The 68,404-nt window shown below is 48.8% G+C and overlaps 1 pseudogene; it reads left to right on the forward strand.

The window, feature by feature from the left end:
* The first annotated feature begins 22,957 nt into the window (after positions 1–22,957).
* Positions 22,958–31,941, forward strand: LOC120680905 (annotated as a pseudogene).
* Positions 31,942–68,404: the final 36,463 nt, after the last annotated feature.

Consider the following 68,404-nt stretch of genomic DNA (forward strand, 5'->3'; position numbering starts at 1 on the left):
CTGCTACAGGGTACCGAGAGTGGCCCCCGGGCCCACCTTGGGGAAGGTACGAACCCACAGGTGGGGCCAGTTCTGCGATTTGGCTCTGTATGGCTTGAAGCTCCTTTCTGCAGGGGTCTCGACCGGCTTTGACCACCCGTCGGGTTGGGTTGCTGCCTCATCACGTCGCAACGGATTACTGACTATGGGCCCCATGATCAGTGGTTCACCTAGTCACACGCGCGACGTTCGGCTTTTGTTGCGGCCGGAGCAAACGGATCATTACCACCGGCGCAGCTCCCGAAAAGCTCGGCCACGCCTGCGATTAATGCGCGCACGTCTCAGCTTACCTTGCTTCACGAGCGCGGGCGACGGTTCAGATCCCGCCTTTTCACACCTCTGTTGGTTACCGCTCTCCCTGACAGGTGGGCCTGGGCCCCCATTGCCATGGAATGGGCGGTTAACACTAGGTGCGGACGTCGCTTGGGTTCCAGCGATGGTTCCGGGGCGCGCCGGTTGAGTCAGGCTTTATAACGGGGCATACCGCATTCCACGGTTGCTTTCCCGCATTCGTCTTCTTCCTCCAGCCTTTGCGCCCCTTTGCCTCCGAGCTTCCCTCGCCCTTCTCTCCCCCTCCTACACAGGCTCCTTCCTCACCCACCAAGAGATGGCTTCCCTTGTTCATCCCCGTCGCTTCCAGACTGAGGGAGAGCTGAACACAGTGCGCCGCCTGCTTGGGTGGAGCGCTCAGGAGACCGGCTGGGGGGTGCGAGCAGGCTCGGTTCCCCTTGGCAACCTCCGCACCGGGGAGTTCGTGCTATTCACCTCGCACGTCTCCGCCGGTGTGGGACTGCCGATTTCTTCATTCTTGCTGCTGCTGCTGGAAGACTTCGGCCTCCAGCTTCAGCATCTGACGCCCCACTCCCTCCTCCTGGCGTCCATCTTTGTGCATCTATGCGAGATGTTCGTGGGAGTGCGTCCCTGCGTCATCCTCTTCCGCTACTTCTTCATCCTGGTGAGGTCCGGAAGGAGCAGGGACGAAGTGGGAGGGTACTACTTCCAGATAAGGAGTGACCTGCCGACTCCTTACATTCCGGGCCTTGCTGGCGGAAGGTGGGAGGAGTGGCGCAGGGATTGGGTGATCGCCACCACCGAAGCCAACGAGCGCATTGTCCTGCCGACCCCCCGGGGCCTCTGCCTCCGATAAAGCATCCTGGAGGGCCAAGCCATCGCTTGCAGCCGGAGTTCGACTCCGTGCTGGATAAGATCAGGTCGCTGGCAGGGAGCGGCCTCACCTCATGGCACGTGCTCCGGCGACTTCGTGAAGCGCCGGATCGCCCCCCCTAAAGCAGCGGCCGCGACCGGCGTGGAGCTTCACCGGCCCTCAAACGATTGCAGCAGGACCCACCGCGGGGAGGAAGCGATCTGACCCAGGAAGGTCTTGGAGGTCCTGGTGCGGAACGTGACGGGAGACGCCTTCATCCCAGAGAACCTGATCCTCCCGCAGAGCATAGTCCCCCTCTGCGAGGGACCCGGCGAGGTGGCGGTGCTGGCCACCCTGCCAACCCTGGACGACGGGGGACTGGCCCCACGGCAGACCGGGGGTGACCCGAACCGTGGGCTCCGGATCCCTGGCATTGTCCGGGGATCAGGCTACGCTGAGCGCTGCGGGGTCCGGCGCCACTACGAAAACAGGCCGCGGCTAGCAACGCGGCCGCGGCCGGCTCCAGCCGGGCTAGAGCAGCTCCGGTGCGTCGTCGGGGGACGTAGGCCGGCGGAGGCTACTCCGGGGCGACGGGACCCTGGTCTCGGAGCCCGCCGCGAAGCGCCAGAGGTCTTCTGAGGGCGCAGGCCAGGGTAGCTCCCGGGCTGCCGGCCCCCACGGGTCCTCTGGCGTAACTGGACCACCACCATCGCCGCCGAGGAATTCATCCCGCCGGCAGCAAGAGCAGCCGCAGCAGGAGCAGCCGCAAGAGCAGCGGCAGGAGGCACGCGGATGGCAGCAGCAGCAACAGGTGCGACCCCGGGTTGCGCCCATGCCGCAGCCGCAGGAACAGTAGCAACGGGTGCAGGCCCGGGTTGCGCCCGCATCGCAGCTGCAGGGGCAACAACAGCAACAGCAACAGCAACAGCAGCAGCCGCAAGAGAAGAGGCCTGGGCTCCGGGGACGCTGGGTACCCGGTACTGCTGGGTTAGTGTCATCCTGCTCTCCTCCCTTGCGCTGGTGTTCTGTTTGTTGGTTTTTTTTGTTGATGGCTTTTCTGCTTTGCTACCAGGGCTTCCCGCCCCAGCGGTTCTTCTACCACCGTTGGCACATCAGCAGGTGCCCGGGCGGCGGCGACCTCGGCATCGATAGCAACGGTGGCAGCAGGTGCGGGACCCTCAGGTACGGCGTCCTGCTGCTTACTCCGTGGCACATGACGCGATGCTGACTGTCATGCCATTTCCAGACTCCGCAGTGCTCAGTGCAGCAGCGGCGGCGGCGTGGCGCCGGTGCTGGGTGCAGCCGCATCCGACACGGTGGTGGAGGTGCCAGTGCAGGGCGCAGCTCCTGACGTATCGGTGGCGGGGCACCCGCGGCCCGCGTCCGCCACGGCGGCAGCGGACGCCGGAGTTAGGCTCGGCCGCGCCCGACTCGGCGGCAGCGGGGGCGCCGGAGCTGGGCCCCCTGCCGCTCCCGACTCGGCGGCAGCGGGGGCGCCGGAGTTGGGCCCGGCCGCGCCCGACTCGGCAGCAGCGGGGGGCGCCGGAGCTGGGGCCCGGCCGCGCCCGACTCGGCAGCAGCGGGGGCGCCGGAGCTGGGCCCGGCCGCGCCCGACTCGGCAGCAGCGGAGGCACCAGGGACAAGTGCCGCAACGGAAGCCCCTACCTCCAGCTCCGGTCCTGTTGCGGAGGAAGAGTTGGAGGTGGTCTTTGGCAGGCGGCTCCTGCAGCTCCAATCCCCGGAGGAGGATGCGACTCCGCTTCCTCAAGTGCTGTTGCGAGTTCGGCGTTCGATCGAGGAGGCAACCTCCTCCGCCGAGGTGGCCTTCCGGCGGGAGTGGTCTGCGCTGGAGAGCGAGCGTCAGCGCCTCTCCGACTGGCACACCCGCCTGGAGGCGCTCACAAAGGCTGAAGCCTCCCACGCCGCGGAAACTCGGTCAAAGCTCAAGGCGGACCAAGAGGCCTACCGAGTCAACCTTAAGAAGGTGTTTGACTGAGAGCTCGCAGTGTCAAACCGAGAGAAATCCTTGGCGCAGCGGGAGCAGGACTTCACCCTGGAGGTTGTTGGCTTCGCTGCTCAACGGTCCGACCTCGAGGCCCACCTCGCAGCGCAGCAGTCAGAGCTGGAGACTCGCAGCGAGGACCTCGAGGTCTGGAGGCAGGAGCTCGACGTCTTCTCTACGACTCTGCAGGGATGGCGTGAACAACTGCAGGAAAGAGCCTGCCAGCTGGCTGCCGACGAGGCGGATTTGGAGGAGGACCGGAAATCTCTCGCCAAGCGGGAGGCTCACGCCACCGGCATAGAGAAAGAGCTTGGGCGCCAGCGAGAGTCGCTCAAGAAGCGGAAGGTATATGCGGAGCAGAAGGAGGCCAAGCTGGAGGAGCGGTCCCGCGAACTCGAGAAGAGATCCCGCGAGCTCGAGGAGAGGTCCCGCGAGGTGGAGGTGGCCATGGCGGCCTTGGACACCCGGGTGCAGGAGGCTGTCCGGGAGGCGGTCCGGAAGCATCAGGAAGACTAGCGCGTCGAGGCCCAGCGGATCGCTGACTGGGCAAGCGAAGCAAGCCTGGCGCTGGTGCCACTTGGTCTGAGCCCGATCCAGGTGGCGGTGCCGCCAGCTTCGGTAGCTGACGCCCTCCTGGTGCTGAGTTCTGCTTCGGATAGGCTCCAGCGCCTGGGGCCAGTCCTTGCCGGACAGCTTGAGTCCGAGGGCCGCGAGCTGATCCGGCTGGTAGCGGAGCACATCCTGACCTGCCTCCGGAGCCACGACCCGACCATCTCGCTGGCGCCCGTGATCGATGGCCCTGTAGCGGAGACGGAGGCCGCCGCTCGGGACAGCGTGCAGGAGGTCGTTGACTTCGTCGCTGCCTACTTCAAGCGAGAACCTGCAGACTCTTGAGCTGGGCATCGTATCTTTTTCCTTTTGCATTATGTAACAAACTTGTACTAGCTGAAATTTTTGAAGCAGAAAAAACTTCAACTTAGCTGTTTGTCAGTTGTTGATTTGCAATATGCAGCACCCCGGCGCCCTGGCCCCCTGGCAGACAGGTTCAGTTGCTTGGACCTGTCTGCCATCTGAGCCGTAGAAGATACTCCGGACCTCCTTGGCATAGGGCTGCATAGCCTGTAAGACGAGCAAGCGCCTTGTTCCCTGTGTAGTATACAGGAGTACAGATAGAATAATCAAATTTGCTTATATAGTAGCATCGATACTGCAACTTAGCTATTTGACGCATGCAGAATTCATCCACGATGTCTGGGACAAAGCGGATGCCCCGGGCCCCCTGGGAGAGAGACTCAGTCGCTATGAGTCTGTCTACCATCAAGATTGGCTCTTATCCTGCATGAAAGCTTTGAAGCAGATACTCGGACCCCCTGGTAGGTAGGCTCAATGGTTTGAGACTGTCTACCACTGGCCAAGTTTTAACCTGTGTACCACTTCAAAGTTATAGCTTAGTAGCAGACCCGCGGGGCTCATTCCTGACCAATCCCAGGCTGGTACCAGGTCCAGGACTCTAGATGCGCAGGCCCAGGTAGCTCTGTGCTTGTTATAGAGTGGGGGAGTGCATAGGCTTAGGGTCGGAACCAGGCTAAGGCGCTACGCAGGGCTCCGGACCACTCCAGGAAACAGCACGATCTTTCCGGACCTGGCTTCATCGTCCCAGACCCTTCGCAGCAGTGGGTGAGGTCACTTTGCTGTGCTCGATCCTTTGAGATATAGTGCTGGACACGCCGTGTTGGACTTAGGAAGCCAGCTCTTGAGCTGGGACGAGGTCCGGGCCCCCAATTACCCGGCTCTAGGTACTAGAGCACTCGTTACAGGGTGGTGGAGAGTGCAGGCTTTTGGGTACGGAACCAGCTAAGCGGCTACACTGGGCTCCGAACCACCCCAGGAAACAAGTACCCGCTCCCCAGAGTAGGTTCCTAGGGGTCCGGACCCCTCTCCAGCAGCAAGAGGGTCCGGACCTGTACGGTAGTCCAGCAGCTCAATGCAGATCTTAGTTGCAGCAACAAGGGCAGAGGTCCCGCGGGGGTTAGAAAAAAGCGAAAATTCCGAGAATCGAAATGCGTAATTTAACTTTGACACAAAGACAGAACTAGGAGAAAATCTTTCCTTTGCAATCTTGATGTACATGGCTTGCGCGATGGATGCCAGAGGCCGGGTTTATGAGGTCGGACCTCTACCGCTCTGAGCCGCGCGTTAGCCGCTAGTGCGATGGATGCCAGAGGTCGGGTTTACGAGGGTGGCCCTCAACCGCTCCGGCCGCACGCTAACTCTATCTTATTACAAAGGAAAAGTTATTTCCCTGCTCTGCCTAGGTGTAAAACTTACGCAGATGCTCTATGTTCCACGGGTTGGGCAGCGGCACTCCGTCTTCTGTGGCGAGGCGAACGCATCCGGGCCGGCATACCTCTGTAACCTTGAAAGGCCCCTCCCAGCTGGGGGAGAGTTTGTGGAGCCCCGCTCGGTTCAGGATCCGTCTGAGGACGAGGTCGCCAGCCCGGAGCTCCCTACTGTGCACGAACCGTTGATGATAGCGCCGGAGTGCCTGGTTGTAGCGTGCATTTCGGATTGCTGCTCGCCACCTTCGCTCGTCAACGAAGTCCACGTCGTCGCACTACAGCTGCTCCTGCATGGATTCGTCAAAGGCCTGGACTCGTGGTGAGCCCAGGTGAATTTCTGGGGGAAGGCATGCTTCAGCCCCGTAGACCAGGAAGAACGGAGTCTCCCCGGTAGCTCGGCTGGGTGTGGTCCGGTTGCCCCATAGTACACACGGAAGCTCGTCAACCCATTTGGCACCATGCTTTTTCAAGCAGTTGTAGGTGCGGGTCTTGAGTCCCCTGAGGATCTCTGCATTCGCTCTCTCAACCTGTCCATTGCTGCGGGGATGTGCCACGGACGCAAAGCATAGCTGGATGCCGATGTCCTCACAGTACTCTTGGAAGAGTCTGCTTTTGAATTGGGTCCCGTTGTCCGCGATGATGCGGTTTGGGACGCCAAATCTGCACACAATGGACCTGAGGAATGTGACTGCTGATTTCTTAGTAATATTCACCACAGGAGTAACTTCCGGCCACTTGGTGAACTTGTCGATGGCGACATAGAGGAACCGGTATCCGCCGACAGCCCGGGGGAAAGGCCCCAGGATATCCACACCCCACACAGCGAATGGCCATGAGGGTGGAATCATCTGCAGAGCTTGAGCTGGGGTGTATATTTGCTTTGCATGGAACTGGCATGCTTTGCAAGACCTTACCAGCTCAGCCGCATCCTGGAGTGCTGTTGGCCAGTAGAAGCCATGCCGAAAGGCCTTGCCAACAAGCGTGCGAGAGGAGGAATGGCTTCCGCACTCGCCTCCATGGATCTCTGCGAGCAGTTCGCGGCCCTCTCCCTGGGAAATGCATCGCATGAGGATTCCGTTGGCGCCACGGCGGTAGAGATCCCCTTCTACCACCGTGTAGCGTTTAGCCAATCGGACTATGCGCTCAGCGGACACATCGTCATCAGGGAGGATGTTATCCTTCAGGTAGTCCCGGATCTCGGAGATCCATGCATCGGGAGCTCCCAAAGCAGGTGGGGGTGGCTCTGTGAGGACATCAGGTTCCTCAACAGAACACACAGCCCCGGTTGGGCACCATAGGTGGAATGCTGCCGGGACCGCTAGCTTCGAGGTGCCAGCTTGATCCCCCTCACCCGGTTTGGGAGGCTGGGCGGTAGGTTTCAGCAGCCGTCTTTCAAAGACACCCCCAGGCACAGATGCCCAGGTAGATGCTCTCGCAGAGAGATCATCTGCTGCTGAGTTGTGCTCGCGGGGAACGTGTTGGAGTTCCAAGGCGTCGAAGTCCTTCTCGAGCTTCCTCACGTGTATGAGGTATGCCGCGAGCTGGGGATTGTTGCAGCTGCAATCCCCTCGGACCTGCTTGATGATTAGCTGGGAGTCCCCCTTCACCAGAAGCTGCCGGACCCCCAATGAGAGGGCTTGCGTCAGGCCGAAGATCAAAGCCTCGTATTCCGCCATGTTGTTGGTGGCCTTGAACTCAAGGTGCACCATGTACTTCAGCTGATCTCCGTTTGGGTCGATGAGGACCACACCAGCCCCGGCCCACTTCTCACGGGCGGACCCATCAAAGAAGAGTGTCCAGTGAGGCTCGGTAAAGACTGGTGTCCTGATTTCCGGCTCCGGGGGTCCAACATTTATGACCGGACCCCAGGGTTGCTTGGGGAAGGAGTCCACTCCGCTATGAAATCAGCCAGGATCTGGCTCTTGACCGCATGGCGTGGCTGGAAATCCAGTTGGAACTCTGCCAGCTCTGCTGCCCACTTGGCGATATTGCCTGTGGCGTTGGAGTTGTGTAGGATCGCTCTTAATGGGTAAGAGGTCACTACAACAACTCGGTGTGCTTGAAAGCAGTGGCGCAGTTTCCTGGACGCAATAAGTATTGCATAGATAAGCTTATGCGTCTCAAGATACCTGGCCTTTGCCTCGTGGAGGACTTCACTGACGTAGTAGACTGGCCTTTGGACGGTCCGGACCCTAGTTCCTGGGTCCGGCTCGCCCTTGTCCACCACATCTGTCCCTGGGGCCCCCAGTGGTTCTGGGTTCCCACTGGAATGAGGCTCCTCCGGACCTGCCTGTGCAGGATCCGGACCTTCAAGCTGGGGTGAGGCTGACGGGCCCCCGTGTCCGGGGTCCGGCTCACCATCCTTGGCCAAGAGGACCTTGGTGCTCCCCTGGCAAGTTTGCTCCATCCTTTCGGCGACCAGCACCATGCTGACCGCCTCCGCAGATGCAGCAAGATACAGAAACAACGGCTCACCGGGTTCTGGGGCCACCAATACTGGCAGCGAGGTGAGGTGCTGCTTCAGCTCCTGGAAGGCCTGTTCAGCCTCTTCGGTCCATGAAAATGGACCGGACCTCCTCAACAGCTTGAAGAAGGGAAGGGCCCTCTCAGCCAGCCTCGATATGAAGCGGCTAAGAGCAGCGAGAGATCCAGTAAGCTTCTGGACGTCCTTGATGCGGCCAGGAGGCCTCATTGCTTCGATCGCCTTGATCTTGGCTGGGTTTGCCTCGATGCCTCGATGCGAGACCAGGAAACCCAACAGCTTCCCTGCTGAGACGCCGAAGATGCACTTCTCTGGGTTCAGCTTCGTGCGCGTGGCGCAAAGACAGTCGAAGACGAGGGACAGGTCCTCCACTAGTGTTGACCCTACCTTAGTCTTGACCACAATGTCGTCGACATAAACCTCAATGATATCTCTAACTAGATTACAGAAGGTTTTGTTCATAGCTCGTACAAACGTGGGTAAGGCATTCCTTAGACCATACGGCATGACAATGTAGCAATAAAGCCCATCTACTGTTACAAAGGCAGTATGCTTCCTATCCTCTCTAGACATCTGAATCTGGTGGAAACCAGAGTATGCATCTAGGAAAGACAAAAGATCACACCCGGAGGTGGAGTCCACGATCTGATCGATACGCGGAAGAGGATAGGGGTCTCTTGGACATGCCTTGTTGAGGCTGGTGTAGTCGATGCACATCCGGAGCTTCCCGTTGGCCTTTGGGACGACGACCGGATTGGCCAACCACTCGGGATGATGGACCTCCTCGATGAAGCCGGCATGTAGGAGCTTGTGGACTTCCTCGCGGATGAAGTTCTGCCGCTCCACGGACTGCTTCCGAGGCTTCTGGCGCACCGGCGTGGCGTCGGGGTAGATCCTCAGATTGTGCTCGATCACTTCCCTGGGGATCCCGGGCATCTGTGACGGTTCCCAGGCGAACACGTCGACATTTGCCCGGAGGAAAGCGATGAGCGCGTCTTCCTATTTCTCCTCCAGGTTCCCCGCAATGCGGGTGGTCCTGGTGGAGTCTGCTCCAATCTGTACCGACTTCACGGGAACGTGGTCCGGATCAGATGGTTGGACCTTGGGAGCCTTTGCATGCGCCCTGGGTTGCGAGGTGGACAGAACCTCCTCGGAGCGTGCAGCCTCTGCCGCCAGGGTATGCAGTCTCTCAACTGCAGCGACGGCAGCGGTGCGGTCGCCCTGCACGGTGAGGACTCCGGCAGGGGAAGGCATCTTCAAGACCAAATACCCATAGTGGGCAATGGCCATGAAGCGGTAGAGTGCCGGTCGGCCAATGATGGCGTTGAACGGGAGGTTCACCTCCGCAACATCGAACATGACGCTTTCTGTGCGGAAGTTCTCCTCGGTCCCGAACGTGACCGGCAATGTGATGCTCCCCAGGGTGAACACCGGGTGTGGGCCCACTCCGGAGAATGGGCGAGAGGGAGTCAGCTTGGACTCTGGGATCTGCAGCTGCTTAAATGCTGCATAACTGATGACGTTGAGGCCAGCCCCACCGTCAATCTGCACGTGGTAGAGCCTCACGTTGGATATGACAGGAGCGGTGACTAAAGGTAGCACACCAGCTCCGGCCATATTCTCCGGGCAGTCGGATGGCCCGAAAGAGATGGTGGTGTTCATCCACCTCTGATGCGGCGCCGCCCTCGGGACCCCCGGCTTCACCGAAAGGACCTCCCGGCGAAGGGTCTTCACGTCCCGCCGGGAGACAAGCTCCCAGCTCCCGCCATACATTACGTACAGCTTCTTGCGGCGGTTGCCGTTGTCGGAATCGGAGTCGTCGCCGTGATAGACGCCCTTCAGCTCTCGAGCGGGGGATTGGTACCCCAGCTCCTTCTCCCTGGCCGTGGCCCCACTGTCAGAGGCCTTCTCCTTGCCGGCCCGCTGGCGAGGAGGGGGTGAGCCATCCTTAGAGGACTGCTCACGCCGCCCACTGACCCGTTTCGCGAGCTTTTGGATCTCGCGGCAGTCGGCGGCGCTGTGGCGAGCGGTGGGATGCACTGGGCATGAACCTCCGTTTCCACCATGCGGGCGAGGGCGTTTGCCGTGTGTATTCTGGCCCCCAGCCGCTGCAGCCGCAGCCGGCGCCGCTGCTGGCGCTGCTGCTGCAACGACTGGTCCGCTAGAATGCGGCTCCCCGCGACCCCGGTTCTTCTTCTTCTTCTTGCCACCGCCTTGAGCGGTAGCACTGGAGCCACCAGCCTTGGTGTCTCCGTCTTGGGGGGCTGAGTGCCATGCATGGCCCTCAGCGGCCTTGGCACACTTGTCTGCCAGGGAGAAAAGCGTAGTGACGCTTTCCACCTCGTGCGTCGCCAGCTTCTCGAGCATCTTCTCATCACGCACCCCTGGCGGAAAGCAGTAATAATAGATGCATCTGAGATACGAGGAATGGTACCCCGTACCTTGGTGAAGCGCGAGATGAAGGCCCGAAGCGTTTCCCCGGGTTTTTGCCTCACGGCGTGAAGGTGTGCCTCCACACCATGTTGCTGGTAGGCGCTGGCGAAGTTCGCTGTGAACCTCGCACAGAGCTCTTCCCAGGACTGGATTGTCCCAGGTGTGAGGTTCATGAGCCAGGTCCGGGCTGGCCCAGACAAGGCTACATGAAAGTAGCTTGCCCTGACGGCGCCGTTGCCACCAGCCGCTGTGATGGCGGTAACGTACACCTGCAGGAATTCCGACGGGTTAGTAGTACCGTCGTACTTTTCCGGCAGGTGGGGGCGGAACTTGGGTGGCCACGCCACGGCGCGGAGGTGCTCCGCAAGCGCAGCACAGCCCACCCCGGCCACCGGTGCACCTGACTGAATCCGGGCGTTCACCGGAGGCCTGGGTGCCGCCGCGTCCAGATCGACATTGAGGTTGCGTCCCTCAATGTTGAGACGGCGCTCTCGCGCCCTCTCGACAGCGATGCGGGCATCCTCCCCCGCGCGCCGGCGATTGAGCTCCGCCCGCAAGTCTTCTGTTCGTGCACCCCTCACGGTAGGGGAGCGCACAGATGCCGACGCACCGCCCTGACGCTGGTGGTAAGGTACCACCGCGTCGCCAGGCGGAGGTCGTTGCCCAGTCTTTGTAGAACTGGGGGAGCCCTGTGCCAGATGGAGGAGACGATCGACGTCGTCCCGCCACTGCCTCAGGGCGTCTGGCGAGGCTGCCTCAGCCGGGGGGTTGCGAAGCAACTCCCTAGCCGCTGCCAGCGCTCCGCCGCTCGCAGCCTGTGAGGGGGCCCTTGATGGGCGCCCTGACTCTTGCCGGCGGGCGGCGCGCGCCGCCGCCAACGGTGGCTGCTCCACAGGCACAGTTGCCCCTGGAGCAGGAATGCGAGAGGCATGTGGCGTGGAGGACGCCACCCCCTCCGTCATCTCCACGTCGTCCACGCGAACCATGGGGACGAAGAAGATGATGAAATGCGACCAGCTAGTCCCCTACCTGGCGCGCCAAATGTCGTGGTGCTGCAAACCACGGCCGGGTGGCGGAAGGCACCCGCCCTAGCCCAGAGGGTGTGTACTCAGGGGGTAGCTAGTCTTAGATCGATCTCACTCAAGAACACAAGGAACACAGCAGGATTTAGAGTGGTTCGGGCCGCCGGAGCGTAATACCCTACGTCCACTGTGTGTTGTATTGCCTTCCCACGAGAGTGAAAAGGTGCGAGAGCTTGAGTCTGTCTTGATTGTCCCGTGCACAGCGGGCACCTCCCTTTTATATCTCAAGGGGGTGCGTACACGGCTGTTGGATCCCCGACAGGTGGGTCCAACGATGCAATATAAACTATCGTACTGTTCATACATTATGGCGTCGCAGGCAAAGGAGATCTCTCTCTTGGATTCCCTTGCCTGCTCCCGGAGCCCTTCGTCCATCATGCCCTAGCGTCGTCTTGTCAGGTCGGGCCTGTCGTAGCTAGTAGCACCGCCCGTCACATTGCTTAAGCGGGTGGTGTAGCTTGCGGCGTAGGCGGCATGATGGAAAAGTGCCGTGCTGTCGTATCCATTTAATGCTGCAGGCGGGCTCTGCGTGGGTGCGGCACAGGCGGCTGCACTGTGCTTCTTGGTAATACGCGGTGCTCAGCGAGGCCTGACAAAGGCTGTCTCACGTACCGCGGCGACAGAGCACGCCTTGTCCACCACATTAAATGCGGTGGGTGGGCGAGTCCCCCTGCGGAAGACTCGCGCACGATCCCGCGTCCTCGGGACACGTGGCGGTTCCGGACCCCTACATGGTGAGGGTAGTCTGGACGGGCGCAGGAGGTCCCGAACCCCTATGGGGGTCCGGGCCTCGGCGATCAGCACGGAACTTCCCTTCTTTAGGGATACGTGGCGTCTCCGGACCCTTCCCCAGGCGGGGAGCGGGTCCGGGGCCGTTGGCCTAGTGAGGGAAGAGCCTGACCTGTGGGGCCTGGCTACTCCGCCTTTCCCGCGCAGCTATGGACAACTACGCGGGTCCTGCCTTGCTGCAGTAAGAGTGGGTATCCCTGCTACAGGGTACCGACACTTTCCTTTAGAGGAATGTTGCGCAATGGTTCTAAATCAACAGGGACTGCCTTACGGCCAACTCTACCCTTCTTTAGACTAGAAACCACAACCGGGACAGAGTTTGCAAGTTGAATTTTACCTCGCTTCCATAAACGTTGAACTGTTCGGATGTGGAGGCCAAACTGATCGGCAACACTTGCAGTATCTTGCTTGCCTAGTTTTCCATTCTTGCTTCTAGCCAACAAAGCTTGATAAACTTGTTTCCTGAGTTCCTCTGTCATCTCTTTCCTTCGGTGGTTTGCTTGAATGGGAGCCTCAACAGCAGATTCTAAAAAAACATAGAAGAAAGGAATGTGTGAACCGGATGCTACTGTAAAAAAAAGAGGAAAGCAACCAGCAAGGTTTATCTTACTGTCAAAGAAGCACTCAATCTTACCAGCGAGATTCTGTAGAAAACTGAAATCAACCGCACCATATTCATCCAATGGAAGGTTCAAATCAAAGCCTATAAAAAAAGCAAGGTCCATATGAGAAAGGAAACTAACGAAATAATATGCTGTTGATATGGAAATAAACTCACCATTGTCGTTGTCATCCACCATAATAGGCTGGTTGAGGTCGAGCCCATGTGCTTCCTCCAGTACAACAGCGTTGAGGTCGAGCCCATCGGCTTCCTCCACTGCAGGCTCGTTCAGGTCGCCGTCCATGTGTGCGATACACGGCTTGAATTGGAGAAGGAAGCTCAAGCGACTGAACGAAGAGTCCTAGCGGCCGGGCCTTTAAATAAGAACGGAAAAAAAAGCGCTAGCGGAATGTTGCGAGCGCGCACCAGCAGATTTTCGAAAAAATTTTGCGGCCATCCTCCGCACCATGAAACGGAAACGCGAAAAAAAGCGCGCGGACGCCAGCCACCAAGCGCGCCCACCGTCGAAACCAACCAGCGCGCCATGCAGTGCACCAGACACACAGTACCATGCAAAATCAGCTAAAACCAAAAAATGTTGGACCAGCAAGGAGTCGAACCGGCGCTCGTTTGGTTTGCTAACCCGCTGCGCTAGCCAACTTAAGTGGGAGAGACAGTTCTGCCGGGAACATCCGCAATCGTATTTAATAAGGGCAAACAGGGAAAACTTTTCCCTAATTAATGACTCCTTGGTATGCTAAATGTTGTTCTAAACGACTTCTAATACCAGTATGGAGGGAGTACAAATAAACTTAAGGCGGAGAGAGTATTTTGATTTGTATGTAAAAATATAAATATTTTGGGACGAAGGGAGTACCAAACTATTCTCAGTGGTCCACGTGCTAGCTGCTGCTACTCTGTCTCTTTGGGCTCCACCCTCCACGTGCTAGCCCAGGGATAGTGCAAACAACTGAAGGCTCCACCCTCCACGTGCTAGCTGCGGCTCTGTCTCTATAAGGCCCTGTTACAGTTGGAGTCTGAAAATAAAAATTTTTGATGTCACATCGGATATTTCGTGGAATGTCATATGGTTTTTTTTTGTCTAATAAAAAAATTACAAATCCCGTGAGGAAACTGCGAAACGAATCCAGTGATACCAATTAATCCATCATTAGCAACTTTTACTGTAGCACAACATCGTAAAATTTTGGACTAGTTAGCCTCATTAGATTCGTCTCATAAAATCCTCCCAATCTGTGCAATTAATTATTTTTTTGTCTATATTTGATACTTCATGCATGTGTCTAAACATAACCCAAAAATTTCAGCCTAAAAATGCCGGTACCGGAGTGTAGTGTACCAATCCACTGCTGCTCTGTCCCTACTCTCCGTTACATATTCAGAAACATTTATTTATGAATATTAATGACTACAAGAAGATGGTATTTTACCATGATCCAGGTAAGGATTTTGACAATAAGAAGAAAACGTTAAGTGGTAATGCAGAAAAAAGTTTCCAATAATTTCCATTGGTTTATGCATCAAGGTACTATTGAATAAGGTCATTCTGAGTAGGAGTTTCATCAGAATTTTATTTGCAATTAGTAAGGTGCCATATAAACCTTTTTGATGACGTGACAAGTTTTTTTAAAAAGAGTGAGAGGAATGAAACTCTCTTAGCTCGGTTACCAACTCAAGATGAGTTATAGAAATTATTGTCTATGAATCAAAACAGTTAAACTTTGCATAAGAGTGATTGTTTCATCCATGTTTCATTACTTTCCATGTCCTTCAAAACAACACTATGAAACTCTTGGTCACTAAGAAATGCCTAACTCAAAAGTCTAAACAATTGAATATACATACCTGTAAAGTTGTTGCAGCTATAAGAGCTCCAACTACAACTGCGCTCCCGACCACGGAAAAATTAGCACAAGCTAGCAAAGTGTCGATCCATACACATTAATGATTTCTAAAGAGAATCAACGAACAATGCCACACAAGAAAGTTTAAAAACTTTGGGTGTAACACCCCATGTCCTACCGGTCCGACCGGTGTCGCCGGCCGGTCAGACCGGTTGCGCCGGTGGCTGCGTGTCGAGCATCGTCGCCGGCGTGCGACGCCACGCGTCGGCCATCCCCGGCGTCGAACGTCCTCGTCCCTATTCCGAGTCGGCCGCCTGATATCCCCCCCCTCTCACGCTCGGCTCCCCGCCCTCCTTCTTCTTCCTCGAGCAGAGCTCGAACGAGCTCGAGCAGCTCGCTCCCGCCGGCCAAATCCCCGACCTCCGCCCCACCATCTTCAAATCGCCGCCAACCGAAGCTCCCTCATCTCCCTAGCTTCCTCCTCAGCCCCTCCGACACGAGCCCCGACCGCCGCACGGCCGGGAAACGAGGATTCTCCGGCCGCCGGCCATCCATGGCCATTGAGCTCCACCTCGACGACGAACTCCTAGCTCCGGCCACCGTTTTCTTCATCCAGCAGCTCAAATCGAACCTAGGTGAGCCTCGTTCTCGCGTGTTCCGCAAGTTTCCGCGCTCGATCACGGCGTTGCCGCCACTGCCGGGTTGCTGCACGCCACGGGCCGTGCCTGTGCTGCACGCCACGGGCCATGCCTGTGCTGCCTTGGGCCGTGCCGCCGCGCGCACAAGCATCGCCTGGGTCTGCTGGGTGCCACGCCGCCGAGCCCCGCTGCTGGTCGGCCTTGCCGCCAGCGGAGCGCCGCCGCTCGCCGCGTTGTCGGCTGTGGCTCGGTGCCATGGCTCGATCAGGGGCCGGTCTAACCGGTTATAACAACCGGTCTAACCGGTGGGGACCCATTTATTCATTTGACGAAAACTTGTAGGTTGCATAACAATTCAAGAAAAAAAATCCTAAAAATACAAAATTTGTTTTGTTTGAATGCTTAGATCTAAATCTCCAGGGGAAAATATTAATTCTTGTGAGATGACCTTTTTCCCCGTCAAAAATTTAAGTTATGTTTAGACTCATTTAATTTGTTTAGGCAAATTTGTTGGTCCAAAAATTATGAGATTTAGGCAGTAGTTTAGTTTAGGCATGTGTAGTCCGTTGTAAGAATTTTATGTCCAGAAAACGTAATTTGATATGTTAGTGATTTCTTTATATGTTAGTACATCTTGGAGTTAAGTGTTAGTTTATATTGGAGAAGAATCTTGTAAATTAAATTAGAACACTATATCAGTAGTTACACCATACCGGATTTTTGCTCATCCCTAGAATGTATTCATAATCTACGTTAGTGAAATTATTTTGCTCAAGGCGAAGCTAGCTAGTTATAGTGAAAATATAATGCTAGGGTTCATGATAAGTCATATAGTGTGCTGGGTTGTACCATTTTATGGAGTCAATCGAGAAAATGTTACATACAAGATGAGTCGTTGCTATTTTGCTCGGTTAGCCAATCTGACCGGTGCAAGGACCGGTCTAACCGGTTTGGTATACCGGTCTGACCGGTAGCGTTAGGACTGAAAGACGTAATTGTATGTAAATCGTAGTGTTTATACTCGGTCAATAGTTACTTTGTGGTTATAAAATTTTATTTGCATTACTTATTTTATGTGCATTAATTGGCAGTTTATATGCATTCATGTAGAACACGTGGTGACAACATCAACTACAGATGGATCGTGAAGCCAGGATCGGCGAAGCAGAATTGAGAAGGAATTCGTGAAGACCCGGCCCAATGGTCGGAAGGGCCCAAGGCCTTACTAAAATTTACACTAATTTAGTGTTACCCTCAGCCAAGCCCCGGTGCATGTCCTACTATTTCAATTTATGAATCACTATGTATGTTTATTACTTGTGCACTACGTTTCAGGAGTTGTTTGAAACATTAGTTACAGGATCCCTAAGTTTTCCTGGGCCTTATACTAGTATGTGTAGGTCGGTAGCACTGCTATGCTTAATAGGTCTCGGTAGAAGTCGAGTGATATCCTGTTACTCGCGAGATACATGATATTTTAGAGTCGAGTAATTTTCTGTTACTCGCGAGATATAGGATGTCTCTATAAATTGAATATATAGAATATTGAAAGATGCAGGAAAGAAAAGGAATTGGAGACCGGGCGGGGAATGGTTAGCCCCGTCTGTGTCGGTTAAGGACCGTTTGTTGTCTGGCCCTGTGATCGAGTTTGAATTGTACTAACCGCATGCCGGGAGTAGGAGGTAATCGAAACCGGTAAGACTAGTACTGCCTCGCTTCGAAAGTACAGAACCGCATCACCACTCCGTAGGGTGAGTCGAGTAGTCGCGGAGAAACGGGATGCATATGTTTACTTTTGGTGGTCTCACATTGAGCTCGGCTGACTATATGAAGGTGGGGTGGTTCTGTAGTTCGAGGCGGGGAGGGGAAGGGTCGGTGCGTGTGGTCCGACGGGGCTTTTACGTGCCGTGTTGGTTAGGTCCACCTTGCAAGGTTAAATCGGATTGATTCGCCGTCAGTCACTCTCGGATATGAGCACCTTGATCGCAGCACCGCATCGTAGTGATACAATATGGAGTATGGATGTCGGTACCCCAGGGCTGGGGTACCCCTTCTTGCTGTGTCTAGGCAAGAGCCTCGTAGTTATCCTTGACTACAGTCTGACAGCCAAGCAGCCGGACCCCTGTGGTCCGGAGCCCTACTCATATCCTGTGTCTAGCCAGAAGGTAGTCTGGACCCCTAGGGACCTACTCTAGAGAAGTGGTACTCATATCCTGGGGTAGAGAAGCTCCGCGTAGCTTAGCCTGGTAATGTACCCTAAGCCTACGTACTTCACTGCCCTGTTACAAGTACTCTAGTATCCGAGACTGCTGTCCTTAGAGGTCCCGGGCTCCTTTCTAGTTTAAGGCCTGGTTTCTTACACCTTACTGCGAGGACCGGTGACATATTTCATGGGTTCGTCAGCAACAACTCAAGTCCACTCCGGTGGCCCGCTCCGGCGGAGACCGCTCGCCACGGTCGACTCAAGTCCACTCCGGTGGCCCACTCCGGCGGAGACCGCTCGCCACGGTCGACTCAAGTCCACTCCGGTGGCCCGCTCCGGCGGAGACCGCTCGCCAAGGTCGACTCAAGTCCACTCCGGTGGCCCGCTCCGGCGGAGACCGCTCGCCACGGTCGACTCAAGTCCACTCCGGTGGCCCGCTCCGGCGGAGACCGCTCGCCACGTTCGCCAAGTGCCGGGTCCGGGGAGGTGGTGCTCGCTCCCTGGGCGATCTAAGGTCCGTGTAGCCGCTTAGCTTGGTTCCGTACCCTAAGCCTACACCTTCGTCGCCCTGTGGAGAGCACTCTAGTCCCAGGACCTGACAAGTGTGGAAACACATCACGATAGTGGCCCCACCCGCGGGTTCGTACCTCTCCCGAGGTGGGCCCAGGGGCCACTGTCGGTACCCCAGGGCTGGGGTACTCCTTCTTGCTGTGTCTAGGCAAGAGCCTCGTAGTTATCCTTGACTACGCTCTGACAGCCAAGTAGCCGGATCCCTGTGGTCCGGAGCCCTACTCACCTGGCAACGTCACCGGACCCGTCCCAGCCTGGGAAAGGTCCGGTGACGCCACGTGTCCCGGAAAAGGAGGCGCTCAGCCAAAACAACCGGGGGCTCCGGACCTCCCACGGAGATCCAGACCCCCGCGGGATCCCGGACCCCTCGCAGGGTCCCGGACCCCCCATATATATTATCCCGACAGCCCGCCTGGGAGTGGTTCGGAGCCGCCACGTGTCTGCAAGCATAGACACGTATACGAGGCCGCTTGGCTTCCACGATAAGGCTCACCTGCCTACTGTATTCATTGCGGTAGGTGGACGTGTGCATTGCTATAGCAGGAACCGAGGCGATTCTTTGACCAGGATGCACTATTGATCGCGTGTTACCGAGACGCATAGTAGAACTGCTGGCGCCGCCCACGCCGTGCACGTCAGTCTGCTATGCCAATTGGATACGACGGCTCGACTTCGCCCATTATGATGCCTACACGATAGCCTCAACAGGCTACGCCGCAAGCTACGTTGCCCCAACGGGCGCCTTGCTGATGGGACAAGAGAAGACCCCTCTCGGTCAGAGGGTCAGCAGGGCAAAGAAGCGTATCGAAGAAGAGATTCTTAACCACTGTAGCCATTGAAGCACCCTGCGCAGTGTACTACACAATCACATTAGGCCCACCTGTTGGGGCCTCAACGTCCATGTATCCGTTCCCCTTGTCTATAAAAGGGGGGCGCCCGCTAGAAGCAAACTCAGGCCAAGTTGAGGCAGAGGATAGACTCTTATACTACCAAGAGCAATACTACTCCCAGTGAATGTAGGGTATTACGCTCCGGCGGCCCGAACCACTCTAGATCGTTGTGTTCTTGAGTTCTTGCCTTCAGAGTTAGACTAGCCCAATCGCCTAGTACTTCCCCGAGTACTCCCTCTCTGGGAATAGGCGGGTGCGTTCCGCCACCCGGCTGTGGGTACTCCTAAAAACCCGCGACAATGGATTATACATTTGTGATGATGGTTACATTGAATTATAATATATTTGCTCTATCAGGTGTGATCTAGTTGGTTTAGGCAAATATTATATTATAGTTAATCTATATAGAACCTGGAGCTAAAATATTGAAAATAAGGATCCACCTTTTAGATGTTTTTTCTGCAAAATAAACCACCAGCCAAATGCCTTGCATGTCTAGATATGTGGGCTAAGTATACCCAATAGTCGGGTATGTCTTGCTTAGTATTAGTTGCTTAGAGTTTGTTGTTTACCCTGTTTCAGGTTTAGGAGCTAATTAGGTGTCATATCGGTGGGCTCGATGTGGCGCCTTATCTTCACGTCTCGGTAGTTCTCGAATTATTTAGTTTGTTTTATTTATTCTCTAATAAAAATGCTCTGTAAGTTAGATTCTCTTTCGTGCTGTCATTTCTTTTGTAAATTTTAAATTTAAAGCTGTTTTGTAAAAGTCTTAGTTTTAATTACTATTTTTGTAAGATTTTATCATGCTGGTACTTTCTGCACTCGCCTTCGTGTGAGACTTCTGGTGTGTTTCGATCGGCCTGTGGGTTGGAAACAGCCTGTCAAGTTACACTTAATTAAGCTAATACGCCTGATGCGTTTAGATGATGGCGATTACGCTTAATTAAGCGTTTTAACTCAGCAGGTCTGTCACATTGGGCATGTCACCTTTTTAAGGGACTAAATGTTTGAAGCAACAGATTTAAGATGACAGCTGAGTGGAGCAGATTAGCTTCCTAAACGGGCCAAGCACCACGAGAACATATAGATGGCCCTCCTAATTATTTTTTAGGCCTCCAGAATCTTTGATTCGTTATCCTGCACAACCATTTTCAGATAGTAAAATTCTATTAATCATTTTTATGGAAAATAATTATAGCCTCTACTCACTGATCAGCCCAATCTATAGATCCATGCAGAATGCGTGAAGGCGGTGCACTTCATACATCACATACAAAAGGTCGCAGCATCAGTAAGGGAGGACCAGAGTTGGGTTGATCAAGTCCACAAACAAGATCCCTATCAAAAAAAAAAAGTCCACAAACAAGATCCATGGGTCATGCATAAGCTACGCCTCCTGGCCAGGGTACTGATGACTCTACCAGTACATCCATCAAAGTTATCATGGCCTGTTTGGTTTATCCTATCATAACATATCACACAATTTTCGAGAAAAAACTCTCACATGCATGGAGTACTAAACGAAGTTTATTTGTAAAACCTTTTTACGGATGGATGTAATTTTTCACGATGAATCTAATGATAGTAATTAATCGATGATTGGCTACAGTTATGCTACAGTAACCATCTTCTAATCGTGCGGTCAAATGCCTCATTATGTTCGTCTCGTGAAGTAGCGCAGGGCTGTGGAGTTAGTTTTGTAAATTACCTTTATTTAGTACCTCTAATTATTGGTCAAAATTTTTGTGCTACTTGTGTTAAACTAAACCAAACAGGGCCCATGTCCCTGGCCCGTCTCATGTCAGGGTTCCGTGCTTCGATGCCCCATACGGCCATATGATCGGAATCTAATAACTGATGACCTAAAACCTTCTATGGTTAAGTATAAAGGTGACACTGTTATATATTACTCAAATTATATGCAAGTTTGTGTTTGAAATGAAGTTGAAATGCAACCTCGGAGATGAAGCCATTGCCATTTGCAAGAGCACAACTAAAAACAACACTTGTTGCGAACAGAGTTAGACGTGGTTGTTTTCATCAAGGTAATTAGACAATGCATCACTCTAACCGCAGTTTCACCTCCGTCTCTGCACGTGAGTCCACCTCCGCCAGCATTTTGTTGCCCACATGATAGCGATGCTTCATCCCCTCACCTCCGCATCTACCAAACTATTCTCGTGTTCGTTGGTAAATACCACGCTGCCGAGCTCAAGGCAACTTGAGGGTAGCAAGCTATATCTTGATTCGGAGTAAACTTTGCAAGGATAGTTTTGCTACAGCATGCCTATTACCTACTAGAAGGTAATAGCTCAAACAAGTCATAGCTATTGATTTTTGGAGATTTATTAAATAATTAAATTACTAAAATAACAAGGAAAAGAAAAAAAATCACATTCGATGTCTACATATCCGGTAGATAGTATGCACTGATGCACCAACAATTGGTGCAGCCTTTCCATTTGACCGCAATACTGTGTGCAGCGTACTCCCTCCATCCCACAAATAATGGAACCTCCAAGATTGGGCACGGCAACCAAGATACGTGGAAAATTACCATAATACCCTCATGGATGTCAGCTTACCCCCTCCGTCCCGGTTTAAGTGCATTTGAAGAATTTAAAAAATGTCCCAAATAAATGCACGATACGAGGTTCTAGATGTTACAGCTGGTGGAGCAGGATACACGGGCCCATTCATTTTAGAAAACAACTCAGCACCCCTCCTACCAATTAAAAAAATCACTGCTTCCTCTCCGGCAGGTTCTGACTTCTTCCGCAGTCCACCTATCAATTAAAAATATTTCTAGTCACATTTATATAGAGGTAGAAACATCATTTCCTATCCATACTAAGGTTGCACTTCAAATTTTTAAGGGTTTTTTGTCTACAGGACACTTCGAAAAAGCTATCTTGTGCGCTGCACACTCTACTCGTTGAAATTGTCTGCAGACCACCATGAGTTGTAAATTTTGTGCGCTGCACATTGGTCCTATTAAACTACTCATTTGCAATCTAGAAGGGGAGAGAACGTGTCTTGAAAAGACTAAAATGCCCCTGGAAGAGTGAGGGTCCGGCGCGAGGGCGGGCCAGCGGCGGAGGAGACCGGTGGCGAGGCGCGGGCTAGCGGCGGCGAGGGTCTGCCGCGAGCCGCGGGCCAGCGGCGGCACAGACCGGCGGCGAGCCGCGGGCCAGCGGCGCGGGTGGCGACGCCGTCCCGAAACTCCGAGCGGTGGAGCGGGGGGCAACGTGGTCTCGAACGCGCAACCGGCGAAGCGCCGCCGTCGCGCGCCGAGGGTGGCGCAGACGCGCTGTTGGCGGGCCGCCGTCTTCGCGCAGCGGGGGCTGGGCCGGACGCGCGGCCGGCAAAGCGCCGGAGGATGGAGCGGACGCGCTGCCGGCGGGGCGCCGCCGTCGCGCGCGAAGGATGGGGTCGTCGCACGCGGTTCCGCTCCAGCGCCGCGCGCTCCTCGCGCCACCACTTCACGTTGCCGTAGGCGTCCACGTAGCTGCGCCGCGAGCTGCCAAGCCCGCCGCTGTTGCTGCTGAACGAGCTCCGCGCGCTCGCGTTGCTGTTGCACCGCTGCATCCGGCCGTTGTACCCACGGCCCCGCAGCTCCGGCAAGGGCTCCGAGAACGTGCGGTCCGCCGCGCCGGAGCGGCGCCCGGCGGCCCGGCGGTGGATCAGGCCCCAGAGGCTCCACGCCTTGCGCCACCACTGTGGTTTCTTCGCAGGGCCGTGGAACGCGGCGTCAAGGTTGGCGGAGAAGTCCTCGACGAGGGAGCTCGTGCTGAAGCGGTGGTGGTCGAGTAGGTCTTCGGCGTAGCGGAAGTGGTAGAACTCCGAGCTGCCCATTAGAGGAGACTCCCTCCCATTGGCAATGGCGGCCAACGCGGCCACTGGCACGGGCACCAAGCCAGCGCGCGTGCTCATGCGCAGTGCCCGAGTCGCCGCTGTAGCACCAGCTACAAGCCACCCGCCGCCGCAGTGGCCGCCGCCGGAGCATCCGCTGCAGCAGCGCCGCCCGCTGCCGGAGTGCTGGCGCCGCCCGCCCATGATCCCCTTCGAAGTTCCTCGCAAAATTTAAAGCAAATTGATGAGGAATTCACCTGGGAAGCAACCAAATCAAACGGATGGAGCAAACACTAATCTGTTGGTGGGAGCTCCCGGCGGTTGGAGGCAATCCGGCGGCGGGTGGCTTGCAGCGAGCCTCCGGCGGCGGGCACACCAGAATGAGCAAAGGCAGAGCACCCGTGAATGGATAGGGTAAGGTGATAAGGTTCCAGGGGCATTTTGGTCTTTCTACTCGACGTTCTCTCACCTCTCATGTTGTAAAAGAGTTGTTTAATATAGTTAATGTGACACGCATAAAATCAAATATTCAGAATGTGCTACACACTAATTTGGAGAGTGCGGTGTGCAGCACATAAAATCACATTTTCGGGGTGTGCCGTAGACAAATTTCTCAATTTTTAAATTGCATTTAAACTGAGATGGAGGGAGTACAGCGCTGGACTGAGGCTGAATGAGTACGGACGCCTTTTGTTATTTTATTATGGCAGATGATGGATCACGTGGCCACAGGCAGCTTCTAGATGGGCCGAGTGAGCCTGTGTTCATTTTCTTTTATATTTTTTGGACGGACACGTTGGCACTGCCACGCGCTGCACTGCTCTGATGCAACGTTGCCCTGCGCAAGGCACGAGGCACGACTGGCACACAGCACAGGTGGCGAGCATCGTGCAGCGCAAGGCATGAGGCGCATGTGGGCCGTGGAGGCACGAAGCACGAGACGCAGGTGGGCACGAGACGCGGGGCACACCAAGCACGAGGCGCAGGCGCGCGAAGCGCGAGGCGCGGGGCAGGCGGGTCCATCCCGTCCGGCCGGCTGGGTACGTAGGGTTGCACTATCCGCAGGGTACGTAGGGTTCGTAATTAACGCTGCCCAAAAATTTATCAGTATGATTTCTACTCCGTACTATTATAACGTAGTATTGCATAATATACTTGTGCAATAGTACGTGACAAAACGCAAAAAATACGTGACGTGATACATTACGTGTCGTTTAAAACAAGGTACGGGTGTTTAAATCTAGGGTAAAATTTTAGAGTGTCACATCGAATATTACGACCCTAATTTAAAATCTTAAAAAATAGACTAGCAACCAAATTAGTTACAGAAATAGAGACTAATTTTTTTAAGCATAATTAATCTATAATTAGCAAATATTTGTTGTAGCACCATATTGTTAAAATATACTCCCTCCGTCCTAGTTTAATTTCACATTTGTAGTTTAAAATTTGTCCCGAATTAATCAATCACATAAGCTTGAACGTGGCAGAAACGTACTCCCTCCATCACATAATAACTTTACTTCTACAATTCAAATGTGAAAGTTACTGTAGATGCAAAGTTCAACTACTATCACTGGTAGGAAAATCTTCTCTTGGACTCTCTTGTCTGCTACAGTTGAGAGAGGCGAATCGAGAGGTGCGCGTCCCCGCCGGCGGTGCCGGCAGTCTCCTCCGCCTCCGACGGCCCTCGGGGCGTCGCGAGGTGGCGGAGGCTGTTGGCCTCCGGCCGGCTGGCGATGGGGATGGTAGGTTAGGTCCTAGGTTTTCTAGGTTTGGCTTCCAGACGGCGATGGCGAGGTGACGGCGCCGGCGTCACGGCGGAAGGTGTGTTAGGCCTTGTACAGTTTTGCTCCTATCATATACGGAATAAATGTTTGGATACATGAAATATTAAATATAGACTAAAAAACTAATTATGCAACTAATTTACGAGACGAATTTTCTAAGCCTAATTAACTTATTTTTTGACAATGTAGTGCTACAGTAAACTTTTGCTAATCATAGATAAATTAGGCTTAAAAAATTTGTCTAGCGAAATATTTTCTATTTATGTATTTAGTTTTGTTTATAGTCTATTTTTAATATTCTATATTAATATCACAACATCAGATGTGACACCCTAAAATTTTTTCTCCAAGATTTAAACACCCATAAAAAGAGTCGTTATAGAACTCACGCGGATAGAATTAGATGGTGTTTAGATCCAGAGTTGCGATAGAATTAATATTCACATCTCGTGCAATGTTTATATCTTCAAATAATTATTATAAAATATATTTAACGATCTATCTAATAATATTAATTATATATCAGAAAAGTTAATATTTTTAATATATATTTTATCAAGATTAAAAATATTTTACTTCTAAAAAAATGAGAATAATATTTTTAATTGGACAAAGGGAGCAAATGAGATTAATGCTAATTGCTGTTTGCCCTGTTCGCTCCTTTTGTTGTTACTACAAGTTTAATGCTAGCTACCACTAGGCTGGTCTCACCGATCCTAAATTATAAGACCTTTAACTTTTTTAATCTAAGTTTAACCACTTATCTTATTTAAACATTTGTACAAAATATCACTTCTTTTATCGTTGCTTACTTTATTGATAAAAGTTCTTGAAGAATGACTTAAATTTAATTATGTTTGAATAAAATTTTTGAATAAGACGAGTGGTCAAACATGAGGTAATTTGGAATGGAGAAAGTAGTTGTCTGTGATTAGCGGAGCCTTGAACTAGGCCCGTTTGGATCTCTTCATTTTTTTGCCAGTTTTTAAGAATCTGGCTTTTTCAAAACAAACACCTCCGGTTTTTACTGTCATTTTTTTGCCAGATTTTTAAAAACTAGAAAGCTGTTGATACTCAGTTTTTACCTGTTTCTTGTGATCCATAGAGCAATAAATAAAGTCAGATTCTTAAAAACTCATGGATCGAAACGTCCCACCAGATTTTGCTCAGAATCCAAAATTTACAAACCAGAGGCAAAACCTAGGTTTGTTTTAAGAATCTGAAATTAGTCGCCTTAGCAGTCGCTAGGCCCGTGGTACTGAGGAGGCGGGCAGCTGGTGTCGATGAGCGGAGCCTTAAAGTTGTTTGCACTATACTCCCTCGTCCCAGTTTAATTGCACTTTTCTAGTTTAAAATTTATCCCGAATCAATCGATCACATTGGTCTGAACGTGGCAGAGGCGTACAACAGTGCAAAGATTTTTATTATTTTATTTTATCTTTCCGTGAAAGAGTCCAACAATGGTATATATTAAAAAAAGAAAGAAAACCCGACAGAGCTCTCGATTGTTCTCGTCGACTCGTTTATCCATTTCCCACCGAGGCTCCCTTGGCACCCCCGCACCACAAGATCGATCTTTGTTTTTTTTCTCGCTGTAAAATTGTGTTTGTTTTTCTCTCCTCTGAAATTGTGGCAGATGATGTCAGGCTCTTTATAGAGGCAGAAACATCATTTTACACGTCTTAGTTTGCGTACGCGATCAGAGAAATACAAATATGTTAGAACGGAGGGAGTAGATTTTAGTAGCGCCTGGACGTCCGGCGTGCGACACGCGCGCGGACGCCCCGCGCCTCCGCCCGCTGCCTGCTCTTTTATCCGTACCAATTAATTTGGCACACTATGGTCCCATTGATATATTACTTCCTTCCAAAATATAAGTATTTCTAGATTTGGTCAAAATCAAACTGATTCAACTTTTATCATCAATATTTTTATAAATAAATTATTTTAAATATAAACAATTATATATTATGATAATTACTTTCATAACAAATCTAGTAATATTATTTTTATCTTACAAATCTTTATAAATTATTTACTATTTATAATTAAAAGTGAATAAAATTAATTTTGATTAAATCTAAAAATACTTATATTCTGAGACGGAGCGAGTACTACGTATATTATTTCGCATGCTCATATCGGTTGCGTGCAGCTCCTGATGCCTCGCACGCACGCAGCTGTTGCGCTTGGCCATGCGCTGCTGCCGCTGTTGGAGTTGTTTGGTTTAGTAGCACAAATAGTATACGATATTCGAGAAAAGAATTTTACATGCATAGAGTATTAAATAAAGTTTATTTGTAAAATTTTTTCACGGATAGGTGTAACTTTTCGAAACGAATCTAATGACGGTAATTAATCGATGATTGGCTACAATAATGCTATAGTAACCAACCTCTAATCATGCGATCAAAGACCTCATTAGGTTCGTCTCGCGAAGTAGAGCAGTGTTGTGGAGTTAGTTTTGCAAACTACCTTCATTTAATACCCCTAATTATTGATTAAAATTTTTGTGCTACTTGTGCTACCTAGAACCAAACAGCCGTTGACGCCATGCGCTGCTGCACGTCGGCCAGACCCACCTGCTGCATCTCGCATCAAAGTTAGTCTCTCGGTAAACGAAAACGGCAATTAGGCCGCGTTTAGTTCGCAAAAACGGCGCGGAGGTCGCCCATGCTCCGCGGACCTCATCTGTGTGCAGCGTACTCCCTCCTCCCTCCGTCCCACAAATAATTGAACTTCTAAGATTGGGGGCAACCAAGACGCGTGGAAAATTACCATAATACCCTCATGGATGTCAGCTTACAGTGCTGGACTGAGGCTGAATGGTCTTGTTTGGTTGTATAGCGTGCTAGGAATAGTAACAATTTTGACCACTAATTACGGTGTCAAACAAAGTCAGTTTACAAAACCAATTTCAGAACCCCCGCGCTAGTTATCCTAAAGAATATAATGAGGCATTTGACCACGCGATTAGAGGATGGTTGCTGTAGCATCACTGTAGCTAATCATCGATTAATTATCGTCATTAGATTCGTCGCGAAAAGTTACACCCATCCCTAAAAGAATTTTACAAATAGTTTTCATTCAGTCCTTAATGCGGGAAAGATTCTTTTGTACCGCTAGGATTCTAGCGCGCTGCCAAACAAGGCCAATGAGTACGGACGACGACTACCTTTTGTTATTTTATTACGGCAGATGATGGATCACCTGGCCACAGGCAGCTTCTAGATGGGCCGAGTGCGCCTCGTAGTGCAGTCATCACATGTGGAGATGTTTGTGACCTTTCGAATTTTTTACCACAGCCTCGGCATACGATAACATGGCATCTCGACAAGTTTCGTGATTTTCAAACTTCGTTTCCTTTTTATTTAATTTCTTGGTCGTGTCTGGTGAACAAGATATTCGAAATTTCGGGTCTGTCCCAGGATACGGCCTCACCGTACATGAAATAATATGAATATCATTTTTCGAATCACGAAATTCCATGATTTCATGCATCTGCAGTTCAAATTTGAGTTGTATAAAAAATTCAACTAAATGAAATTAATTAAGAAAATATAGCAAAAGGTGTGAGAAATGTGCCAAATTTGAACATGTGGTTCAAGGTAATGTAAGAGGACTACCGGAAAAATTTTGGAGAAAAAAGAAAAAGAAAATCAAAATTCTTTGCGGAGAGCCAGATTCTGACACTCAGCAAAGCTTCGCTTTACCGAGTGTCAGTTTCTGGCTCTCGGCAAAGAAGACGGCTGGTGACGGCCGTTACCCTAGGTCCGAAGTTTGCCGAGAGTGAATCTTTGCCGAGTGTCCAGCACTCGATAAAGAATTTATTTGCTGAGTGCTATCCTTTGCCGAGTCTTCGACACTCGGCAAGAGGAATTTTGCCGAGTGTGTAGCTTTGCTGAGTGTTAGGCACTCGGCAAAGAAGCTTTTGCCGAGAGCTATTCTTTGCCGAGAGCCGGCACTCAGCAAATGAGCTCTTTGTCGAGTGCCCAACTTTTGACCCTCGACAAAGAGTCCGGCACTCGGCATTGAGGCCGTCTCTGGTAGTGATAGGTGGTTTCAGAGAGTTAATTCACCTAGAATACCATATAATCTAGGACAAATTTTAAATATTTCGATACCTTATATTTATGTAAAAGAATCAGGAAGCAGTATATTTAATAATCTAGCACCCACCACCCTACCCACCCACCCACACACACACACAACTCATCCAACAGGCATCTATATAAGATGGCACGCAGTTCAGTTAACATATGCAATCCAGCTAGTCAAGGAATCGTCAGTGCCTGAGCTGAAACCGGCCGGCGGCCTCCACCCAATACTAGCAAGATCAGTGGTAATAAGCCCGTATGTTTTATCTGTTTATTTATGTTTTCTGATATAATAACAACAGTACTTTAACCGTGCCTAGTTAGTCAGGAATTGCCATTTAATATAGGTTTATGACTTGTTTTGTACGTCAATAAATATACTTGTCAATATTGTAATTATCTGGCACACGCATTCATACCATCCAGGCCACAGAATATGGACATTAATTAATATTTACCTTGTTCCTGCGAATTTATATGTATGGTTTCTTTTGATTTTTTGTAAAAAAAATTAGTTTTCTTTTGATTTGATTTGTTTCGTTTTGGTACACATACGCATGTAAATAGGACGTACGACCTTCAAGGGGGAGAAGCTGCCGCCGCCGCTGGAGTGGACCTTTAATGTCGGAGAACACTCCGAAGACTTTGAGGAGTACATTCGTTTGCAGCGAGATCAACTGACGGACCCTGATAACCAAGATCCGCCATTAGCGAACCATCCGAACCTCCACCTGCTCCGGCGGACCACAAGACGGGAGCCCAGGCGGTGGCTTCACCTTAGGATGGTGACCGACAACGACGAGATCATTGTGTGGATCCGCACCGACAACCTCTACGTCGTCGGCTTCGAGCAGGTGCGAGGGGGAAGGAGGTACGAGACGAACCCCGACGATGATTCTAAGGAGGAGAACAAAAGGGATAAAGAGAAGAAAGCCAAAAAGAAGAAAGAAAAAGGGGGCCAGGCGCAACAGCAACGCCAGCCACTGATACCGGGTGCGACATTCCTCGGATTTGGTGGCGGGTACGGCGACCTCGGTGAGCTGCAGTCGTTGGTAAGTTAATTTCTTTCATGCTTGTCTTGTTTGAGAGGCTGGCTGAGATGGCAGCACTTACATGAGATGCAACACCTCCCCAGGAGGATCCGACGCCGGGTAGCAGTAGCAGGCCATCACAGGAGTTTGGGTGGCAGCAGCTGGCGGATGCCATCCGCGGTTTGGCCACGTACACGCGGGAGGCGCCCGGGAATGTTCGACGCTGGCTTCGAACCATCGTCGTCACCGTGAGCGAGTCCCTCAGGCTACACAACGTCTGCCAGCATATCGGCCAGCTTCTGCGGGATTACACGAGCGGGTGGCTGACCCAACGCTTGATCGACTGCATCCATGACTGGGACGATCTCTCGGCGTGTGTGATTGCTAGCGCCACCGATCCGGAAGGCGACGCTCGTGGGCGGTACAGCCAACTGAGTCACATCTGTGAAAACACCGACGAGGCTTGTACGCTTGTGGCCATCCTCAAAACTGGTACTGATCCCGACGAAGACGACAAGGACAAGCCAGGCCCGAGCCACCGCCGTCCCAAGCGTGAGGCCGCCGCCGTCGACGGAGACGTCCCCGGCCTGCGGGGGCTAACCTTCGTCGAGATCTTCTCGGCGGTCGTGCAACTCCGGGGCAGAATGTCGGTCCAAAACCAGGAGAGTCGGCCCAACCGGGCACACACCCGGGAAAATCCTACTACACCCCAAAAGTTAGTCCAAAAGGTGAGTGACTCCCCCCACTTTTTAAGTTGGTTCAACTCTCCCCCCACAACTAATGTGAGACTAATCCCAACAATCTCCCTCGTCACACATTGATGCCACCCTCAGCACCGACGGGGTCCCACACTCCCACACTCACACAGCCCACCAGTGACCAGTCCGACACACGGGCCTCACACCCGCAGGTCCACCACTGACCGGCTCGACACACGAGCACACACGGGCCTCACACCTACGGGTCCACTGAGCTTCGGGTCTACACCACCCGAGTGTGCACGGGCACAGGAGATTGCGGACCCAGTTCTGATACCAATTGTCGGCCCAAAACCAGGAGAGTCGGCCCAACCGGGCACACACCCGGGGAAATCCTACTACACCCCAAAAGTTAGCCCAAGAGGTGAGTGACTCCCCCCACTTTTTAAGTTGGTTCAACTCTCCCCCCACAACCAATGTGAGACTAATCCCAACACAGCAGCAGCAGCACGTTGATGAACAGGAACCTACAGCTGTACGGGCACATCGCCATCGACGACGGCCTCGGCTCGGGTTCTTCTCAGCTGCTCTTTATGCGTGGCCGCTCCAACGCCCTGCCGAGTGCTGACGGCCGCGTCCAGCTCACCGGCCCGGCGAGGGCGGTGTGGGGATACGGTGAGATCGTCATGCGCGTCGACCTCATGGACGCCATCCCGGGCTTCGTCGCCGACATGACGCCCGACGACGAGATCGGCTCGGGGAAGCTGGTATGGAACACGTACGACACGCCGGCGATGGTCTACGACGAGGTGGAGTACGTGTTCGTGGGGGTGTCGGGCAATGTCAACGTCCGCTGCGCCGTCATCACCAACGCCGTTGTGGCCACCGTGGTGCTCAGGAGGCGCACCGGCACCAGCAGCGGACACAAAATCGACGTCTACGGCACCGTCTCCGCCGCCACGGCCATGTTCGGCCCACAGGATAAGGTCACCCTCTTCGACAGGCAGTGGAAGGACGCCGTCTCCGTGGGGACCAACGACGACGTCCCGCTGCTGAGGAACGTCGTCGTCGTGCCGCTCCGTTCGGCTCTCACGATATGCGCCGATCTGTGGACCAGGGCCCAAGTCGCGGACATGTCGGCTGACGACCGGATCTCATCCGGGCCTGTGGCTGTGTTTCTGTCCATTCGGCGGCGGCGACCTCGAGGTGTCCGTCACCTGGTCGCTCAACTAACTAGATCGATCCCTGCTTGCTTATAAATGTCTGAATAATAAACCGGGTGTGCGTCACCTGATCGTTTTTTTTCCTTTTTCATCTTGTTGTTGCTTGCTTGTGTGCTACATGCATCCTTCCATAATCCATTCATATGCATTAATAATTGGTCCATCCATCCATCCTTAAGTACTCTTATAGTCTTTCAAAACCACTCTTGCTTTGTAAAGAGGGCACCATATCTCAGTTCTATAGGGGCATTCTGAAGGTCAAAGAGGATTTTAGATGTGGAGCTGTGTTCAAAGTTGATCAATAGTGGAGAAATGGTTCGGTTTTAGGAGGATGATGTCTGGATAGATAACACATGTTTAAGGATCAGATTTCCGAAACTTTTTTAATGCTGTAGAAATAAAACTGGAATGGAGAACTTTGTCACGTATCAGACCACAATACTCGTCAAATGGGTGAGTGGGCTTTCAGCCCAAGTCAATCAAGATGCCTTAAACTACAAAAGAAAGAGTCGGCTTTGCGGCCCAAGTCAACCAAAATGTCTTAAGAAAGCTACAGCAATGGTAGAGGCACCACCCCACATCTTCACATCCGGATTTTGAACCAACGGTTACAAGCCAGTGAAAGTGATCGGGTGCTCTAGCCTATGAGGGGGAGGGGGTGAATTAGACACTCTAAAAACTTAGACTTTTGGCTCCAACTAGTTTGCACAAAACTTAAATTAAAACATGCTATCTAGATGTGCAACTAGGTTGTTCTAGTGTGAAAACCCCTATCCCAAAAGAGTTTAGCAACTTATAGCATTTCCTATCAAGAAACTATTCTATGAAAGTAATGACACACAAATTGCTAGTATGAAATGCGGAAGCTTAAAGAGCGGGATAGGAAATAGCAAACTCTTGACGCGGGTGTTTATCCCGTGGTTCGGTTAGCCACAAAGGCACACCTACATCCACGTTGTTGTAGCACTCACTAAGAGTATTTCTACTCGGTCACCAAGTCTCTTCCGTGAACACAATTACGGTCACCTTGGCCCCGGGTTCCACTAAGGAGCTTCTCCACAAAGGATGGGGGTCTCCACGTCCCCCGCACAAAGATGTCGTCGCCGCTCCACACCAAGTCGGAGGGTCGATGACTGTTGCCGGCGAGCTTCACGCTCGAAGGTGCCTGGCGTACCAAGCTCTTATTTTGGTTCGCTAATGAACCACAGCACAAAGGCTCTAAGCCTTGCAAACTCACTCACTAAGAGCTAATCCTTTACACAACACTATCAAAGTGTGCTAAGGGCTAAGGATATGATCTTGATGCTTTTGTATGGCTTGGAGATGTTCTTGGGTATGTGTGGGATGTCCAGCAACTCCAGCTCACTTCAAATGGCCGGGGTGAGGCGTATATATAGGCCACCAAGTCTTGTAGCCGTTGCTCCAATGGTTAGCTGAAAATCTGCGTATCACCGGAAGAACCGATGCCTCTGGCAGGGGTAGCATCGGTTCTTCCGGTCACTCATAAACCGAAGTAGTCGTTGAGGTCCTGACAGCTGATGCAGTGACCACCGGTTGAACCGATGCTTTGTTCCGATGCATCACCGGTACATCCAGTGCTTAAGAATCTTCTCCTGGACGCTGACGTCATTGCACCGACGCAATACTCCAATGCACCGTCGGTTGAACCAGGTGCTGAAGAAACTTCTCCTGGGCACTTGACATTGTCTCTGGAACATAGGACGCCCAATGCACCGATGCCCCTTTTTGACCCGTCGGTTCATCCGGTGCTCATAAGCTGACTTGGCTTCGATTCCCTTTTGTCATGGCGTCGGTTCTTCCGACTACCATCGGATGCACCGATACCTTTGGGCCTTGCTATGCCTATCTTCTCTTTCTCTTTGTCATCATTTGAACCTAAAACCCTGAGAATGGTCATCTTAATAATCATGTTAGTCCAAGTGTTGTGTTGTCATTCGATCACCAAAATCACTCGAAATGGCATAAATGGTGCCATGTTCGTTACAGCCAGCAGTGTTGAAAAATACACATCACTGACCGTTTTTATAAACCAAATACACATCATTGCTGGTTTTTTTAAACTGACAGTGATGTGGTTTTTAGAAATCCAAACAACGAGGCACAAAGTCAATTTCTTATAAACCGACAGTGATGTGGTTTTTAGAAATCCAAACAACGAGCCACAAGGTCAATTTCTCAAATCTCTAACCTCTCCTTCGCGCGATTTTTCAATTTTTTGCGCGCTTCGCTGCCGCCATGATTTGGACCTATAACCTCTCCCTCACGCACCTCTGTAAGGATCACCGGGGTGTCCGACCCTAGAGGGGGAGGGGGTGAATAGGGTCGCTAATCGCTTTTTAACCTAGGGCTCAATCTAATTGCATAAGACAAACCTAACCCGTCCTACACATACTAGTTATGACTAAGGTTTATCTATACTACCCTCTACTTACCCCAAAAGACTTGCAACCTATAGCCAAACCTAATCAAACTAACTAGGAAAGTAAAGGTAAGCAAGAAAGAGTAAATGCGGAAACGTAATGCGGTAAGTAAAGCGGTAAGGGAGAGGATATGCAAACTCCCGTGAAGACACCAAGACACACGATTTAACATGGTTCGGTTAGGACACCAAAGTCCCTCCCTACGTCCACGGCCACTTGTCCAACATGAACAAGTGTGATACCGAGTCTGTTCGCTCGATCACTGTCTTGCCACGCCTCCAAGGCTCCCGACAAGCAAAGGCTAAGTGACGCTAAGTCACAAAGACGAGGTCACCGCCACCGTCTATCTCGAAGCATCACCACGGCACCGTCTTCACTATCTTGGAGCTTTAACACCAAGTAGGGGCCTCCTTCCCCGCACAAAGTGTCGTTGCCACTCCACACCAAGTCGGAGGGTCACACGACGAGTACACAAGGTGCTTGCCGCAGTAAGGCTTTCTCTCAAGCTAGTTCTCTCAAGAACTAAGCCTAAACAAGCACTATGCACTCTCACAAGTGTGCTTAAGCCTATATGATGTACAATGAAGCTCTATGGTGGTTGGAGATGATCTTTAGCTCTTGTATACTTTCTTGAACTCCAGCACTATCAAATGACCCGGCCTTGGGGGTATATATAGGCAGCACAAGCAAATATAGCCGTTGGAGAAAAGCTGCCAGAAATGTGCTTAACGCCGGTTAATCCGACGTGCCCCAAAAGTCATCATCGGTTCAACCGGTGTATGTAAACTGCCACTTGAAAAACTAGCCGTTAGCAATTAACCGGTGTATCGCCGGTTTAACCGATGCAATCAACCGGTGTATGTAAAATTTGCGTCGGTTTAACCGGTGATTGTAACTTCTTCACGTTCCTCCAAAAATCACCTCTCTGGACAACTGAACCGATGCATCGTCGGTTCAACCGGTGTATGTAATTTCCTCGGTCTTCATCTGCCAATGCATCGACGTATATAACTTCCGTAGCGTCGGTTCATCCGGTGTAAAACCCTAGCCCGCAGACCTTCTCTGTGATTGCACCGGTGAGTTCATTTTGCCCTACGTCGGTTTAACCGATGATAGCAAAATGCCTCAATTCTTGTCTTTTGGACCGAAGAGCTTTCAGGGCGCTGCCCTGAGACCCGCGAGGGGCGGCTCCCCCTCGACCCCCGTCTGCTAACCGGGTAGCGGAACCCCCATAGGGGCGGCCCTTCGGGCCTAGCTTCGCCTATCTTCTCTTTGTCATCACTTGAACCTAAAAGCCTGGGAATGTTTATTTAACAATGATATTAGTCCAAGTGTTGTGTGTGTCATCAATCGCCAAAACATTATATTGAAATATGGCATGAGAGGCCATTTTCGCTATAACCTCCTCCTTTAACCAGTCCACCTCACTCTCACTTATGTCCATATTAGATTTCTTTTCTCCATGTATTTTACAAAACTGATGGAAAAATAAATGTTTGAGGGTCTAAATGATTTCAAATGAACAAGTGATCAACTATAAAGTTGTATAAGTTTTTGAGATCTACAACTTCTGTTTAGAGTGTTTCTCTGTCCGAGACCGTTTGAAAAATTCAAATTTCAAATGTTCGAAATTTAGAAGTAATTATCCTCAACTAGATGATTTTAAATAAAAAAGTTATCAACTACAAAGTTGCATAATTTTTTGAGATTTACAACTTTTGTTTAGAGTTTTTCTCAGTCTGAGGTCGTTTAAAAAAATTCAAATTCAAATTTTCAAATTCAGTCTAAGATGAAGACGGAGATAGCGTGATATGTTGCTCATTGTGATGTCTGTGGGAGTAAAAGCTGATCATCTACGACCCGCTGGACAACTCCAACCTTTAGCTATTCCCGGATGGAAATGGGAAAAGATAAGTATGGACTTATAGATGGCCAAACAGGCCGGGCCTACTGGGCCGGCCTGAAGCCCGTGACTATGGCCCGGAACGAAGCACAGCCTAGTATCTCGTGCCGTGCCTGGGCCAGGGGGGGCGTCGGGTGGCACGGCACGGCCCGATAAACGGTCGGTCCGACGCGGCCCGGATGGCCCGGCTCGGCAGCGGCCCGACACGAGGCCTGTATATAAGCCGCCGCACCCTCCCCCGACGGGCGAAACCTTAACCCTAATCATTTTCCCTCCGCCCCGCCGCCTCTCACCCTCTCGGCTCTCGGCCTCTCGCCTCTCGCCTCTCCCTCCGCCCTCCGGCCTCGCCGCCGCCCACCGGCCTCCATGGCTCTGACGCAGCGGCGCTCTGCCGCTTGCCCCCTCCCCTCTCCACCTCTCCGGTGCTGCGGCGCTCCACCCGTCGCCGGCTCATCCCTCCCCTCTCCACCTCTCCAGCTGTCCGTCTCCGGCGACGGTGACTCGGCGAGCCTCTCTTGGCTCAGAGTCTCCTCGCCTTCTCACCATGTTGGTGAACGCACCACACTCGCCTTCCTTGCTTCCTCATCATCGCTGGAGTACTCGCTTCCTCGCCGTGCGCTCATCATCCTCTTCATCCCCGGCTCGTCGGCATCGTCATCAACTCCGGCTCCGGGCTCCACACGCAAGGTATTCATCTTTCCTTCCCGGCTTCCCCTCTCGCTCTAGCCTCTAGATCTAGGTATTCTTGAACTGTGTATTGTCTTTGTAGCACGTGAGGAATGGTGCCGTCGGTGATGGATGACGACCCGACGTCCACGAACCATGAGCTATACCTCTATGGGCTTCCCGGCGCGGATGACGACGACGTCCGCGAGGACGCCGAAGCCTTGGGCTTTGGCGGGAGCAGAGATGCTCCTGTCGAGGTCGGCGATGGCAATGCAGGTGAGGAAGGCAGTGCGGCGCGTTCACCGAGTCCGGCAGCGAGCACTAGCAGCACTGGTAAAGGCGGTGCGAGGTCTTGCAGATCTGGTGTTTGGCAGCACTTTGAACCCTTCTACCGCAGTGAGAATGGTAAGAAAGTGAGGTATGATGCTAAATGCAATGTGTGTCATAAGGAATTGTCTGGTAAGGGCAATGCTGGCACTAGCCACTTGTCTTGGCATGCAGACTCTTGTTGGAAGAAAGCTTGCCATGCTAGTAGGGTTCAATCATTGCTTCATTACAATCTAGATGGCTCTATCCGGTCCTGGGAGTATGATCCTGATGTAACGACCCGAATTCCCGAGAGGAGAACCCGAATCCATGTATCATCTTGATAGTTCCTAGATCAGTAGCTATCACATACAGAACTCATTTCAATTGGATATCACAGACATACAATGTTGAAAATCATTACATGGATTTATTTATTACATAGCCCAGAGGGTTGTGGTACGAAAATCAGAGTACAAGCCATTTGGGCTAAAGGAAAACAAACAGAAGTCAGAAGCAGTAGCTAGTCTTCTAGGCATCCTTCATCTTGATGTCTTTATCTTGATGTCTTCTCTCCACAGGCAAAACTCGAGCGTAGCACGAACCGTCCTTAGCTTCATCCTTCGTCTTCGAGCTTGATCCGCGAGTCAGAACCAGCATCTACCAGACTATCCCCAAGGACGGGATAGGTTCACGTTACCATCCGTATGCAAGCTTTAAGTGGATGCAAAAAGGTATAAAAGTAGCCAATGGATAGGCTATGGTTTTTCCTATGCTAGCAAGTATACAATCCCTTGACGCGGGCCATTTCGACATCCCGGACACCCAGCCAGCTTTTGTCTCTCAAAACCCATCCCAGGTCGGTGCAAGAAAATCCTGCTCCCTACACCTCATCTGACTCCACAGGGGGAAGTGGACTAGAGGGAGGTAGAAATCTCAGGGTACACTAAACTAGATGAAGTAACAGAAGAGTAGGAATGTACATGACCGAGTACACGGCTATACATATAGTTTTTACCCTGCAGGGGTTGTACACCTGTACCCACTCGCCCCGACGCCCACCAGGAGCGACCTGACTGACCTCGAGGCACCGGTCTACTGAGAACGAGACTAACCGCTATGGCACCATCCTGTTCCCCCAGGTTGGGATGCATCCTCACGCAAGCGGTCGCCCTGGAGTTGTGAGGCTCTCCCCTTGCCATTCAGAGTTCTACCAAGGCCAGTGCCACCCCAGCACCCTGGCCTCCCCCGCACAATGATCCCATCCTACTAATAGGTCTGGTGTCGTGAATAGCCAGCTCGGACCGGGTCTACCCGCATAGTGGTTAAGTGGCGTGCACGTTTACAAAGTCCCACAAATCATAGTTACGACATATGTCCTCATGAGCCGGGGCAAGCATCTTCTTACGTAGTCCTCCACAGGTGGCCCATAGGGTGTGCCCAATCCACATCCCTGGCCAGTCGCTCACCCCCGCTGAAAAGCCCTATCACTGGCTCCTCACATGGTGAATCTTCAAGCATGCCAAGACTATCATATCACGGAATCCCATACCCAATCACTCTCATAGTAGCCAAAGCATTAAAGAATCAATCAAGGTATCATAGGTATGCAAGGAATACAGTAAACAAGTAGGCCATGCAGGCTCATCTCACATACATAATTAAAGCAATAGCAATTCTAGCAAGCAATGCCTAATAGGAATTCAAGTTATAGATGGGCGTGAACCTGGTATCTTTCCATAGTACTCCTGAGTCTCCTGGGGCTTCTGGTCTCCAGGTACGTCCTTCTGGATCCTCTGATCATCTGGGACGTCGGTCGACTTCTCCTCATAGGGACCTAATCGTAATTACATATAACTATAGGGACCAAAGTGCAAGAATGCACAAAACTATACAAATGAGATCCAACTCTCAACAAAACCTACTCTAACGTATAGATCATGATTTTAGAAGAATTATGAAACTAGTTTCATAATTTTCGGAGCTCCGGTTGATTTATTATGAATTTTCGAAGATTAAAACAATTTTCTAGAATTAATAAATGATTTTTGGAAAAAGAAAAACACACAGCACGCCATGTGGCAGCACTAGGGAGCGCCACGTGGCATGATGACGTCAGCATGACATCATCATTATGTCACCCAGGGGGTCGGGTCTTGCTGACGTCAGCTGGGCCCATGCTGACGTCAGCGTTGACTAGTCAACATTGACCGTTGACTGGTCAATGGGTCCACGGGTCAGTGAGCCCCACATGTCAGTGACTGTGTCTCACCGACAGGTGGGACCCATGTGTCAAGTTCGGAAAAGAAAAGGGGCTACTGCGCACCTTGGGTTAAACGGGTCGAAAGCTTGAGGTGGTTTTGTTTTCGCCCAAAACGAGCTGGGTTCAGCTTAGCTAAAAAAAGAAAAAGGCTGGCCCGGTTTGGGCCGGATTCGGCCTGGCTCAGTCTGGTCCAGGGCCCATCTCCTTTCCTCCTCTCTTATTCTTTTCCTCCCGCGGCTAACGGCGACGGTACCTGGCGGCGGCGACGACTGCGGGGTTCTTCCGGTGGTGACGACGACGGCGGAGTGGTCCTTCGGCGAGCAGAGGTAGGGCAAGTCCAAGCACAAGCGCGTACGCGTGGGTGTCTGGGGAGCTAGGGCCATGGTGGCAGCTAGATTGGGCGACAGCGGGGAGACGACAAGGTGGCGGCGGAGCAGGGCAACGGTGACGGCCAAAGGGCACAGCGCCGGAGCCCAGGGTGTGGTCACGACTACGGCGGCGAGGTGGTGTGTCGGCTAGGCCAAGGACCTGGCCGGTGTGCACGTGCACCCACAGAGTGCCACACCGCGAAGTCGCGCGACACGCACGGCGACCGGGTCCGTGGTGAGGTCAAGGCGACACGAAGCACAAGACGACTTGGCCTAGGTGGCGGTGGCTCGGTCAGTGCCAGGGTAGGGCAAAGGCCTGGCCCAGAGCACCAACACGCGTGCGCATGCATGCACATCGAGGCCGCGGCGGCGGCGAGCAAGGCCCAAGGGCGCAGCTCAACAGCAACACAGCAAGACGTGGCGCAGGTCACGGGCACGGCAAGGCAACTTTGTGGCTGGCCTAGACAACAGCGTGCTCATGCACAGAAAGCCGCGGCACGGACACAATGAATGCGCGGTGCTCCGGCGAGGCCGGTCCGCGGCGGCGCTCAGCTGCAGCAAGGGTTCACGGGCAACGGCAGGGCCGAGAGGTGGCAAGGCGGTGAGCGCGCGGTCAGCCGGAAAAGTGGGGCTTTCGGCCTGAGCAAGCACTTGTGCACGTTGTAGTGTGGTCATGGTGCGGCGTGCGTGCAGCCGAGCCGAAAGGCTTGGCCTTCTGTTGGCGGGGGCGTGTGCGCGACGAGGCACGCCAAGAGTAGCGCCAAGGTGGGCATGGCTAAAGTGAGGTCACGGTCGGGCTACAAAGGTAAAGGTTGCCTTTGGCCGGCGATCCATGCCCGCGCGTCGGTGCGTGGCCGTGGCATGCCGGCGGCGAGCAGGAGTCAGGGCCGGGGCTCGGCTAGGTTGGGAACGCACTCACGCGCAACCTCCTGGCACCCCAGGGTCGCAGCGTGGCCGCGCCGCGCACGGGCACTTGTGCTTTGGGCCGCGGCGATGGCTTGGCGGCATGAAACAGGTGACGGCGGCCGGGGTTTTGGATGTGCACAGACGTCGGCTCTTGCAGAAAAGGTAGGTCGGGGGCCTACGGCGACTATGGAGGTTCCTCAGCGCACACACAGCGGCTGGATAGCAAAGCAAGAAGAGGGAGCGAGTGGGTACGGCGGCGGCTCGCCGGTCGGGCTCAAGGGCGTGTGCGCGATGTGGTGGTGAGGTGCGGCCGTGACGAGCCATTGCTGTGCAGGCAGTGCGGGAACGGCAGCGTAGTCGATCGTGGGCGCCGGCGTGACGGAGCTCCGGCGATGGCGTCCCCAGTGGCGATGGGACCTCCTCCTCAGCGCTTGGAGGCTGCAGCGGCAGCTCTGCTCCTTGCGGCCGATGGCGTAGAGCCCCTCCTCTTCTCCCCCTTCTTCTCCTCATCTGTTTCTTCACTTGACAGCTGTTGACGCTCCTTAGCGCCCCGATTTGTATACCGCAAGCGCACGGTTCGTGTAGCTTTTCCCTTAGAGTATTCCCCCAAGGTTTATCAATCCGTGGATCGACAAAGAACTACCTAAGGTTTTCCATCTAATCTAACAGATCTATCCTAACATGAAGCATTGATTGCATATAAAGGGTAAACCTTTAATAGATATGAGTGATATGTAAAGGTTGATCTCATCCATGAATATAGGCGTAACCATAGCAAAACTAGAGACATGACTAGGCCTATCGTCATCTAGTTGTAGTTAAAGCTAACAAGCAAATAAGTCATGCAACTCAATCAAAAGCGTCATTAAACCCAAAATCTCCAATCCGATCCCTCGATACTCCGCCTACTCAGTGGGAACGGCCTGTCACGACACCCCCCTTTGAACGAAATACCCTGAAGCAAGTCGAACCCCCTTTGGTAGTTCCGCCATGAACCTCTAGCCACCATGACTACAAGATCATGCTAAGAGATCTATATCGATAATAGATCTAGGATGAAGCAAACCCAAAGAAAAGAACGAAATCGAAAGAGAGAACATGGTTGCTAAAAGATTCGGAAGACATGATTATCATTACTCACATAATAGATTCGTTTGGATCATCACCACCGAGTACATACCATTGACGACTCCAACTAGCTCATGAACTCCACCATGGCACGACCACGCAGGGAGGCCATGGCTTCTAGGGGTGGCCTAAGCCATCTCCTAGACAACTTCGAAGACTTGCAGTGGCCGTCGTCTCCCTCTGGTCTTGGCCCTAGGTTTCCGTTGAGTTCTGGGTGGATGGATACCCCGAGGAAGCCACCAGTCGAAGGGGAGGCCGAACCGCCTCAGAAACGGGCTGGGCCGGCCGGCCCCATGGGCCTAGGCCGGCCGGCCTACCCCCTTTCGGGCTCGCCTTGGTCTCATTTTTCACGTGTAGACTCCTCGCATCTTCTAGAGTTTATGTCCTTCACGATTGCACCCCTTTGGACGTCGTTATCTTGAAGATATCTTCGAGGAAAGGATGGGATAGGGAATCCTTCCTTAAATTTTCATTTGCTTTGCTTAATCCCGAAGTATCTTGATCTCATCTTCGTGGGCTTGGTTCTTTGGGCTCTCTTGGAGGATGGATGTGCATGAATGGGTTTCGAATCAACATGGGCTTTGGTCCTTCCTTTGGGCTTTGGCCTTCGTCTTTCTCCGTGTTAGCGCTCGATCATGGGCCTCGTTATTTCATGCTCCAAAATAGGCCAAAAACCTACAAAAACGAAGTTCCTCCAAAATATATGTGCAAGTATGAAAATGACCAATAATTAGGCTGGGGTTAGGACGGTTAGTGACTTTGATATTAAATTCATGCCATTATATAGGATAAACAAGGGATAAAATGGGTACTTAAGGAGCGCCAACATTCCTCCCATGTTTAAACCTTGCTCGTCCTCGAGTAAGTCCAGGAGCTTTGATTATAAAGAAATCAGCATTGCCCCACACTATCCTCTCTGCATTTAGTCATACATAACAAGACATATTGCTCTCTCAAGTATTTAGCATTCAAGTTCATGTTGTGACCGGTTACTTTTTCATTATGGAAGATAGATTAGCAATTAAAGAACAAGCCACAATAATAAATAAATGCAATGCTCTCAAACTTAAGCGAACTTCAAACCTTTACCTTGTTTCATCATGAAGAGTTTTCAAAAGAATGCATATCAAACATAAGTGAGATTCTCTTGCAAAAGATCATGGAAATACTCATCTCATCAAGTCACTCAAGCCTACATTAGATTGTCTTCAACCTATTCTACTCATATATAAAAGTGGAAGGCTTATGTGGAGCTTGGTAGGTAAAAACAATCATAGCAAAACATTATACTTGAAATATTATCAAACTAAGAGAGAGATCTAATGGAATTACCGAGACTAGTCAAAAAAAGGCCATTGGAAAATAATGTTGGAGAGGGAGAAAGATGAAACACACACATTTAGATAGGTGGACATGTGCAAGTGGCAAATGGATGATCCCGAGACACAAATGAAGTTCTCGTTATCGGATTGCACATGGTTGGAAGATTTGAGTATAGAATAGTTCTTCAAGGTAACTTGGAAAATTAGTGAAGCCGGAAAGAACTAAGGAGCATTTTATTCTTCTCTTTTTTTCATTTTTCTTTTCTTTTCTCCTTTTTTTCATTTTTCTATTTTCCTCTTTCTTTCTTTTTTCTCCTTAGAACATTTGATAACATAGAATACTTACCCAGCCATCCCCCATGCTTGAACGAATGCTTGTCCTCGAGTATGAATAGTGGGAGAACAAACTCGTTAGGGTAAGTATCTCAAATTCACCTTCTTCTTCGTAGAACCTCTTGAATCTCCGGGGAGCCTTGTCTCCAAAAACTTTTCTTTATATAGTGCCCTTGATTCTTTTGATTCCGTCGAAATGATAATCTATACTCAAATTGGGTTGTGGTCAAGGCGGTAATCACAAAAAGATATTTTTGGTTTAGGGTGGATATCCGGCGAGGTTTGCAAAATTCCCGAAGTAGAAACTCACAATGCAAGGATAAATAGGCTAACAGAAAGACGGTTACACAAAAAAATGGAATGACCAGCTTCTTAGTCTCGTACCAAAGAAATCAATCTTAATCCAACTCATCAAAATATAAGTTTGCAATCTAAAAGTTTCATCATGAAAGAATATGTATGTATAGGCTTTGGTAGGTAGAACTTTGCAAGAGATTCACAAATGTAGATAGCATAGGAATTAAGTTTTCAAATTAAACAAAACAAGGTCTTGAAGTTCTTCCCTCATGTGTATGAATATCATCTTCAATGTGTCTTCACATTTGTTGCCTCAATTTCCTTCAACTTCCTCTTGTACTAAGTCATGATCCCAATCATTGCTTCACATCGTCGTCGCCTCCTTCAATTCCTCATTGTCCCATTGCTGCCTCATCTTCACGAATTTTTCTTTCAATTTCTAGAACAGAACATGTACTGAAACATTGCTCCATTGCGAAGTGCATGAATTTTCCTTTCCAACGAGTCCTCATTCGCCCAAAATTGATTCCGAACAAGAGAGTTGTATCCATTTCATCACAGCGCTGCAATCTGTCCCGACGAATTTCAGAACGTGCAGCGTCCAAAGCTTTTGCCATATCTCCTTGTATGGGTCATCAAATTCATTGATCTTGGTTGCGTTGGAATGAGAATTTGATGGAGCTTCTGAATATCAACTTTTTGCTTCTGGTACAGCTCTGAACATGTTCTCAAATTGATTAAAACAGCTGCGTCCTTCTCGGGTTTCGACGATGTTGACGATCTTTATTGAAATTCTTTTGGTCTTGAACTCATGGGAGCGCTTCTTCATGCCTGCAAAATATTTTAACACACACTACCTCCGGGGTGACGGTCGGGAGTAGAAACAAATGCCAACAAACCTACCATTCCTAAGATCTCAATTTGTGCATAGCTAGCTTAGCGAAACTAGTGAGTATACGTGTGTGCTAGTGTAAATGCAAATGAGAGGAAGGTATATAAACAAAGACAATGTTTACACCTAGTTCTAAACGCCATGTTTACAACTAGGTTGCCGAACTTCTCCATAGCCATAAAGACTTATTTAACCAAGGTCAAAACACCATGTCTATCCGAAGATCAATAGGCCTTCATAGCACAAGAAAAAATAAAGCGCATTGCAAAGCTTATAAACCAACCAAATGCAATCTCATAGCTTGGTAACTAAATGATGATGGTCTTCAATCATATCTAAACACCATGTTTACACAAGATTGCAAAAAGGAAAATGCTAACGTTAAGCATTAACATGGATATGAAAGCTTTCGTCAATAAAGTTGAGACCAAGCTAGCAAAATGAGTGCATGAACAATGGAATGGATGCAAAGTGCAAATGCAAAGTTGGAAAAAAACAAGTGTTAGCAAGGTTGAAAGGACCTTTCGATGCTGTTCCGCAACTAGCTTATTAAAAAACAATTGCTAAGAGTGACAAAAAGCCTTCGCAACGCTTCATAAGAAGTGAGGCTTTTGTCAATGAAAAAATTATTTATCGAAAAAGGCACAAGCAACCGAGCAAACAAGGTTTTAGAGGTAGGTTTATGGGTTTCCTATATTTTTTGGATTAAAACAAAAATTTTGAAGAGAGAGTGATGGGTATAGAAATTATATCTAAGGTGGTTTCAAAAAAAAACTAGAGAGAAACAAAAGTTAGATTTTTTTTGAATGAAAAACATACCCTATGGTTTTGGGATTGCTCTATGAGTGGTTTTCCTAAGAGTTTTAGGATCTCAAAAGCGAGGCTAGTCAATGTTTTTAGAAAAAAGTTTTTTTTAAATGCAACATGCAATGCAATGCAAGGGTGAGATGAACAACATGATATGCAATGCAACACGGGATGGGTGAACAAAATGATATGACATGATGAGGTGGTCTAAAACAAAACAAAAAGTTAGGCTAAGTTAACTAGCCACAAGTTTAGAATCAAAGAGTGGTGCAACACTTCATATTTCCCTCTAAAAGGACACAAATAAAAAGACTCTAAACACTAATAGGCACATAAAAAGGTCTACAAGTTTCCCAAGATCAAATAACAAAGTGCTCCCTCAAATAACAAGAAGTTGTGGTTTTTGTTAGAGCAACAGTACAATGTTACTTGATATTCCGATTAAAGAGTGCAATGCAGACGGTCATATTAATATATATAAAATAAACGGGTTGCCTCCCGCAAAGCGCTTTATTTAAATTCAAAGAGCTCGACTTTCTCACATACCTTCTAATTGATACGAAGCCATGGTCCTTCAAGCGAGAATCCGAAGTGTCCATGCAGCTTGATGTCGCCTCTTGTAATCCATCGTGGTTTGCTTGCAACATCTTCATTTGTCGAAAGTCGACCGCTTGTGCCTTCATTTGCCAATGTCATTGGGGTTCTTCCTCTGCTCCAAGCCTCTGAATTTTATCATGTACGCTTGATGAAAGCATCGCCCAAGCTCCCCTTCATTGTTGTCATCGTCATCTTCTCTATCTTGTTCTCATCGCGTTGCTCCTGCCTCTTCTTCATGGAATCTCTCCTGTATACTCAACAGAACATATACCAAAATATAGCACTATTGAAAATTTTATGAAATTACCTTTCCAACAAGTGGTCATTCGCTTTAAACGGAGTTCAAACGAGAGAGTTATGACTGTTTTACTTTAGCGCTGCGTGCTGTCCAGAAAATTTCAGAGTGCACGACCTTCGATGTTTTGGCCATAACTTCTTATAGGAAATTTCGATTGACTTCATTCTTGGCCATAATTTTTGGCCATAACTTGATTTGTAGGAAATTTGCTTAGTGGGTTGAGAGTCAAATAAAATTTGATTACTTGCACTAATGTTTACTTTTGTTAAAAATTGAACTTAAGGTTAATTGCTATCCTCCTTCCTTTGTCTTAGAGCTTAATTCTTTCTTATTGCTTCACTTGTTTAATTAAAATATGTTTAACTCCTCTTGTCTTTATGGGTAGTGGCGCGTAGGAACACCCTTTCACCCTCTAGAAACCTTTTGAACCTTTTACCGGGGTTGAGAGGGTGAGAATCACCCATTGTCCTGAGCGCTAGTAGGAGGGTTGTAGCGCTGCTGGACAATGCGATTTTTTGGATCGTGAGTAAGTGCTAGAATGTTAAGGCGTGCTCACGATGTGAGGAGATGTCATGTTGCATTCATATTTTGCATGCATGCACTCATACATTTATAATAGTATTGGAATATAATTGTGACAATTTTCTCACCCTTTTGTTCACAAAACCACCCCCCACTTACTCATATGAAGTTCATCTTTCTATTCTTTCATATGTGTACCCAATCACCATCAAGAAAAACCGCATCATGCCCTCTTTATGAAAAACAAATCTCTACTTCCTCATATGTGTACACAATCACCACCAAAGAAACTCTAGAAATATCCTATCACACCAATCCACTCATGATTTTGTACATCAATCTTTGGATGTTATTCTTGTCTAGGTGAATATGGCCACAATACAACTGGAGATTTAACCCTTCCTTTCTACCTACAAAATCTCGGGACGAGATTTTCTTAAGGGGGGAGAATTGTCACGACCCCAAATGTAAAAACATGCTTAACCTGTTAACCACATCATCATGAGCATCTTTAGTGCATAATAAAGCATCAAGTGCATGTGTGCTTGTTTTGGATTTAATTTTGTGTACGTTTGATTTTGTGCTTGTTAAGAAAGTTCAAATTTTACTATGCAACTTGGCCTCCAAAAATTTTATTTAAATACTAGATTTCAAAGGTTGATTTAAAATTTTTTTTGCAAGATTTTATGACTTTTAAACCGAGTGCAAATTGGGCGGCTCTCACACATTTAGTTGCTACCGGCATGCCCTCGCTGGAACGGCTTGTGCCGTCGCCGCGCCAAGGCCGCTGGCCACCACGCCTCACCGCCGCTCTGCTGAGGCCTTGAATAGCTCCTAAAGCACCGCCCAAACCCCTGATGTTTGTTGGTATAAATTATGCACACTCTAGTTATCCACAAGCGCACAGATAATCTACTACCGCTGTAGCACTTCACTAGGATGACCCAGTTTTAATATCGAACCCAAAGAACGGTTGTGATGTGGTTAGAGTCTTAAGCTTTAATCCCTGAGTAGCAGTCAAGGACTGAGAAAATAGAAGATAAAGGGGACTACTAAGGCCGTCTAGTTCTTATTCTCAAGTAAGATATGTGATTACGGTTTAGTTGGAGAATTACTGTAGAAGAACACAAGCAGAGTATGATCTACTACGTAACAGGTCCTGCTTGGCCTATAGACGGGAGGTGGACTATAGAAGATTCAACAAGGCTATAAGAGTCACCCCTGTGAGCTACCACCGATCCGGAATATAGAGTACATTATACAAGCAATCGAGTCTAAGCACCACGCCTACACTACGACGGCTACTCTAACTCTAGGGCTACTAGAATTAAAGTACTCAAAAGAGAGTTGCAAACCAAAAGAACAATAATAACAATTTTACTCACTGAAAAATAGAAGTTGATCACCAGAGAAATCTCAGACTCAAGATCACGAAGAACTCGAATCCGCAGGTACAAAGCGTCGAAGAAGATCCGACAGGCCGGCGCTTCCTCTCTCTCTCTCTCTCTCTTCTAGTTCTAATTCAAGACTAGATTATAAACCTAAACTAGAGGAGAACTAGTCTTCTTCTTGATAGCTAACCCTGATCCTAACCGGAGAATATGAATTATGAACTGAGGATCTGCCTGGAGTGGGAACCGCAGCCCTTGGATCAAACAGACGTTGAACAATGGTGGAGATGCGAAGTAGAGGTCGGTTGTAAGCCGTCACGTGAAGGAGAGGTCACTTCAAGGTGGGACCAGTTCGGCCGGCCCCACTTGTCAGCCGTCGGGCTCCCGCTTCTTTCCAGTGTCTTCTGGAGTCTTCCACGTCCTTCTAGTGCCAGTTTCCGATCCGTTTGCGCGAGATGTGTCGTGGTGGGATTCCTTCCTTCCAGATCCTGTTTAAGTCCCTGGAAAATACAGTTTCACCAAAGCTATGGAATTCTATCTGTTTAAACCCTTAATTTATGTTGGTTCTAGTGTGTTCTAGAGTCTTCCTAAGTTGAATTCCGTAGCGAGATTGATATCTTCCTCATTGTGGCTAAGTATAACAAATGATAGGTCCGTTTTGATTGTCTCGATGAGCTCTTCACAATGGTGCACTTTAATTCATCACTTGAAACATTTTTATGGGTGAAATCATGAATATCCTGCAAAACAAGTGAGAACACCAAAACTCGTGGAATATCGTTAGTCGAAACCCTATTCTATGGTGGTGATTGCAATTATGCCCTTTTTTCATGATTTATTGATGGTTTATAATGGGAGTTAATTACAATCAACAAGTTCCCCCACACTTAGGCTTTTACTCGTCCTCGAGAAAAGGTTGGATTACTTCACACATAACTATAAGACAAGACATCAGCACTGAACCATTCCTAGTCATACCTACTCTGCGGGATTCAAAGTGTCTACCACAAGACTTTGGGCTGTTGAAGAACGGAACAGCTTGAAACAGATCACCTTTTTCCTATCAGTCAAGTCAATTGGAGTTTTTTGCATCGGTCTTTGAAAACAATTCATAGCTTACCTTCTCCTTCTTGTGGCACATTCAGATCACTCAATATGTAGTATTTGTGGATCCTCACTGAGGCATATGTCTGTTGCCTTCAAAATCTCCTATCTCTAAAAAGCTGTATCTGGGGTTATAGGTATTTCAAGGAATAGCATATTCACCTTGCATATGTTGTCGAGTCAAAACGGGATCCGAGGAGGGGAGTGTGATACCCTTAGATCAAGATGTGCATGTGTGTGGAATATTTGGTGGCTAACCTAATTCTACTTTTGCTCCTTGAACAGGTTTCTCTCTTTTAGAAACTTAAAAACTTCTGCTAGGCATAGAGGTCATGAGCTATCATTTTCTTTTTTTTTACTGAATACATGGACACTTGTCTTTTTTTTTCCAATCCTTTATATAGCCTCATGTCTCTTGCCTGCAATACATAAATTTGGAGAGAAAATTAATCAAAGACTTGGTGCATTTATTCTTCCTATAAATCTTTTTGGTTCTACTCCCAGAGTCCCAGGGTAGGAATAGATTTTGGGGCGAAAAACGTGTTGTTGCGTACTCCCAGTGAAGGAGCAGCAGATATATATGTGGAGTGTATGTGATCTTGATCTTGGGAGCATGACATACCTCTCAACAGGGGTCATACACGGGTTGACTAGACTCAACACAAAGCAAATAGCTTACGAGCTGGTTTGAAAATGTTTATCATGTGAGGCTTTGGTAGGACATTGCATTTACCACAGAGGAAAAGTGAAGTTATTATTTTATAGTTTAAAATAAAATTCTCTAATGACAAACTTAGAGAAAAAAGTCCACATTATTCTACTATCTCACATTCCTCAACAACTTAAGTGATATGGGGTCCCTAATAAAAGTTCCCAACAGTAGCAAGACTTCTAGGAAAAGTGTTGTGCGAATCTATCTTTAAGTTATGGCAAAGCAATCTTTCTTTAATCGAGACTTGTTCAGAAGTTGTTTATTCAATGGATCTTCAATTTAATTCAAAACAGAGAGCAATATATATGAATAGAGTGTATGAGATGCGTACCTGACTGTGGACGAACGAAGGAGCGAGAAGAGGGGAGTGATAGGCTGGGCGGCCTGGCCTTGAGGCCGGGCAGCCTGGCCTAGTGGCCCGACATGCCCATTTCATCATACGTGATCTTGACATTGATTACTTCTGTTTTCTCAAAACTTTGCGATGGGATTTCTCTGGTTGTGATTGTGTCCTTCCCCCACACTTGTTTTCTGTTTACCTTCAAGCACAGCATGTGAAGACAAAACACATATCCAAAAATAATAGAGAGAGAATAGATGACTCTAACAAAACTTTATTGATATCATCTAAGGCACTTTATTACACTTTCAAGCAAACGAACTAATATTGAAAAGACTCTAACTTAGACTCTCAAACTGACTCTGACTCTTAAAGTGACTCTCTAAACAAAATCACACGTGCCTTATCAATTGACTACCGCTCTCTTTCTCTCAATCCTCAAGCCTACGAGCATCAGTGCACGAGATGATGTTGACATGGGACTTCAATCCCATGTGCTTGACGTCGATCTTATCCAATCTCTTAGTCAACCTCTCAATGGCCCCAACTAGGAAAGCTAAGTCTTGTTGAGTCCTAGTGTTGGCATAGGTGAGCTCATCAATCCTCTTCTCGAAATCAGCTATGGTGGTCTTCTTACGCTTAGGTTCGCTGGATTCAGGAGAGGTAGATGGGGATCTCTTCCTAGGAGGAACCACTTGGATCTGCTCCGGCGTAGCCCGGACTCCATCCAGAGTGACTCGCTGAGTGGTCTTGTACTTCATGCAGGTGACATCTCCAAACTTGTTGGTCTTCAGCTTGGTCAATGTCTCATTAGGCTTGGGTGCAGCAGGTTGAGCTCCTTAGGTATGTGAAACTTGGAGAGCTCTGGCTGGCTTGGTCCTTCAATGGCAAGACGGGATGGTGGTGGTGCAAGGTTGAGAGTTGGCACAGCACGGGCGAAGTAGGATTGTTGATGATGAACTGGCTCGATCTCCTTCGACGGCGCGATGACGATCTCCTTGGATGGAATGACGGCGAGAGGCTTGGTTTCAACAATGGCGAGCTCCTTCGCCGGAATGGGAACAACGGCCATCGAGTCATTGGAAGGCGGAAGCTCGTTGATGTTGATTTCCTGGGCGCCAGCTGTTGGCGGTCCTTAACACACAATCCAAACCGCCAACATATTAATAAAATAGGGCCTTATAACTAATATTTCCACGAGTTTTGGTATATATATTTTGCAGGGACAAACTCGGAAAACATCAGAATACGCTTTCCAGCAGGCGTATTTGGCCCAAATAATGCAAAAGTGTAATTCAAACTCCAAACTGGACCAAGACACCGACGTAGGAGAGGTCCAAGCCCATCAAGCAACCAACCACGCGAAGGACGGTGGCAGGTGGGGCCATCCCGGGTGCGGCCGCACCCTGGGGTGCGCCCGCACCCCCAGCACCGCCTCTTGGGCCCACCTTCGAATGGTGGTTCGTAGGCGGTATCCTAAGGCGGTATTTGGTGGTTTCCATATTTATCTCCACCCGAACCGACCTCTTCAAGCTATAAAAGGATGCCCTCTCTTCACATTTCAAGAAATCATCATACACAAGAGAGAAGAGAGGAGGAGCAAGCCACATTCTCATTATCTTCTAGCTAGATTAGTATAGGGAGTGAGTGAGGAGAGTTGGAAGGAATCGCGGAGTGCCAGCTTCCTCTACTTCTTGTACTCGGCGAGCCTTGTACATCGGGTGGATGGAGTGCCAGACCTGTCGGCTCCCTCTACACTTGTACCTCAACGGACATCTTGCTACTTGGAGTAAGAAGTTCGTGTTTATCTTTGGGTATTAAGTTCTTAAGTAAGTTACCTTTGTTCATTATACACTTGCGGGATCGTCGTTCGTCCTTGTGACGAGTGCTCTAGTAGAAGGGCCCTGCTAGCCACTAGCAAGGTAACCCTTGAGCTCACGCTAGAGTAGTAGTCGTAGCATAGACGTGGTGTCTATGCTATTGCCTACCTTCGTTTGCCTCGTTCTCGTACGGTTGAGGTGGTAGGTGGCAGGTGGTGACAGCCCTATCCATCCCTTGTAACCCCCCACGTCCGGGTTCGGCGTAGAGCCGTAAGCCGGTATCGCCTGGTAGACCAGGTGCGCTCCGGTGCCCAAAGTAAGTCTATACACTACAACAAAACAGCCATATAAATACGCTTTGCTTTTAACACTTTATGTAACGTATCTACGCTCGGCACACTATACCATGTAGATACGAACCTTGATACATTTATAGAAAATGTGACAAGATTAGTCCATAATCTATCTTTAAGTCACATCCCCCAAGTCTATTTTATCCAACCACTCCCAATCCTGTAGGTTTACACGACGCCGCCGTTCCCCTGCTCCCTCCACCGCTGTTCGATCCGCTGCTCCATCTGCCGCCGTTCCGCTGCGGGCTGCGGCGTCGCTAATCCATGCGCCGGCCGCCTCCCAGCCATGCCCATCACCATCACTATCCCCAGCGGCACCTCCCTCCGTTGCTATTCCCATGCTCCGCCACTCCAACAACACATCTCCCCACGGCGTCCTCCCAGTTCCGCTCGTCCCAGCAATCAGCCAATCTCCATGCATCTGGTGCAGTTCCGATGCTGCAATGACCTCATGCCTTCTCCTCCAACCTTGCTACTGGCCTGTGCATTTTACTGTTGCTGGATCCATCACTGGTTTGGTACGTTGCAGTATGTTCTGGTCTACAGATTTGCTTTTTTTCTTTCAATTACGATAGAGATTCAGCGAAGAGGGGAGCGGCATGGTCTGTCTTTCAGCGAGCACGTCAGGTTCATTTTTTTTCTCTTGTTTATTTTCAGATCAAGGACTAGATCCTATATGGTACTTGCAAGTTGCAGTTAAGATTAATTCTAACTACCTAATATGTGCCTCTGTTTCATTTATAGACACAGATGGACTCTTGATTACTACCTCGTACTGTAGTTTTTTATGACCTTTTCTTATCAAACATCATATGTAACAGAGATAATAAGTTTTTTCTTGTGGCACATAGTGAATGAATTGCTCTGCCTCTTAGCTATGATCAGATATTCAGGTAACAGCATTCGTCATTACTATGTTGTATGCAGAATGCCTACTTTTTATAGAATTTTTTAGTGAGATGTTTCATATTCAAGCTTTTTCTCTTGCCCAATAAAATTCCCATGTGATGCAGAGGAGATGTTTCCTGTTTGCATTTGAGCATTGGCTGCATGCAGATGAGATGAGATGCAATATTTGAATCCCTTCCGCTGTAGCTCACTTCATACTTGGCATGAGATGCAGTGGACGCAAGAACTCCTGCCCTGCGGGGCCCTTCATTGCAATTTTGTTATCTCATCTATATTGAGTTGTTTGACAATCAAATATTTGAGCTTTCATGGGTTCAGAGTTCTAAGTTCCTAGACTAATGGTAGGTGATCTTTCATTTTTGAAACTACAAGACAGGACATTTGGGAGTGCTTGATGATCTCCATCATAAGCTTTTTGAGCAAGTCACGGAAGTATCAGACGCTGTAGGTCATATATATATGTGTTCCAAGTAAGTGTTCAATGCTTAATATGCAAGGGATAATTGTTCAGTGGGTAAAAAAATCCAATTTCTTTCAGCATTACAGTGTTGTACTATAGAATCTATAATCACCATGTAAAGTATATATGTGATTTCTCATTATAGGTTTTTATAGAGAAGCCTTTTTCGTCAATGGTGATATCATAGAACATTTGACCTTGAATCAAAGAGAATAGTCTGGTAGTTCAAATTAACTAGACTTGTCTCAGTATAATTACTTTCTGAATAAGACTACTTGGTAGAATTTTGTTCACATGTTGATTCCCTGCTAAGTTTTTCATGATTATTTAAGAGAAAAATACCTTTACTTTTATCTCCAATTGGATTTTTTTTTGTAGTTGCATCTCTTTAAATCTGTGTTTACATTTTTCATACCATATACCAATGAATTTATTTATTTAATCTGCAGGATCATGAATGTCCATAAAGAAAATCTGCCAAATGAAGCAATGTGGAGAAGTGAAATACAAGTATTTGCATGCATGAAGTATTTTAGATAGATTCTCAATCTATAAAATTTAGGGTAGTACATATGTAAGATCATCATATTGCATAAATGGATAATTGATTGGTTTGTTGAGAGGAGCTCTAATATTAAATGAATACTTGCTCTGGCTAGGAGTGATTTCTCTAGCTATACTCCGGTATGCCCAAAATGAAATATGATTATGCTAGATGAGAAAAAAATGATGCGAAGGAATGTCCTGCATGACTTTATTATAAACTAATGCGATCAAAAGGAAAAAGGAAAAAGAAAAAGAAAAAGAAAAGGGCAACACTCAAAAATAAGAAAGGAAAAAAATGTACTTACAGCCCTGAATCGAAATGCAAGCATAGACACGTCATTCACTGTCTCTAGAAAAGCATCTCATATCTTTTAGATACGCTTAGCAAAACGTATCTGCAGTCTATGATACGTGGATACTTCGCAAAACTCACGTACCGGTATCGGATACCGTATCGGATACTCATACTCCACAGATACTCCCGGATAGGTATCCCGTAAGTATCGGACTATTTAGGTATTTTCAAATAATAAAAATAAATCGGATACTCGTGGGATACCTGTGGATACCTGTCCAATACCTTCAAACCCTAACAACACCACTCAATCGCTTCGTATAAAGGTCCTCCGTTCAGTTGTGCCACCCTCTCATCCCCACTCGCGCAGCCGCAGGCCCGCAGCAGCCTCGCACGGCTCCCTTGCTGTCACCGCCGCTCGGCCACCCGCCCACGCCTCCTCCTGCTCCTTCCCCGCTGCTCATCGCTCCCTTGCCATCACCGCCGCCCGGCCACCCGCCCGTGCCTCCTCCTGCTCCTTCCCCATCGCTCGTCGCTCCCTTGCCGTCACTTCCACCCGCCCACCCGTCCGTGCCTCCTACTGCTCCAGTGGCTGCGCGGCCTGTCCAAACAGAGGCCCGCACATATGTTAAAGCACTATTTAGGGTGGTGCTGCGCTGCTGGAGCTCGCCGCTGGCGGGCCGCCACGGCCGCCGGAGCACGCCTCTGGACGGCCCGCGCGGCCGCTAGAGAGGGAGAAGATAAGCCGCGGCCGCCGGAGTTGGCCGCTACACAGAGAAAGAGAGAGAGCCGGAGGTTGGGGAAGAAGACGACAAACAGATAAGATAATGTTGGTTCTTTTTTCCTTTGCGCCTTCCCTTTTCTAATAATTATAGAACATATGAATATATGAGTTTATGACGCATTATAGTCCCTGGAACTTTTATTTTCTCACATTCTAGTTCCTGAAACTTTTTTTTATTTTTATTTTTTATATGTATTGGCGTATCCCTGTATCCTTGCTTTTGGAAAAATGGCGTATCGGAGTATCCCCGTATCGCGTACCGGTATCCATATCCGCGTATCCGGGCAACATAGTTTGCAGTCCTTGACACAGTCCATGTGGAAACGCTCCAGACGCGCTTTAGCAAAGTGCATCTACACTATGCTAAAGATGAAATAAAGTGTATCAAAGTAATGGACAAAACGTATCTACACGGCTATTTTCTTGTAGTGATAGTGGCAAGGTTATCTTCACTTAGGATCTCTATCCTTAGAAAACCTCACTACTCGAGCTACTCTTCATCTCATCTATCTGGGAGAACTAGTTTTGAGACTTCTTACACCTTCGTTCCTTGCGGGAATATGATACCCTGAATACTAGGTGAAGTGCTATGCAGAAAGACTGTACTTAAAAAGGCTTATACGCACAGGTGAATAAAGCTTTTGCCTGAATCTTTTTATGGCTGCCGTAAAAAATCCTAACAACCGTAATTGCCAAAAGAAATTGGGTTTATTGTCTATCTATGATTCCTAATCTTTTTTTTTGGTGAACTCACGTTCGCGGCTTGCATCTAGGCAGTATTGTTTGAACAAGTACAGGGAGAAGATGAACAGATGTGGTTGGTTGACTGACCTGCTGTATCCGTTCGTTGCTGCTTTGGTGTCTTGCGCTGCTGCTTCCTGCTGCCTACAGAAATTGGTGCTAGCGTATTTCGATGGCGGCGGCGAAGGCAAGCGGGGCGAGTGCCGTCTGGTCGGGAATCAAAGGAATCGCATCTAGGAGTGGGTGTGGGGCTAGTCGTGTGGGGAACGGGTCGGTGCGCGGCGCGCGGCGGGTCTTCCACGGCGGCGCTAGCGGCTGACCCTGCTCTTCCACGTGGCCGTCGGCGGCGGCATGGTGGAGGAGGTGGGGGGCGGCGGTGGTGGCGTAATGGGAGGGTGGCGGAGAACTACAGGGGCGAGTGGGAAGGGGAGGGGCCGGATTTGGGGAGGATGGGCCGACATCAAGGCGGCGGCGTGATGGGGGGCGCGGGGCGGCAGTGGCGGCGTGAGGGGGGGGGGGTGTGGCGACGAACTACATGCGCGGTGGGAAGGAAAGGGGGATGGGATTCGGGGAGGATGAGCCGACATCAATAGATGGCGCGATTCCCGAGATTTGAACAATCCTGTTGTGCACCGTAAATAAGCTCCTTGCTGTACCGTAAAATGGAGGCCAGAGTATTACGGGATGTATAATTTGTAATTGCATTAATGACCGCTGGTAGGTAGTAATTATCGGTAGTCCTATTGTGACCCTATTGTCTATTCAACACATAGGGTGTTGAATATTATTCAACGCCCCGACGGCGCTGGCTTGCTCCGACGAGTAAAATTCGTAGCCCACGCTGCTGATAATTACTGCCCACCACTCCGACGAGTCAACCACGACTATATTAAATTCGCACCAATCAATGCCCATGAACCCACGCAAAACTGCAACATGCATGGAGGGTAAAATCATGAAAGAGTAAAATTGTCAACATATTTACTACCACAACTAAAGGTCGTGGGACAATAAATACCACACAATAATTTCATGTTCAATGCTCCCCTTCTTTCTATCACAGAGCTGAGTGCGGCGGGCTAATGAGCCAGACGGCGGCGGCAGCAGCGTGCGACGGCTCCAGTCACGATCGGCACAGCCTCGCGGCGGGATGCAATACAAGCACCCAAGCCGCCGGCACCTACATAGGCCTAGAGCAGCAGGCCCCAATCGATTGGATCTTGCTCGCATGAACCAGCAGCGGTGCTGCGGCAACTCAGCGATCGCTGTTCTTCTTCCTCCACAATGGGCAGGCATGACACGAGCAATTCTCTTCTGCTGGGGCCACGCATCGTCATCTGCGGAGGCGTCCGGGCTATGATCTGCTTTGGCATTCCAATCTAGGACGATCCCGTTCTTCTCACACATGAAGGATCACCATGTAGAAATCTCTTATCAAACACCAAGCAATTGTTGTTGATCCGGTAGTTTTTTCCTTCCCATTCCCAATTTCATCTCTCACCCATTTAGGATCGATCTGGGAGATGATTATCCGAGCTTCGGAAATTAGGATACGGTGAAATCAATTTTTTATAGAAATAGCATTACGGAGCCTGCGAGGAAATTGGATGCTACAACATCCAATGGAAAGCAAGTAACATACTTTTTTCCTAGATCTGAAAGCAAATCTCAATTTCTTTTGGGACCTGTTCCAGAATAATTCTTTTGTGTTAAAATTTAATCTCCAATTTTAATCAACCACACTTCTGAACTTTTGTTTCACGTGGATATTTGGAAAATCCCAACACATAAGTAATTTTAAATACTCTTAGGAGTAATTTACAACTTCATTAGTATGTTAATTGCTGATATTTTTGTTTGCCAAAGTATCTGTGTAGCAGCCTGACCTTTTTGTTTCTAATATCGTGCAGATAACCTTGCATGCATTCCATTGGAGAAGCAGCGAGCTCGAAGGATAGATGCAGGGGGACAGATGGATGCATGGATGTTTATTGGCTTTCTTTCTGTTCTTGGAATGTGTGTAGTCGATTTTGTTCATCTGTGTATATGGAGATATCTAGGAGTAACTATTGTTAATTGTATAAGTATTACTTGTCAGTACGTTTAAAATTACTCCCTTAAAGGAAAAAAGGAGTAAGTACTCCTCGTTTCACATCGATAATTACTCCTTGGTTTACAAACTAATTTTTATTCAATGACTAATTACTCCTCTCCTTCAGCTATATAGTCCATTCACTTTACAAAATAAAATTGAGTTAGATTAATTACTCCATATTTAAATACTTTTTGTATGAATAATTACTCTAGGAAGCTTTTTGTAAATTTACTTCTGTACATTCCACTTTGTACTCCACCTGCCGGCTGCGATTTAACACTTCCAATCTGTCAACTTTGGTACTACTTTTTACTTCTACACCGTCCACTTTATACTCCACCCGGATACAGACAAGGCAGCACCAGAGCCATATTTGTATAAATCATATTCCTTTTTTTCTAACACCATCCACACAAATCAAACATAGCTTTTTACAGCCATGCTACCTGCCTCCAAATCACCAAAGGGAACCATAATGGTACCTTTTAACTTACACATCGCTGACACCGACGAAACACTAATTTTTTACTTCGACACATCCCACTTTATACTCCATCCGCATAATTCCCACAACTATGGAGTTGCTGATGTAGCCCAAGCTCAACGACCCGTGCATGGCGCCCATTTTTACTGGTACCGCAGAGCTTTAATAATATGCGACAGTCAAACATGCAATAATATCACCCTGTACGTGGTCTGGTTACAACCCACCTAACCCGGTTAACCGGCCCGGATGAAACCGTGTTAGCAGGGCATGCACGGGTTGGTCTGGCTCCGGCCCCTACCGACAAACCCGTTCCCAAGCAGCTAAATATCTAATTTGACAGCCGATCTAATCAACAATGATGAGGGATGAGAGAGGAAGCAATAATCGGCAATGATGGAGTTGCGTAATGCTTACAGACGGCGGTGGCACCTTGCTCACAGCAAGCAAGCCCCATGACGTCCCCGTGTGCTACTTCCTCATGCACGCCGTCGTCCGACTCCAGTCTGCCCCACGAGGAGAGCGCCACGCTCAACAGCAACCCGTGAAAACTGTCAACCCGCTGGTTTTTAAACCGTCCAGGTGACTCCCTCACGGTTTGGATTGGGTTTTAACCAAAAGCCAGCAAAACCGGACCATGAACAGGGTGACAATAATATAGTCCATAACTGTGACAAACCAGGGTCTCCAAGGCCAATTACGTATTAAAATCACACATTGCCCTGGATTTTACTACCCTCAAACTGGAAGCGTAAAAAGCTCTCGCCGGAGTGCTGGTGCCGCTCCGCCGCGGGCGCTAAATAGTTATTCAAGTCCCAGCGAGTTGAATATATATATACACACACACATATATACATATATATACATATATATATATTACTAAAGCATGGATTGATTCCGTTGTCCGTCGTTGCTCTCCTTGCCCGACAGGTGGGTGAAAGAATCGGGTGCTCTAGTCTAAGAGGGAGAGGGGGTGAATTAGGCAATCTAAAAACCTAAACCTATGGCTCCAACTAGTTTGCACAAAACTTAAACTATTTCAAGCTATCTAGATGTGCAACTAGGTTGTTTTAGAGTGAAACCCCTATCCCAAAAGAGTTTAGCAACCTATAGCCTTTCCTACCAAGAAACTAATTTATGAAAGTAAAGACACACAAATTGCTAGTATTAAATGCGGAAACTTAAAGAGCGGGATAGGAGATAGCAAACTCTTGACGCGGGTGTTTATCCCATGGTTCGGTTAGCCACAAAGGCACACCTACATCCATGTTGTTGTAGCACTCACTAAGAGTATTGCTACTCGGCCACCAAGTCTCTTCCGTAAACATAATCACGGTCACCTTGGCCCCGGGTTCGACTAAGGAGCTTCTCCACAAAGGATGGGGGCCTCCACGTCCCCCGCGCAAAGGTTGTCGTCGCCGCTCCACACCAAGTCGGAGGGTCGATGACGTTGCCGGCGAGCCTTCAAGCTCCAAGGTGCCGGCGCACCAAACTCTTATTTTGGTTCACTAGAGAACCACTGCACAAAGGCTCAAGGCCTTGCAAACTCACTCAGTAAGAGCTAATCCTTTACACAACACTCTCAAAGTGTGCAAAGGGCTAAGGATATGATCACTAAGCTCATGGATGGCTTGGAGTTGATCTTAGGTGTGTATGTGACTTCCTTGGATTCCAGCAATCTTCAAATGGCCGGGGTGAGGCGTATATATAGGCCACCAAGTCTTGTAGCCGTTGCTTTAACGGTCAGCAGAAAACTGCGTATCATCGGATGAACCGATGCCTCTGGCAGGGGTAGCGTCGGTTCATCCGGTCACTCTAAGCAACTGAAGTAGCCGTTGGCTTCTCTAACACAGTTGCAGCACTCCAGGGACCATCGGTTAAACCGATGATTAGTGCATCGGTTCAACCGGTCACACACAGCAGCTGATCCAGTCGTTGCACTCTTCTCTTCTGCTAACGTCATTCTCCGACGCTTTACTCCGATGCTCCGTCGGTTGAACCGGTGCTGAAGGATCTTCTCTTGGGCACTTGACATCGTCTCTGGAACACAGTATGCCCAATGCACTGATGCCTTGACTTGATGCCGTCGGTTCAACCGGTGCCTCACATGATCTTCACTTGATCTTCAGAGGCGCTCAGACTTGCATCAAACACCAGGGTGTCGGATCATCGGACAACCATCGGATGCACCGATGCGTATAGCGTCGGTTCATCCGGTGCTACTGATTTCAGTAGAACTCGTCCAATTCAGTGTTTCTTTGAGTTCTTTCTTCGTGTTTTGCTTTGCATGACCTTATTACTTCATCCTTGGGATCTAAAAATGTTCACTTAACCAAAGCATTAGTTCCATTGATTTCGTTGTCATTCGATCACCAAAATCACTCGAAATGGCATAAATGGTGACATGTTCGTTACAATCTCCCCCTTTTTGGTGATTGATGAGAACACAATCAAAGCAAGCATAAAATTTGCAATAATTGACAAATTTAACCACTTGATACCAATTGAAAGCAATTTAAACCGCTTACACTTGCTTGGATTCTTATCACCATCTAATGATGGCTTGGCCTCCCTCTAACACCATGATTCCCCTTTTGTTCCTCCCTTATCTCACTACTTCTCCATGATTCCCCCTTTTGTTCCTCCCTTATCTCACTACTTCTCCCTCATGACTGGATTCACTTGGCATGTCTCCCCTTTTGGTTGGAATATACTTTTCCTTCTTGGGAATATTTCTCCCCCATTATTGGGAACATGCCTTGCTTTGATCCGCATCTCTCCCCCTTGGGAATCAAATCACCTAAAAAGGTCTTGCACCTAAAAGGTCTTCCAAAACAATGTATCTCAAGAGAGGGTTAGTAGCCTAGGGAGTTAGTTCCATGACTCATGATCCAATTGTATGATATCAATAAAGATACCAATTGAAAATTTCACTATGGTGGGTCACAAAATCACGAAACTAGTATGACATGAGCTAAGCTTTTCATAAGTGTGTGCACAAAATGATAATGTGAAAATCAAGTGCACAACTAGATGTTATGACTAGAAAGCTTAGATCATATCATACACAGAGGTAGCTCTAAAATAAATAGAATATGACAAAGATACCAATTGTTAGAAATTAGAACCTTGCATACCTCCGGATGCTTCTTCTTTACCTTGCATGTACCAATTGAAAGTGACTTGCAAATGATACCAAATGAAGTTGAATACCACTTGAAAGTCATTTTGAAGAAAAGCACTTGATACACCAAGGTTGAGCAAATGTATGAGCACATAGCTTATGAACTTAGATATGAGCATTTAAGTTCAATAGAGCATGGCTCAATATGCATGAAAGCACAATTTATCTAATCATTCTTATAGAGTTGTTTGTTCACATTGAGCGTGAATAACATTCTCTTAGAGTGTTAACTCCACGTGAGACTACAAAAGATACACTAGCAACCATGTTAGTATCAAAATCACAAGCCATAGGATGAACTCCCCCTAAATGTGTGCATTTAGTGTTTGAATCACCAAGCAAATGTATGCACATTAATTTTGACACAATTGGGAAATTTACCATATAGCTTGTGCTCATGGTACACATATGAAACACATACCTCAAGAAGTCCATGTACCATGAAGACTGATCTTGTATAGCTTTCTACATACTTATCAAAACATGTAGGTTGCTCATGGGTTAGAGTCATGGCACAAGCAACCCACCATATATAACACTAGGTGATGCGATGCAAACAACCTAACAAAAAGCAATGGAGCTACATGATGCTTGAATTGAATTCTTGCTTCCATTACCTTATGTGTTGGGGAGGGAAACTTGAGTCACTAATCTTTAGTCCACAACTTGGCTCTAATTCATCTTTGCAAGATGCATCCCTACTCATGCAACCCAAACCTTGTCAAGCCTTCAAATTCCCCGAAGCCATTCTTGGGTTTCAAATCTCCTTTGGAATCCACACCATTTGAGGCCCCTTCATGTTGGTGATGATGTCCTTGGGCATCCAAATGGGACGGTTCAAACTCCTTTCTTGTTTCCCAACCTTATGAGCAACTACTTTGCCATTTATTTTCTTATTGATCACATAGGTGGTGCTATTGCTCTTGTTCCTCCGGTTGGGCTTGGTGTAGATGAGAGAATTCTTGATTGTAAGTTTCTTCTTGTTCTTCTCATCCGAAATCTTCTTTCTTTGTTGAGGGCACTTGTTGGACTTGTGGTCTTCTTTGTGGCACTTTGAGCAAGTCGCGGTGGACCCCTTCTCAAGCTTCTTCACCATGTCTTCACAGTTATCTTGAGAATGTTGGACATTGCTCTCTATGCCTTTGCCCTTCAATCTATACAAGTCCTTCATGAGCCTTTCCACTTCTTACTTGAGCTCATCATTCTTCTTGGCAATGAGATCATCACATAATTCTACAATGACATTCTCATAGCATTTATCATTGCAAGGGTTAGAGCAAGATTCATCAATTAAATCAATGCAAGAAGTTGAAGCATCTACCCTAGAGATAGGAATTGCACAAGGGATAGTTTGCTTCATTTCCAAAAAGTCATTAGTATCATTAATGCTCTCAAATTTTAATTTGAGCTCTTCATACTCCTTGCTAAGCAATTTGAATTTGCACAATAAATCTTCAAGATTTGTAGCAAGAGAAGCATTTAGATCCTTAAGAGCATTAATGTTTTTAATTTCTTTTGATTGCTTTTTAATGACTTTTTGGTGCTCATTAACAAGATCAAGAAGTTCATCAATTGAAGGAGAATCGGAGTCATCATCACTTACATCGCTATCTATACCTTTGGCCATAAGACAAGTGTTTGATGATGATCCGAAATTGGTGCGGGTGCTGAATCTCTTGCTTGATTCATCGCTTGAGCTATCACTTGATTGTTCACCACCACTAACCCATTCACCCATTATGGCAAATGATTCATGCTTGGGTTTCTTTTCCTTCTTTTATTTTTTCTTGTTGAACTTCTTCTCAACCTTCATAAGTTGATGGTGAGCCCCATCTTTGAGGAAGACCATATACCCCATTGAGTTGATTTCCTTCAAGCATTTGTTCATCTTCTTTACTTGCGTGTAGAGGTTGGGGTGCATTGGCTCTCTATCATCACTTGAGGAGCTTCTTGTATCCTCTTCTTCCTCATCACTTGAGCTACCTTGGATGGCCATCTTCTTCAACTTTTTGACTTGCTTGCATGCAAGTGCAATATGTGTTGGTGAAGAAGGTGGTGCTCTTGGCTTGATGTCATGTCGTAGCTCATGGGCGATCAGCTTGTTGAGGACTTAATTTGGTGCCATTGTTGTGAGATCTTTTTCATATAGTATTGATGTCACCAAATCATAGTCCGGCCTTCGGAGTAAGTGAAGGATCTTGCGAATGAGTTCCAAATCTTCAATTTTCTTCACATCTAAAGAGTTAATCTCATTCACAAGAATATTCAACCATGAGTACATAGTTTCGGTATTTTCATCATCAAGTTGTTTGAAGCTATTAAGTTTATCAATGAGAACATGATATCTTTCATTTACAACATCTTTTGTGCCTTCGTAGTTCTAAATAATAGTTTTCCATAAAACTTGAGCATTTTCGCGAGCAAACACACGGTTGAAGATATTTTCACCAAGCGAATTTAAAATAGGACACTTGGCTATAGCATCAAATTGCTTCTCTTGTTGACTATTATTTTTAGTCCCTTCACTCGTTACTTCCCAAACATTTAGGCCCTTTGCTTGGAGGTGAGATTGCATCAAAATCTTCCATCGTTGGAAGCCCGTGCCATCGAAACGTGGAGGAGGTCCTAGAGAATCCATCCCTTCCCCTAAAAGAGCTAACTCACTAGGCGGTGAAGCCTAACCGATCTAATGAGCCGGTAAACACAAATTGCCAATGGAATTGGCTTTGTTTGTGAGACAAGTGAGTCCCGGCTCTGATACCACTTGAAAGAATCGGGTGCTCTAGCCTAAGAGGGGGAGGGGGTGAATTAGGCAATCTAAAAACCTAAACCTATGGTTCCAACTAGTTTGCACAAAACTTAAACTATTTCAAGCTATATAAATGTGCAACTAGATTGTTTTAGAGTGAAATCCCTATCCCAAAAGAGTTTAGCAACCTATAGCCTTTTCTACCAAGAAACTAATCTATTAAAGTAAAGACACACAAATTGCTAGTATTAAATACGGAAGCTTAAAGTGCGGGATAGGAGACAGCAAACTCTTTGCGTGGGTGTTTATCCCGTGGTTCGGTTAGCCACAAAGGCACACCTACATCCATGTTGTTGTAGCACTCACTAAGAGTATTGCTACTCGGCCACCAAGTCTCTTCCGTGAATACAATCACGTCACCTTGGCCCCGGGTTCCATTATGGAGCTTCTCCACAAAGAATGGGGGTCTCCACGTCCCCCGCACAAAGGTTGTCGTCGCCGCTCCACACCTAGTCGGAGGGTCGATGACGTTGCCGGCGAGCCTTCAAGCTCCAAGGTGCCGGCGCACCAAGCTCTTGTTTTGGTTCACTAGGGAACCACAGCACAAAGGCTCAAGACCTTGCAAACTCACTCACTAAGGGCTAATACTTTACACAACACTCTCAAAGTATACAAAGGGCTAAAGATATGATCACTAAGCTCACGGATAGCTTGGAGTTGATCTTGGGTGTGTATGTGACTTCCTTGGACTCCAGCAATCTTCAAATGGCCGGGGTGAGGCATATATATAGGCCACCAAATCTTGTAGCCGTTGCTTCAATGGTCAGCAGAAAACTGCGTATCATCGGATGAACTGATGCCTCTGGCAGGGGTAGCGTCGGTTCATCCGGTCACTCTAAACAACTGAAATAGCTGTTGGCTTCTCTGACACAGTTGCAGCACTCTAGGGACCATCGGTTAAACCGATGATTAGGGCGTTGGTTCAACCGGTCACACACAGCAGCTGATCCAGCCATTGCACTTTTCTCTTCTGCTGACATCATTGCTCCGACGCTTTACTCCGATGCTCCGTCGGTTGAACCGGTGCTGAAGGATCTTCTCTTGGGTACTTGACATCGTCTCTGGAACACAGTATGCCCAATGCACCGATGCCTTGACTTGATGCCGTCGGTTCAACCGGTGCCTCACATGATCTTCACTTGATCTTCAGAGGTGCTCAGACTTGCATCAAACACCATGGCGTCGGATCATCCGACAACCATTGGATGCACCGATGCCTATAGCGTCGGTTCATCCGTTGCTACTGATTTCAGTAGAACTCATCCAATTCACCGTTTCTTTGAGTTCTTTCTTCGTGTTTTGCTTTGCATGGTCTTTTTACTTCATCCTTGAGATCTAGAAATGTTCACTTAACCAAAGCATTAGTCCCATTGATTTCGTTGTCATTCGATCACTAAAATCATTCGAAATGGCATAAATGGTGCCATGTTCGTTACAATAGGTCTCTTTCTGAGCTTAACAACAGTCCTAGCGCAGCACGTCGCTGGAGTGGAGTCCAAACACGCGTGCACGCGTAAAAGGTGGGAGCAGAGACGCCGCGTCGCGCATGTACCTGTCGTAATGCAGCACGCCGGCCTCACGCACGCTGCCACAATCGTTGGGTCGCTGGGCCGGGAGCTGGCGCTTGCGGCACGCCGCGCTGTCGCTCGACGGACCACACACGCTCATCTTCCGATAGTTATTTACCTCCAATCCTCCATGATGGCAACGTACGCGCAGAGGCACGGGTCAAGAAGAATTCCTCATCAGCCGGCATAAACATAATAATAAAATCCAAACAACTTGAAAGTACATTGATGTTTTCGTTGGTAGAAGAGCAAATACTGATTTCACGTTCACTAGCATGGCTTGTTGGTTACTATATATATCTAAAAAATCAAAATAGTTTTTCTTTATCTTTATCTCTGTCACTATATATTTCTAAACCAATCAATGTTTCCTTGATCTGTCAATCCGAACCTAATCGGAGTCCGGATAAATCAATCTGAATTCTAATTGGAATCCGGATAAATTAATCAGAATACCAATCGGAACACAAACAATCAATATCTCATACGATAACGGCACGACCTGTACATGAAGTGAATGAACACAGTAAGTTGATGGTATTACGTAGATCTATTTAATTTACCGTAGCAACGTACGGACACTATACTAGTGTGTGTGTGTATATATATATATATATATATATATATATATATATATATATATATATATATATAAGCCTAGGTAGAATAGTTATTCGGTACCCGAACGACCCCCGCGACCCGAACCCACGGAGCCTCGTGGAGGCGAAGCTGGGCTCCGGGCCCCCTTGGTCCGAAAGGATTTCTAAAGCTCAGGTAGTATACTTTGCTATATATCGCCTAAATCTTCCGCTGAGAAGCAGAGAGGACCATGCACGCACCGTCCCATCGTCTGGTTCCTTTTCTTGCTCGCAGCTTGCATCACACAACTGCTTGCTGGCTTGGTGCATCGCGTTGCTCTCTTCTCGCTGTGTTCGCTAGCTGCTGGCCCGCGGCTATCTCGCTGGCTGCGGCACTCGCTAGGGACACCATCACGCATCACCTAGACTCTCAGAGCCCAGGAGAACTGTAACGAACATGGCACCATTTATGCCATTTCGAGTGATTTTGGTGATCGTATGACAACACAATCAATGGGACTAATGGTTTTGTTGAGTGAATATTTCTATATCCCAGAGATAAAGTAAAAAGGCCATACAAAATAAAACACGAAGAAAGAACTCAAAGAAACGTTGAATTGGACGAGTTCTACTAAAATCAGTAGCACCGGTTTAACCGATGCCTGAAGCATCGGTGCATCCGATGGTTGTCGGAAGAACCGACGCCCTATGCATCAGTGCAATTGGGTGTGCCAACTGAGTCAAGTGAGGAAAACTCAGTAGCACCGATTGAACCGACGGTGTCAAGTCAAGCATAGGTGTAATCAACATACTATTATCCAGAGACGATATCAAGCGTGCAGCAGCCAAGCCTTCAGCATCGGAAGAACCGATGCCCACCGGAGCAATGTATCGGTGCAATGACGTCAGCAAGGTGCAATGGCAGAAGAAGATCCAGTGTCACCGGTTTAACGGACGCCCAAGTATCGGTTCAACCGATGATTCCAGAAACTGCTGTAGAAGTATCAGAGATGCCAACGGCTACTTCAGAGCGTAGAGTGATCGGAAGAACCGATGCCCTATGCACCGGATGCTCCGATGCCTACACAGAAAACTGGACAACGGCTAGTAATGGCTCTATTGAGTTGATGGCCTATATATACGTCTCACCCCCGGCCATTTGAAGTTTGCTAGAGTTCCAAGACATCACACACACCCAAAAATACATCCAAGGCATCCAAGAGCATAGAGATCAAACCTTAGTTCTTAGTACAAGCTTTGTGAGTGTTAATACTAGGTTAGCTCCTTAGTGAGTGATCAAGCAAGTTTGAGATCCTTGCGCTATGGTTCTAGAGTGAACCAACATTGTATCTTGGTGCGCCGGCCATCCTTGGAGCATTGATGGCTCGCCGGCACGTCAACGACCCTCCGGCTT

The sequence above is a fragment of the Panicum virgatum genome, chromosome 7N, assembly GCF_016808335.1.
Source record: "Panicum virgatum strain AP13 chromosome 7N, P.virgatum_v5, whole genome shotgun sequence".
NCBI lineage: Eukaryota > Viridiplantae > Streptophyta > Magnoliopsida > Poales > Poaceae > Panicum > Panicum virgatum.